We start from the raw sequence: 65,151 nt of genomic DNA on the forward strand, positions 1-65,151 counted from the left end.
CAGCACCTGCGGCCCGGGGGACCCCCGGGAGCCTGCGCTCCCACCCTGGAGCGAGGCCCTGCAGCCCAGCGCCCACCGCCATCCCCGGCCGAGACCACCGGCGCTGCCCCACACGGGCGGGTCCCCAGGGAGCCCCAGGCCTGCTCTCGCAGGGCCCCCCACCCCTGTCCAGAGCACCTCCCTGGACCCCACTGCCCCAGAGACCCCCTGTCCTGCCCCACAGACTCCCCCATACCCACGTCCCCCCGCCCCACCCGTGCCTCCCCCCTGCCCCACGGCTGCCCCCGCCCCCTCCCCAAGCTCCGCCCCCTCCCCAGGCGAGGCCCCGCCCCTCCGCCGGCTCCGCCCAGCCCCGGAGCCGCGCGGCACCCCGGTCTTCCGGCGCGTGACGCGCGGGGCGGGGGGGGGCGTGTCGCGGTGGCGTCACTTCCGCGCCCCTCCCTGCCCCCGCCCAGCGCGGCCGGCGCGTGGAGCCGGTTGGCGGCGGATCCGGTCGCGCCTCACGAGGCAGCCGCGGGCGGCGGGCGGGGTGGGGTGGGGCGGGGGAGAGCCGGTCCCGCTCCGGTCCCGCGCCCGCCCCGCCGGCATGGGGCTCAGCTGAGGGCGCCGCCGGTGAGTGGGGCCGCGGGGCGGCGGGCCCGGCCCGGCCCGGCCCGGCCCGTCAGGTGAGGGAGGGTCCGCGGGCCGCGCCGGGCCGGGCCGGGCCGGGCCTCGCCTCGCCTCGCCTCCAGCGGCGCCCCGCAGCCCCCGCCGCCTCGGGCTCGGCGCGGCCGCCCGCAGCGCCCTTCAGCCGCGCCGGCCCCTCCTCTGCCCGCAGCAGCCCCCGCGGGGCCGCCCGGCTCGGGCGCGGAGGTCGCGGCGGGGCCGCTGCCGTGAATAGCGAGCCCCCGCGCTGCTGGGAGCGGGTCCCGCGGCTGGGGCAGCCCCCGCCGCCCGGGGAAGGGGCGGGCGTGTGGCTGAGAGTGTGTGCGCAGCGTGCGCGGCTGCCCGCGGTGTCCCGGCCGCCGGTCTCCGGACACGTGCGGCGCCTTCCCAGCGGCCCGGTGGTTCCCGCTCCCCTCCCGCTGCCCGGCTTCGCGCTAGCAGCGCCGGTCCGCCCCCGAGGCTGCCCTGGGCTCTCGGTGGCTGCTTCAGCGGCTCGGGCTGAAGTCCGGTTGCGCTTCTTCCGTCTGCTCTGCCCGGCTTTCAGTTCTGCCTGCGGGTTCTGGTTACGGAACACCGGTGCATAAAGCATTTCGCTGCTTGGGCACGTGTCGCTTTATTTTGTAGTCGTGGGGTCGGTAGGAAGCGTTAGTGATCATGTACCAAAGAGAAACTTTCCCAGCACAGTACGAGATGAGGACTCCATGCGTCTCATCCATTTTTCGGCAGATAAGTCAGTGCGTTGTGCTGCTGTTGACAAAGGTCATAGAGTACTTTTCTGTCAGCTGGGCTGTGGAGATGGTGGTCTCACACTGCAGGCACCTCTGACAACCACTGCTTCGTCCCAAAGAGGGGGCCTGTTTGTGCTTGTTCAGGGATAAACAACTGCTAGGTGAATTAAACACTGAGAATTGAAACGGAATTGACGAGGCAGTTTTAAAAACTGCATTGATACTTAAGGTGAAGAAGAGCTTGAGTATCTGCAGTATTGGCACTAAAAGCTTGCTGCTACCACTAGTGCTCCGGCTTGCCCGCTGGGATCTGTGTATCCCTGCAGGTGCTGTGGTTGGAGCATGCTTTTGGAGCCCTTCAAGAAGCTGTTGTCTCCCTCAGCTGAGATAGCGTAGCCTCCAGCAATGGGAGATGGTTAACTCGAAACTGTTCTAACATGAGTGCTGATAGTTGTGTGGCCACACCGACTGACTGCTTCCTCTTCATCTGAGCTTGCTGAGAATTTTGTTCAAGTTTTAGAATTTGTTAATGTGTTTTCTTTGCTGTATGCACTCACTAGAACTGTAGGTATTTTCTTAGGTAGGGCAATTAAGATTAAGTTTCATTTAGCCTATTCACTCCTCTGACTGTATTTTTTTTTTTTTATTGTAGGTGACTCAGCCGTTGTATGTATGAGATTTGTCCGCACACTGGCTTTTCAGACAGGTTAGCTATATTTTTCTGCCATCAGTTCCATCATATCTGAAAGAGGTGCTACTTTTACCTTTTATTAAAGTAAAACTGACTTGTACAACGGTTATCTCCTGTAGAATGTTGATTTTCTTGAACCTGTGGAGAAACAGCTTTTTTTGGCATTATTTAAATATACTCTATGGTGTAAGTCAGGCCGTCATAAACTCAGTGTCCATGTAGCATTGTCACAGGTGACAGCAATAGATCTTGACTGCATTTACACTGAAGAAATGTTTGTCTTGGTATGTAGCATGACAGTAGGGGCTACCTACTGCTGGTTTTGTAAGCTGCTTTTTCTTGTTGGCTAATTACAAACACAATTTTACAAAGTTTAAAGAAGATGTACTATGTAAACTTTGAACTGTATAATTGACTTGGAAATTTATTGGTACTGACTTAACTTTCCTGACTTCTAAGAAGCATATCATTAAGACAGCTTGGTGAAATAAAAATGTCATGTATTGTTGGTGTAGTCACCTGTGAGGAAGAGCACTGTCTTCTGGCAGCATGGAGCATTCCAGTGCGAGCACCTAGGTCAGCTAGGAAAAACTGATGTGCTCCAAAGTACTCAGCTTTTAAAGTGCTTCAGAAAATGGGTAAGAGAGATCTTGTTAGCTTTGGTTTTGGCCAAAGCTGGCTGTCCATGCCATAAGGAGGAGAAAGCAGTGAAAGGGATCTGAGCAATTCTGCCGACGCTGTCTCCAGCGGAGCCACTGGACAGCAGCTGCCGCCTTCCTGAATACCTCCCAGGAGCAGTGGTGCTGTTCTAGGTGCTCCGCTTGGTTTCTTCCAGTAGTGCTCTCTAGACTTTGAGCTCATTGTGCTCTTACCCCTTAATTTTTTTTTGTTAGTTGTCTTCTAGAATCAAGTGTCTGTTACTGTATTTCTTTTTCATTCATCCCTTTCTCCTCTAGGGAGGGCTTGATGACTCGGGCAGGCACTAAATCATCCCTAACCTGAAGAGAGAGGGATGAAAGGTCCTAGCTGCCTGGTCAGGCAGCATGCAATGCCTGGCAGGGGACTGTGTGGGCTGCCTAGCAGGGAGGGAAGTTGCATCATGATGGCTGAGTATGATTGAGAAACTTCATGATTCAGTCCTCTTCTGCTAGTGTGCTATGACAGGCGTGGTGCACCAGACAAGCTGTTTTGCGGTGGTCCTAATAAATTATTTAAAAAAAAGAAAAAAAAGTCTGTGTTGACATGGAGCCCTCAGATTAATTTTTCTCATTTGCCTTGAGGAGGTGGTATCCTCAGTGTCTTCTGTGTGGAGTATAAAGCAGTCAACAAGACACAGATTTTCAGTGATATGGAGACAAATTCCATTTATTCTGTGGGAGTAAAATACCTTTTTATTGTTAAAGCCAGGTCCAAGTGGGTTGCCCAGGTCATAGAGGAAATCTGTACTAGAACTGGGAACTGACATGAAAGGCACGGTTTTTGTCAAGTGTCTTGACTATTGCACCCTTGTTCCTTTTTCTGGAAACCTTCAGATACTGTTTGCTTTATTTCTGCAAAGTACTAACAGTAGATTACTTTGACTTAGCTTGTCCAAGGTCTGTTGTCGGAATTATTACTTCTGGTGTGAAAAATGTCCGAGTTGAGTGGTACGCTTAAGCATCTTTAACAGCAGGCCAGGAAGAACTGTTCTAACACTTTCCTCATTAAATGTCTGTCTGGTATGAACCTGATGGTAGCTGGCATGGAGGGAAGAGGTTTCATTCCTTTAATACCTTGTGAAACAAAGTCCTTTAGTTAATTCTTCTAAAACTCTTGAGTTTTGGAAATTAGAAAAAGGGCTTCCTTAGATTTTATTTTCTCAATGCCCAAACAGCGTCAGCGTAATGTAAAAATGTATGCTTCTGCAGTGTACGTTTAGACTCGGCTTTTGAATGGCTTTAAGACTTGCATTGGAGAACTGAGTATGTATGCAAGTGTATGCCTTTTTGCGCAGGGATTACCAGTCTCCGCAGCATGGCGTCTAGTATGGCCAAACCTGCTTTGGGTCTGTAGGCACGGTATTGTGCAAATCAGTAGGTTTTGTGTTCTTTCAGTGGCAAAAAACCCCCAACATTCTGACTAGTGCTTGGATCTGGTTATGTTTGGCATGGGAGAGTTCGTACAAAACAAATCCCAGTTCAAAAATCCTAATTTCCCTATTAGACTTTTAAAAAAATATTTTAAATAACAGTAATGCTAAAGTGTTTCCCTTTCACTGTTACACAATGAGCTAAAAATAGTTTTCATTCATAAAAAAAGCTACTTCCTTTGTTTAATAATCTGCTTAGCAGAGAATAAAAGTTCAGTTTGTAGTAAACTGTAGTTGTATTATAGCCTCAAGTCTGACACCTTTATTCCTGATTGAAATAAGACTGTAAACTTTAATCTTTGGTAGCTGAAAGGCAGACAAATAAAAAAGGATGGGTGATTCACAGTTACTTTTCAGGAGTTATGGATGTGATCTACACAAAAATCTGAAGTTCTGTATCTTGGTGCTCCTTTTCTAAAATATATAACTTCAGCACCATCTGCATGGAGCGCTGTGCATGGGTTGGGAAGGAGTCTGCGTGGCCGTGGAGTCTAGCTGCTTGCTCTGAAGTGGTGCAGTGTCAATCGTGTTTGTAATCCTATGAGTCCTACTAGAATTAGCTGCATTTTGCATTCATTCTGTATTTTCATTCTTTCATTGTGTATTTTTCATTTGAAAGAATTTAGGCCTTTTTGTGGTTCTGGTTTATTAGAATTGTGGCATTGCGTTGTTCATCTTAAAGCAGCTCTTTGGAAGAGGGACCAGGTACTGGAAACGGTAGCAAGTCCATTACTACTTAGTTGGATTGAGATTTTTATGTGGTATTTAAGACCAAAAGACCATGCTTCAAAATCAAAATACCTAACTCTTTCTTCTTTGACCTTTATCAAAGTTATGTGATGGTGACATTTTCAGTTTGGAAGGTATATACAGCAACAAAAATGGCAACTCCTTTAGAATTTATTCTAGCTAGAGGATGTCAAAATGAAAGGTGATAAATGGCAATGGCTATGAAATCAGAGCTGGTGATCCTTATAAAGGGTAGGAGACAGAACAGCAAGATGGGAAGGTTTTTGAGAAATGGAGAAAGCAGTAAGACCAACTTATATTATGAGCTTTTACTGACTTCGGATGCAAGAAAAAAATGCATGTAGAGTGTGAAAGTAAGTCACGTTACGAAGAACGTGTATAAAAGAATAGTAGAGGCAGATATTGGAAAGGCCAAAGTGCAAATGGAATTGCAACTAGCAAGAGGCGTAAAAGCTAGCAAGGTTCATGTAGAAGTACGGTAATAGCAGGAGAAGGATTGGGAAATGTCTCTGTGGATTCAGTGGAGAACATATGTATCTACAGAAGGTGCAGAACATTTAAAGTGCTCACTGCCTATTTTGCTTGTCTTCTCTAACATAGTGTCATGCAGATGCTTAATCTTATTAATACTTGTGATGAGGTAGTATTTTACACTAGAGTGTACTTCCACTAGATGTTCCTGCATTAGCTGGCCCTGATAAGTTTCACCGTACGATTCTCAAAACAGCTCAAAAAATGCAAAAATATTATCTAGAAATACTCAGAAGTACTAGAAGACTGGCAAAGGACAAGTCTTCAGAGAGTTATAATGGAAGAGAGCTGAGGAAGAGGAGTAGAAGTCTGACAGTTCACTTTATCTCAGCTTTTTCCATCAGTTGAGATTAATAAGCAAACATTCTATTTTCAAGTGCTTGGAAGATAACTATGAGAAGAATAACAGCATGAACTGATTTGTGGGAAAACTAATTGCGTCCAAAGTCTAATACCTTTTTACTGCAGAGCAGAAGGCTTTGTGGCTATGGCAGAAGCAGTGGAGGTCTTGTCTCCTGATTGATTGAGTTACTTATTTAATAAGGTTTTCCACATTTTAATGGCCTCATAAGTAAATGGAGACATGATCTGGGGAAAGTAGTCTAGGAAACGTGCAAAATTGGGTAGGTGATCCTATTTGGAGAACAGTAATTAATGATTCAGTGTTGAAATGAGAGTTTATGTTGAAGGGTTCTGTCCTGGGTACAGTTGCCTTTAATGAAAGCATCAGTCAACTGGCTGATTAAATGTGCTTATTAAATTCTCAGGGACTATGTGTTGGAGGACACGATGAGAGTTCAGAATGACCTGAAAAATAGGATGACATTCAATAGGGACAAATGCAGTGTACTGCACTTAGGCAGAAATTATCAGCTGTGCAAATGCAGGGTGAGGAATAACTGGTTAGGTACTAGAAAAAGGACCTGGGGGTGTACTGGATCACAAGTTGAACATGAGTCAGTGTCATGCTGTTTGCAGAAAAGGCAGATATTTTACTGGGATATTTAAACGGGAGTATTGTCTGTGAGATGTAAAGTTTAAATCCATCGGCTTTATTTGCTGTTGGTATACTCTCAGTGTGCAGACAGCATCTGTTTTGGGTGCCAAAATTCAAGAACAATTTGGACCACTTGGAAAGTTCAGAGGAGAGAAATGCAAATGATCAGAGTTCGAGGAAACAACTTCATAAAGATGGAAGAAAATCAGAGTTATTTTGGCAAGAGATGAGGAGGTTAAGTGGAATGTAAGAGACTTCAAGTATTTAAAACATTTGTAAGAAGGAAATGCTATTTTCAGTGACCATGATGGGCAGGTTGAAATGGGATTGAGTTTCATCAAGGAAAACACCGATTAAGCTTAACTTTCTCACAGTAAAAATGGTACTTTAAGAAGTCTTTTATCGGTGGCCATGAAGAACAAGTTCATGTGTTGAGAAAGGCTGGTACAGTTGGTTTAGGTTGGGGAATAGACTAAACTCCCTGTTGATCTCCCTTTCATCTCATTTTATAGGATTCTAGTTTTAGTTTGTGTCAAGTTTGGGCCAAGGAGGGGGAAATACACAGGATTCTTTTTGTCCATCGCTTGGTCATATCATGCGAGTTTAGACTTTGCGCAGGTTCAAATGGCTAGACTGTGGTGCTTGTATCTGTTTAGAAACATAAGGTGTTCTGAATGTTTCTTCTCTGGGATGCTGCCTCTTGCAAATGGAGCAGGTTTTCTTGTGCTGTCAGGATGTTCTAAACCTCCATGGTGGAGGTACTATAGGATGGCAGTGTGTATGTGTGTGTGTAACTTCAGCGTAACACAGGACTGAGGAATTTTCAATCATTTTAGTAGTCTTAGTAGCTTCAGATTACTGCTTTAGACTCAGGTGGTAATCCTAATGCTTCTGATCCATACTTAGAAAGGTCCACCTTTGGCTTTGAAAATCTTTTTGAAGGACACGTACTTTGATATATTCACCAGTACAGGGAGCCTAAGTGAGGGCAGACAGATTTCAAAGTGGAAAGTCCAACTGCGAGTATAGCCATGCTGTTTTACATATCATTATTTTAATGCACTTTTATAATTGCTTTTGATTGTCTGCAGTAGACTGCATGACAAAACAAAGGATCCAACTATTCCTTCTATTTCAGCGATTGATTTATAAGACAACTGGAATGTGTGGAAACATTTAAATTAATCCTATGCATTTTGCTGTCATACCACATCTCCAAATCAATGAAGAAAAGTACAGTTACCCTTGTGAACTCTGGCCTTTAGAACTGCCACAGCATTTAACGTCAACAACAGCAAGAGCTTATCTTCTGGAAAATACGTTTAATACAGTAGTAGATAGCAGGAGCTGAAAGTTCAATGACGTAGATAAGGGTTGGCCTCCAATGTGGAGATTGTGCGGTGTGTTGGCAGTTATGTTGCATTAGGTGCCTGACTTTACCTTCACCCCGTAACAGTATTTATTGAACTGTATAACTTTTGGGTACAGGTGAATTTCCTGAAAGTCCTATTACTGTTGAATTGCTAGAGATTTTTTTCTTTGAGCAGAGGGATAGTTTTTCTTACGTCTGTTTCTCAAACAGGGGAACTGTTTTTATCTTGGAGGAGTGGAGGAATCTTAACATATCTGCCATTGTCACTAAGTTGTGAAGGCTTGATCCGAAGCCCAGTGAATTCAAAGGGTTGTTCCATTGGCTTGAGCAGTCTTTGGCTGAGGGTGCTGCTGTCTAAAACTGGTGCTTCTGTCACTATAGCAGTACTCCAGATCTGACAAGCCAGCAAAAAGTTCTTTTCAGACCAACTGGTAATTCAAACAGGAACATAAAAGGGCTGTCAAATGTGCAGTCTTGCGGAGTGCATTCTTTGGATTAACCCTATCTTCAGTTGGTCCATTTGGCAAGGACCACAAAAAAGTTAAGTAGTGTTTCAAGAGAGGGTCTTGACATTACTTTCCTGCATCATAGCCATGCTTTATTGCTAGAGGCAATCTACTGAGAGTTAATACTGGCAATATTGAAGACCTGTGGTGTGAAAAGGAGTAATGGTTTTGCCTCCAGTTTGGACAGGCAGGCTTTAAATGCCGTCATTGTATGGATGAAACACAGCTTCTGCCTGTTAGTTGTTCTGCACAATTGTACTGCTGCGACAGTTATCTAGTACTTGGGTGAGATCAACCCATGGTGAAAGGCATGAGTCTGGAGCAGAGGCAGATGTAATGTCTCTGGTTTTCCAAGTGCTTCTGTTCACTCACTGTTGTGCAGTCTCTGTTGGTTGAAAGTGTACTCGGGCTCCTGACTTCTTAAGTTTTGTTAGTTCACTTAGTTTCGTTAGTTCACTTACAAATTTTATTTTTTGTTTGCAATATAAATTGCATTTTCTTACGACCATGTCTTTTTCAGCAGAAATAGCTTTACTATAGTCATAAACAGGCAAAAATGTAGGAATACACATAATGTTTCACCACACAAATTGTATGCCTTTTGTAGGGGGAGAACACAATGAAAAATAACTTAAGGTCTTGTCAGCTTGACAGAGTCCTTACTGTGTAGCATGCAAATGTAGTTATCCTTGTAGCGCTCTTCCCTGTGGCACCTTTTCCTTTATCCAGCAACATCCCTTTCCCAGAGAGACAGCTTTTGTCAGTAGCAAGACTCTTGGCATAATTGCGTTCTGAGCATGCGTTATGAAGGATTTTTGTGCCTCAAGCTGGTGCTGGTATGCTAGTAGCATTTGAAACACCCATTCTTAGCCTGTGGTCATTTCAGTAGTGATTATCTGGTGCATTAAATCGCTGCTGTCTCTTTGCTGGAGATTGCTGGTCCACATAACTCCTGTGGTAGAATGGGTCATAGGAGTGTTTTGCTCAGGTTTCAGTACAAAGTATTTTGAATTTGCATAGTCTGCATCTTACATGTGGAACAAACGTAGAATGCCTCAGTTTCTTTTGCTTGCTGTTATCCTCCGATGGCATAAATATCTGGGAAGCAATAGTATATTAAATGCCATAGTTGTCTGTCCAGCTGAAGTCAGGTAACACTTGTTATATGTGACATTGATGGATGTGGTAGGAGAACTTACACAGACTATAGTTAGAGAGTAATTGTGCTGGTTGATTAGCTACTGTCAACAGAAGCTGTATCAGGTTGAGAATATTTTGGTGTGCACCCTGAGAAAATGCTTTCTGTTGACTTACTGCTACATTGAAGTAGTTCACCTTTCGTAAAGCTCATTTTCCTTGAAGACTGTGGTTTTTGATGTTGTGGACATTAAGCTATACCTAGGCAGTTGAGTTTGCTAAGTTCATGGGGCAGTATTTTGTGGTGAATCATCTGCTTGGTGTTTCACTGTTTCACTCCCATCTTAGCTTTGCTAGATTCCTGAAGTGTGTGTTTTATATCTATGCTTTCCTCCATCAGGGAGCATCCTCATTCCTTGGATGCTAATTCTGATTTTAGCTAAGTTAATATTTCTTAATTTTGAAAGTGTGGTAGTGAATCTATTAAATACAGCTATGAAAATGGGCTTGATACCTATAACATCAGCTTGAAAGATAGTAAAAATACAGTAACTTGTGGCTGATTCTCTTCTTAATGTTCCATAGAAATAAGGTAATGTTCAGAGCTTCAGTCTTTTTCAAAACCTTTTTGATTGTTTTGCTTTTGTTCAGATAAAGTAGTTGGTTGGGAATGTCCTTTCCTGAGTGCTGTGGCCAAGGAGAAACCGAAGTGCATATTCATACAACGAGTTGTGATAGTGTTGTAAGTTGGGTCTTTCCTAAGTTCTTTTGTTCTGCCTTGATAAACGAAGGCATTTTTAAAAACTCTGCGAGGTTGTTGGTATGTTTGCAGGTAAGATGGGAGTTAAATTAATGTCTGTCAAAGTTGCATGTGTGGATTTCTAATTGTATTAATCACACTGGTTTGCTAGGTATCTTGGATAAAGCCTACTGCATCTGGAATCAGGCTGCTCTGCTGTGGTTTCTCTAAGGAGCATATGAATTTGAGAACTCTGCAGAGCATCTGCAAGGGGTTCAGTTTATGGTTAAGTCTTATGATCCAGTTGAAGCTTCAGGGTGAGGTGTCAACTTTGACAGAGCTGCCCTGTGGTCACTTTTATGTAAACTGTGAATGTCCACCCCCTCCTCCTTTGTGTAGAAAGCCAGGCTAAAAAACCATTGCTTACTTTATGTTTGAAGTGTTTTCAGATATATTCTGTGCTCTGCCCTTGATCCCTTTACTGTGGGATTTGAAGTGTAAGACAGGGGTGGGGATTTGGATGCTGTGGCACCATCTGGAATAGAAGCATTAGCTTCATCCTGTAAACCAGAAATCCTGAAAGACTTGTGCTCATCAGAAATGGCATGTGGGGATAGTCCTGATGGGAACTTCTCATGTTCTAGAGATATTTCAGGGATCTGGGACTTGATGATGAGGAATTTAGTACTATGTAATTGCCAGTTTAATTCCTTGATGACTTATGAAAAGTCATTAAAATGTTTGTTTTAAATCTCTAATCTTGTGAGCCACCATTGTTTGAATGTTCTTTTATGAAAATGTACTGGGTATGATAAGTGGAGTTGCAGACTCGCAGGATGGTTGAGGTTGGAAGGGCCTTCTGGAGGTCATCTTGTTCAGCCCCCCAGCTCAAGCAGGGCCGCCTAGAGCCAGTTGCCCAGAACCATGTCCACATGGAATATATTTTTTTTGTAATATACATAATAGTAGTTAATGCTTCTATTCCATAGGTGATTTTTTTTAACATCAGCACTTAATGTAACCAGCAGGTGCTTCTAAGAATGTGTGACTTCTCTTCCACTTACCTGTAAAGACTGGATATGTATGAGAGAAAACAAACACTTCTGCTCTTGAAAAATGGTTTTTAACTAATCTTAATTAGCTATTTGTGTAGTGTACTATTTTCTAATTTATTTGTGACATTAATGTGTTACTTGCCACATGCCATCTTATGGGGGATGAGACATAGTAAGAAAGATGCATAGCAGAACTGTAAAAGATGCTGACAAGGACAATCAGAAGTATGGAATGACCTCTGTAAGGGAAGCTGTTAGTCATTTCTGCATGGAGAGGAGAGGACTGAAGGGTGTGGGATAAAACAATTTATAAAAGAATCATAGGTGGCAGGGAGGGAGTAAATAAGGCATGACTTCACTGCCCCTTCAAATACAAGACGTAGGAGACTTCAGCTGAAACTAGTAGATGGAGGGTCAAAATAAGGGGAAAAAAAAATCCTTCCCCATGAACTCGGGCGTTCTTTGCAGGATGTTGGCAAGCTTAAAATGTGCCCCAAAATAATTAAAAAAAATTAAGAAAAATCTACTTAGTATTAAATAAGATGATATGGTATTTGGCTCACGAAGCTCTTGAACTGCAAGTCGCTGGGATTGGAGAGAGTCTGCTGGGTAGTATCATTATACGACTCTACCTGTGATGTCTCCTTGACTGCTACTCTTCAGGAAGCTGGGCTAAGTGCACATTTAATCTGACCTTTTGGGGACTGTTATTTTGTTGCTCTGTTAGCCTTCAGCCAGGCTTTCTATTCTTTCGTTACTTTCGTTCCAAGGGTATAGAGTAAAAGCTACTTACACATTTAATGTATGTAGAGGATCGTGGCAGTCCTTAACGGTGCCTTAGAAAGCTGACCTCTGTTTTCACCTAACATTTATGAAAAAACAAGGCTGACGGGGGAGATCTGAGTAGAGCAGCTGGACCAGAGGTATCTGAGAAGAGGCTACTTCTGAGTATTTGGCTAGACAGTGGTGATATTTCAGTTAGTGACGTCAACGCTTGAGGAAAGAGGGCTCCTTGATACATTTAATGTACTTACAACATTTCAGTCTTGGTTTTAAGAAAACTAACTTTCCTTCTTACAACAGAGAAGATGGATACAGTTACATCTCTTAGTACTGTTATAAAAAAGTTTATAGGCTAGGACAGAAAAAAAATTCTAAAAAAGGTAGCTCAAATGTGGATGTAAATATTGCTCTAGACATGCTATGTTAAAGGAAAATGTCTCCTTTTAGGTAAGTGTGCAGGATAAAAGTTAACTCTAAATGGAGCGATAACCAAAAGCTGTTGCTTACTGGGAGAAGCAAGTCTGAAGACCTTTACTGACTGTCGTCAGTCCTGAGAAGATTGCAGCAGTTGAAGGGAGATCACGTGTCAGATTATTGCAGAGTCTGTTTCCGTTATACAGAAGATGTCTCCCACTGCTGATGCTGTGGAAATCATTCCCAAGAGGTACCCAAGCACTGCAAAGTATCATTTAGACTGAGCTGTTCAAGGCAATGATGAAACGTATTGTAGTAGGCTGCTGTGAGTTCACTTAACTTCACGGATTGTAGAAGTCCTTCTCTGAGGGATAACTGTTTACTAAATTGCTAAAGCTCTTCTGGGTTTGCAGGACTGTTCTGAATGACTGGGACATAGTAGCTAGATGGACGTGGGCCAAAGTTTACATTACAGGCATGGAGGCATTGAGTTAAATGTTAGTCCTGTACGTCTGTTCTCTTCTTGTCTTTGTCAAACTTCTGTTCATGGACATAGAGTGTGGAACTTTTCCCCCTCAGATTTCTCATCTTACCTCATATGGTAGTTCTGAGAGTAAACTAATCATTTTCAGAAGCTAAGCTGTCAGGTTGTATAAATTCCTGTGCATAAGAAAATCATCTTCTACAGCAGTCTAATCTCTGAGTGGAACTTGTTTGCAGATTTTTCTGTTACTTGTTTCAGTTATTAGAATTTGATCACGGCAAATAAATTGTCCTGCTTGACATCTTAAATTGTGTTAAATTCTGTCATGCATAGTATTTCTATTGATTGGTGGATTGGCTACACACAAGAAGAGCTCTTTCCTTGAAGTATTTCTGATCTAAGTAAAGTGAATGTGCCACATACTTAAGGCTTTGTATCAATTTATTATGACTGTTTAAAAAAATTGTACTTTCAGTAAACATTAGAAAACCCGGGTTTAAGTGCTGAAGTTTAACCTATTTGCATGTATAGATCTTCTTATCGAATAAATTTTTAGAAGTGAGTACAATTTGGTGCTATTTCTGTTAATCTGGAAGATACTCTATGTGTGTGCATTTAGCAGCCACATAGTTGAACTTAAAGATTCTTAAAGTTTTACATGATGACTTCAGGAAAGTGTGAAGAAATACTGCTGCTTTGTCTCAGAATGCTTGGCTGAAAGCAATGAAAGGTACTAAGTCGTGCTTATGATGGGAAAGAAAGACGCTAAAGCAGATTGCTTGCTTATGATGAGTATGACTGGTTCTCAAATTATGCTGTAGTCATAGCTGTATGCCAACTATATGTGCTTTTGAGGAAATAAAAGTTAAATGTCTAAACTTTAGAGGAAAGTTCGTCTCTTGTGATTAGTCTGGTTGTGCTCGATAATCTCCTTGTAGGTGAACAGAAATTTGATTCAAATGTTCTTACGTTAACCTCAAAAATATTTTCCAAGAATTTAGAGGAAGAAGAAAAAAAGTCATTGCTGCCTTTTACTGAGCATCCATACTACAAAAGCAAATATATCCCAGGAAGCAGATACTCTACATTGCACAATAAGGCGGCAGCCACACAGGAAAGGTTGGGCTCTTGGCACAGCCCCTGAGGGGAAATGCTTCCTTGAAAGGACCCATTGTTGCTAGATCTGGGTCTTCAGACTCCCAGTTGTCCGCTAGAATACTTGTGGTTCTCTTGGTGCTGGGATAGGGCATCTTTGCCATCTCCATTATCTGACCATAATACTCCTGGCTATTTAATCAAATAGAAGGACTGAGTAAAATTCACACCCCATGCAAGAAAGGAACGTCTTTTTGGAAACAGTTTCAGTGCTCAGCTATTGAAAACTCACACTGGCTGTAATGGCGCCATGCCTTACCTAACGTATTTGAAACAGTTTAACTTTCTCTTCCAAGAATAAATAAAACATTTCATTGTCCCTGTTCTCAAAGTCTGTGAATTCTAACCCAAATGTCTGGTATACTCTTCCAAGAGAGGAAAGAAACAATAAGCACCTAAAATAAATGTATGCTTTATTGGATTCCCTGACTGTGGGACAGGTCTTCTTTCCCTCATGGCAGCCAGGTAGGAGATCCAGAAATCTAAAAAGGAAAGAAGGAAAGACTGTATTTCTGTGTGCCTGAAAGTGGGAACAAGCTTTGGCCAATTTTCACTTTTGGTGCTTGATTTATCAGTTGAAAATTTTCGTTGAAGTAAATAGCTGCTGCTTGAAGTAAGATAAATGAGGTGTCGGGAAGTTTAGGTGGTGAAGTGCTTGACTAGTTGTCCTTGATATGACAGACTGCTTTCCTAAATTCTCTTCTAACATGTCTTCAACAAATTTTTAAGTGGTCTGAAAATAACGATCTGAAGACCAGTTAGAAGTAAGTTTTGAGTATAGTATTGGCTGTGGTACTTTGTTATCATGATGAATTGCAATACTGAGTTTATTGTTAGATGTAGAATTATCTTTCCTTAATGTAGCATGTATTCTGCTATAAACATTGCAATTGCTATTGCAGCCTGCAAAAAGTATACTTTACAAAGAATACACTCTACAAATGTAAATACAATTTTGGTTTGGTGATTGTTGGATACAATGGTCTTCCTTAAGCCTAAACACAGAAACAAAAGCTTGTATTATAACAGAAAGCCCAAGATGGGAAGTGATAAAGTAGGTATTGAGTGGAGGGCTTTGTTAAAATTTAGCTCGTGTACTTGTAAAATTTCCATGTATTCATTAAACTATTATGTCATTCTTATTGTTAGAGCTTGGTTAGTTGACTAAAGTGTTAAGCTTTGTTTGTAGTACAAATTATAACCTTAACTCCTTTCAAAATATAGCTGGAGGATTTTTGATCTTCCATAGTTCTTTTAGCTTGTGTGTCTTACCCAAACATTTGTTGTACGTTATGCGGATGACTTCGTATTTAAGGGTTCAGCCACAAGCTACTGGAGAAGTGTAAATTGCATCAGCTTCCATTCATGCAAGGTGCATTTCTCAGATTGAGGGTGCCTTTCAAGGAGACTATCTTTTGTGTTCGTAATGTGGACTACAAACTTGTAAAAATATTGATATGTTAAAATAACACTGAAAGTTTTACAAAAATGTAAATTGCACGTGTAAGCTCATCATAGTGTATGTTGAAGTAAAATGTGATAACCTTTGTTTTTTATGGTCACAAAAATGTGATATCCCCAGACTTTTGGCTAAGTTATGTATCAGGTATGAAGTGATCTGTTTCAGTTTTGAAGTGGTCTTTGAGTGACATGGCTTTAATGTTTTGGGGGCAGGCAAAGGCAGGCTCTCACGCATGGTGTCAGGCTTGCCAGGTGGTGTGAGAAGTCTCTAGCATTGTGCTGCAGCTCAGATGTATGGATCCGTCGGAGTCCAGGGCGTAGCGTAATCCCATCTGCCCCAAATCACGGCTGTGGTCCTAGATACTAAGTGGAAGTTGTCACTGCAACAGTGGTGCACATCAGAGAAGCAAAAATGCCAAGTGCAGGCACACCTGTGTACAGAAGCTCCTTGAAGACAGAGAATCCGTAAACAGGAACTTTGGAAACTCTTTCCTTTGAGGAGGTACTGAGACTAATGAGTGAGGGATGAAGAATCCTGATAACAGACTGGAGACAAGATGTCATAATGTGGATTTTAGCAGGGTGTTCTTACAGCCTTTAAAATAGACTCCTAGCTTTTTTAATTGCAAGTCCAAGTGAAAATGGTCCTTTTTTCATTTTGAGTGGCTGCAGGTTCTATCAACCTGTTTCGAAAGCAGCCGGTGGTGAAATTTTAGGAAATAGTGCATTATTTTTATAGATGCTGAAATAGGATCTTTTACGTAAAGGAGAAGAACTGGAAAGTAAATATGGGGCTTACGTCCAAGACACTTTGGGCAGAAGCTTTGGTTTCAGCTCTTGAAAGCTTGAAATGTTCTGTTCAAGTTTGCTTTTTTTTTTTGGTGATTGATTTTTAATGTGTGCAGCTTGTTATGTGATACGGTTTGAGAAGAATGTCCTCCTAAATCTTTTTTTATCTTTATTTTTTTCTGATCCTTACATCTTCTTAGCCTTATGTCCTTGTCCATTTATTTATTGGTACAGCACATTTTAAATGAAGTCAGTGTTTTCGATTCAGCTTTTCAGGTATTGTATGTGGAACTTACTGGCAGTTGGCATGCGCAGGAGCTGCAAGCTCAAATAGTAATAGCTGATAAGACTTTTCCTTCTATTTTTATAGCTCCATTTAAAAGTGTGCTTTTTCTAGAGCATGATCTCTTAAGCTATACCTAGAACTTCTTTCCTCGGCTGCTGGCAATTCTGACATCAGGTTAAATACTACACGTGCATTGAAAGTGATGTATTGAATGCAACTTTGCATGGTCAGTGCTGGCAAGTGTTGTGTAGACCAGGAGGTCTCATTAGCAAGATGGCAAAGGAGCTCTTGGATCAAGAACAGATTTTTTTCTTTTCTTTTCTTTTTTTTTTTCCTTTCTTTTTTTTTTTTCCCCTGCTGAGAAGTGTTTATGTGGCCTGGGGGAAAAAAGTTCGTAATCTTTCCGCAATAATTTTGAAGAAGCATTTTCATTGTTTTTTACTGCTAGTAGTTAGATAAGAGCTACTTTGTTTTATATGCATATGGGCATATTATAACATTCAAATTTTGAAATACACTTAATATTCAGAGCATGTTTTGGCACTTTGCCTGAGGTACGAGTGCAGAACTGTCTTCCAAAGCACCATCTCCTTGGATGTGCCAAGTGCTCCCATGCAGCACCTGATACGGAGCCCTTGCCAGGGTGATGTGGAAAGCTGGCTTCTATGGCAGGGCAGAAGAATACACTTTTCCTCTGTCAGTCATTTTGTAAAATTAACTGCCATCTTCTGCTAATGGTCAGCTGTAGCCCAGGCTGTGTTTTCATCTTTCTTAAGAAACCGGATGTATTTTTGAAACTGAATGTATTCTCAGAAGATACATTCATACCTCTTCCAGACCTGTTATTGCTCTTCTGGTTTGAGTACTTCTTCGATTTTTAATTTCATAACTGCAAGTATGGCAGAGATTGAGCATTAGTTGGTGTTTTGTATATGTAAGGCAATTGCTTACCTCCTGTAGGTCCATTGCATGAATGCCAGAAACCATTACCATAATGTGTGGAAAAAATTGACTACTTGGTAACTGCTCTCAGTGTGTGGGAATCGCATGTTCCTGGAACAAGAATAAGCCCTGGTGGTAAACATTGCCTTTGTAAGGTCTGTTACCTTGCGAGGTTGATTCCTTCTTGTGGTAAAGGGTTGGAAGTATGGCTCTAAAGTGCAGAAACGTTTAATTTGTGAGTGACTGAAATAATGTTTGGCTTTCTAGTTTCAAAACAAAACAGGGTTTTTCTGTGTTTTGACAGCTAGTCAGGATACAGTTGAAGATGATGTCTGTCTGCTATGCAACAGGCACTATCTACAGTTAAGAAAGACTGTTCAAGATATTTTTTAATTCAGAAATCTGAAAAACTTGGAGTGACATCAAGCTATTTAGAAACTTAATTTTCAACTCCAGAGCTGTAAAGTGTCTCTTAATGGAGGATATATTTGTTGTAAATAAGTTCTGGAAAAGGATTTTTAGTCTTTCAGTAGCCCTTAAAGATACCATAATGGATCCTTTGGACCCAGGAGAGCCAGACAGGTCACTTAGATCAGATTTCAGGAATATGATTCATGTTTGATCTACATCATGATCTTTTTCTGGACAGGTCAGTTGGGTTTTTTTGGTCTTAATTCTCTTCCTGTAGAAGTTTATGGTGCTTGGTTTATGTAATGACAGTGATTACATAGGGAGCTGAGGAAGATTGGCTCATATTAACCTTTGCACATAGGTGGTTTTTAAATTTGGCCTCTCTCATGCATCTCTTGCTTTTCCTGTCTGCCTTGCTAGATCTTTTCATTTGCCCTTTGTGTTCTTGCCAAAGCAGTGCTGGTTGATCCTTGTCTTGTACAGAAAAGTAGCTTGTTTCTGCAAGGTTTGGGTAGTGACCAAGTTCCCTTTTTTATCTTTGTAGCACTTGATCTCTAAAGGTCGTCCAGTTTGGTGTATGTGATTGCTTCGTTATGCTCTGTGATAAACTGTAAAATGCTGAGAGTGAGAAATGTGTGTATTTCTTAACTGCCACCTTTGTCATCAATTAGCTACTTGAAATTAATGTTGTTATCTTCGCTCACAACAGCTGTAAATACAAGGAAGGGTTTGGTCAGAAGCGTAGATGCTTTTAGCTGGGCAGATAGTATCAGGACTCGTGCATAGACCTGAAACTGCAGGCTCCTGGTGAGGCATTTGTGGTTTGAATAGAAGGAGCTGGACCGGGCGGCTGGTGCTTGGAAGCGCAGCCTCCGCGCCAGCCCGGCCACAGTCTTGCAATTGTTCGGCCACACTGGAGGGAAGAGGGAAAAAAAAAGAAGCATTCCAAGCAGTGCCAAATTTTCTTTGATATGTTAATCTTTTGATAACAGTTTGAAAAGCCCTTGGAGACTTTTTTTAGATTTTAGACAAAATAGTTCATTTGTCAGGACTTCCCTTGTAGATAGGGTCTCAGTTATTAAGAACTGCCTCGCTAACTCACGATAACAAAAGCAAGTGCAGAGGACAGCTGCTGGACTGCTTGTTGGTAAGAGAAACTCTTTTAGTTATCTCAGGATTTTTATGAATATCTGAAAAGAAAGAAATGGGGAATGTTTAAGATACAAGTTTGTAAATTTGTTTACTTGCGTATTTTAAGCAGACGAATGATGACAGAGCATAAGCATACGTAACAACTTGATAATTTTTTTATGCGTATCCATACATGGATTTTACTAAAGACTTGAGCTGTCAAAATTATATTCTTATCTGAGAAACTTGGCATTTAAATTACCTGGTGACTGCAGGATATATCAAAAGTTTCTTCTTTCGTATCTGTAGTCTTTCCAGACCTTCGAATTTTTCTCTTGAAATTGTGAAACTTCTGGTTAAATTGGAAAACTGGAAGAATAAACTGATGGCAACAATGTATGTATGCTAAAGCAGAATTAGTTTTTAAGAATTATGGATTTGGGACAAATGCTGAGAACAGAGGGAAGATCTCTGCTTCCCACCCCCCAAGTCAAACTTGAAGGGTAAAATTTGTACTGAAGTAGTTTGTTAGTTATGCCAACTATTAGAAAACTGACTTCAGATAAGCTAGTAGTCCTTCGAAAGTGTGGCTTGCAGAACTCTTCAGGTATACTGATTGAGACTTACTGTAGTTCTTTTACAACATTTTCCTTAATAAATATGCCATGAGTTCACTTGCACCTTTTATACTATTGCTACAAATGTTTATTGCCTATAAATATTTTTGTAGAACTGCGTGGTATCCCTGTTGTTTAGTCAGGATAGCTCAACAAATAGATATTGGTGTAGTAATTCAGAAAAGGTGCAACATTTTCTTTACTGTGGGGAATGCATGTAGTTTTAAGGTCTGTAATCACTGCTGTAATTTCTCCAATGATCCAGTTTGTGATCTACTTCAGCTCCAAAATAATATTGACTTAAATCTGAAACTGCAAGTGCTGTCCTACTCATGGCTACATACTCTTCAGAACAGAGGCAATTAGCAAATGCAGTTTAACTTAATTTTGATATACTTTTTTTACAAAGTTGCAAATTTACTGTTTAAGCTTGTGATTCCAATGTGTATGCTCTTAGGAATACTTACAGTTCAGACACTGTTCAGCTGATCGCTTTACCATTTGTTAAATTTATACCTATGTTGTTCTGAAACGTTGCAGATGATTTCATTCTCAGTCTGTGGCAAACAGCATTTCTTTGACAGGCGTTTTTGATACTTCCTACTCTTCTGACTCCAGAATATGCTTGGCTGTACAATAGTAGCTCAATGAGTAAAAATTATGTAAGTAGAGTGACAGTAACTTTCACCATTTCCGTTGGTTTTGACCCCTTTTTTTAAAAGGAATAAATAGTGCTTTTTGGCTGCTATTTTCAGTTTGTTAAAGGGGGAAGGGACTTCACCAGCTATTCGCTCCAGGGAACTTGTGCTGGAGAGAGGCTGAGTGGCAGCCCTTGCATCAGAGGCACTTTATATTTGAATATTTCTGAGTCCACGTTGCTTCTTGTAAGTGGATTTCAACCTCACTTCGAGTACTAGTAAAATGTCGTACTCCCTTGTAGTCTGAAAAGTCCAAGGCATTTATTTAAATATTTAATTAAATATTAAGTATTGAAATGTTTAATTTCCCACCGTATTATAGAAGGAAGATCAAATGCAGATCGCTAAAGTCTCTTCTGAATTGGTGAGATGGTGCTACTTATTTCTTCAGTCTGACCCAGCAGCCTGAAGTTGTCTCCAAAGAGGGCGACCCTGTGGAGCCCGTGGTGGTGTTCAACCCCAACTTTCAGCAGGGCAGTGAGAAACAAACCCAAAGCAGTTATGCGTTTGAACTCTTGATGATGAGTTTGGGCTGATGATATGCCAAAAGGGCTAAGATTGGAGAAAGAGTGCTGTTCTTTGTTGCTGAATAGTAATGATTTTCATGACCCATCAACTAAGAAAGGATCTGTAATGTTTTCTAAATTTAGAGATTTGAATTTGAGTTTAATATGGAAAATTACAGGCAGTATGTGAAATATTGAGAATGTGTGTGTTAGTTGAAGGTTGATCAGTAAATGAGTCTGTATAAAATAATGCAGATGGAGCTAATGATGTGAGTCAAAAATAGCCTCCTAATGCTCCTCATGTATTCCCTGTGTGATTCTACCTAGCTGTTCAAAGAACTCATTGAATCACAGGAATTATTGCTGGTGTTCTCAGTGCTGAGATTTCCATTCGTGCTTCTTCAGACCAACAACTTGACGCTCCTTCCTAGCTGTGGAACAGCCCTAAATTAAAGCAATTGCACTTCTCTCTCATGCTGCCGCGGTGTCCCATTAGGTGCCGACATGTTGGCCGTATGGAAATGTCAGTTGAGATTTATTGATCTTGAAGCTGTTTGCATTTAATTTGCTGCCTGGTGCTTTCCTGTATCAAGTACAGTTGTTGCTAGATATGTTTATCAGGATTGGAGTTTTGCCTACAGGCACTTTTTTTGATGTTGCAGTACACTATAGTGGGGAAATGCATGTTTGTTTAAGAGCAGACTAGTTCAAATATGATAAATCTAATAATTCTCTCATGGAGCTGCGAACTCACAAAACTTTTTCTGGCTGCATGACTTCTTGATTGAAAATGTGATTTGTACGGTGTATGTAAAATTGTTTGTTATTAATTCAAAGATTGTTCTCAGGAGCTTTCTTAGCAACCATGTGTAGGTTTAGGACACATTTTAACTGGTTTCATGTATATATCTTTCCCAGGATAAAAAGCTGTTTAGTGAAGAAAAGTGGCAATTTAAACAAAAATGTGTTTTAGAACTTGCATGAGTTGTGTAACAGATAAGGAAGTATCAGTGGTGCACATCTTTTGGCTTACTGCAGATTAATTTGGAAATGAAGAAAGGTATTCGTAGTTCAGGATTGGATAGTAATAGAAAATTTTCCGCTTAACAAACCAAGGAGTGTGTGAGCTGGTGTTTCTATCAAAGACGACAGTTGTTATCAAATTCACTGCCTTCCGTACAGAACAGAATACACACTGTATCAAGCACTCAATTTATGAAGTGCTGAGTTGTTTTTCACCTGTGACTGAGCCCTGTGTTGTGATGCAGTTCTTTGCTGTGATTGTGTGTTTCTTCCACTAGGACCTTATTCAGCAGTGGGAGTAGATTTCTGAGGAGACTCAGGTTTGGGCAGCAACAGAAACCTTTTCTGTTGGGTTCCTGCTTCATTTGTTAGCTTAATTGGAAAGGAGGTGGTAGCTTGCAGAAAACATGTGAGGATGTGATGATGTTGATAAACTGCAGGAGTTGGGAGGAAGGACCTTTTGAAGTTGGCATTGCTGCTGAATATAAGTGCATGGATCCAGGGGCTGGCTTTGCGAGGATCTGGCTTGAAGTCTGGTGATTTAGTTTGTGCAAATGTTGGGGAGTTAATGACAGCAAAGAACTTGGTAATGGTTGTGCTTTTATCATAATGCTACCTAATACTAAGTATTTTGAAAAGTGGCATCCTAGTCGTCAATGGACAGCTGAGATGAAGTTAAGTGGATGGCTTTCACCTTGGGTTTTTTTTTTCTAACAGCCTTCTGTCTGAAAAATGACAATTACAATAACTACTTGTGCTATGACAGTGAATCCTTAATGCTTGAGGACTGCTTATATGCTGTGGTATGAAGTGCTGTCTTCAGAGAGATTTATATATGTGCAGTAAATAAAAAAAAAAAAGGCTGTACAATGTCAGTGCAGAGAATGATAGTTAATCCATGCCTTGGCAGGTGAGCACTGGCTATTCAGTGGTTTTAACTATGGTAGGTGGTCCTGTGGAAATATGATACGGGTGCATTAATTATAAATTGTATACAATTAACATGTACAGGGGTGCCCAAATGAAGGTTAGATGAAGTTTTAATTTCAAAAATTTAGCTTTTTGACTTGGTATCTTTGATTTTCTTTGTTTATGTGATATTGAAACTTCTGATGAGCCTCATAGTATGTTGTAGCCTTTTGTTTGTAGTTCTTTCCTATTGGAATAGGGATCTCATAGACAGCTTCCTATTTTTCATGCCTTTCCCTGTTCGTGAAACTTGTGATCATAATCTGTACTCAAAGCACCCCTCAAGATTTGCAACTATAAGAGATTTACAATAAGAAATGAACCCATTGATACAAATTGAATGGTGAAAGAATTGGAAAGAAGGGAAAAGACTAACTGACCATTAAGGATGTCTTGATTTAGAAATATTAAACTGGGGACTAAAGTTTTTTTAGCACATACTTATTTTTCTTCTCAGATGAGAAATGCACATCTCAGGGGTACAATGCCTTTCCTTGTGGAGGATAACCTGGGTTCTGAAAGCATCTGATTGGAGTTATTACAGTATAGAATGATAGAAATGTGTAATCTTGAGCTACTTTTAAGCTTTTTTTTTTACAGGTTTAATTTATGTTTCCATCATGAAGTTTGTAGAATGTACCAAAAACTGCTTGCTGCATGTAGAATGCAGCCAAGTTAAATTGGTACAAGCTCTTTTCTGTCCTTCAAAGCCTGCTGTTTCTGCAATATTTCACTTGCATTCATCCAGTGTTCAATCTTAAAGCTTTACTAGAGCTCCTTGGGTCATTACTACTGGAAACTAGTAACAGTGCAAATTTAAGATCTATGTTAATATGTTGTCAGTGTGTTTTATGTGTATGCACTTAGAAAAAATAACTCAAAACGACCTAATACTTAGGTATAAAATCAGTAATGTTGCTTCAATTTTTAATTCTTTTGTTGTTAAAGGTCTTCCATATCTCAAGTCGAGAAGTTCCATATCGTACTAAACATGGAGAAAGAAGAAAAGAAGCTTGTCAATAAAGCACAGGAGGATGAGATGGTAATTAATTCTGTTCATCTATTTTTGTACAGTGAAAGAAACACATTTTCATGGTTTTCTCTCTAAATTTGGCGTATTACATGAGGAAGTGGACTGTCTCAGTTTAAATGAGTTTAGCAATTTTATAAGGTTATCCTTGATAATCTTTTTTTTGTATTAAGAAATCTAGTTTTGGGATAGGGAATGTTTTTGTTGAAAACCTTTGCAAAGGTTCTGGGTTGGCTACATTGAGGTCAGCAGTCCAATAGATAAAAGACTTTGGTACTTAAATTTTTTTTTTAAAGGAATATGCAAGCCAAATGTTGGGGTGTTTTTCTTCAAATCTTGGAGCTTTTTTCTTGTCATTTAAAACAGGTTAATGCTCCATGATCTGACTGTACTCTGTATACTCTTGCATATTCGTATTTATGCAGATAAGACCCACTCCCTAAAGCATGACAAGCAGTTTTATGGGTATGTGGTAGCACATAAACTTCACTTCCTACTAGAGTAATGATATCTCTTATTTGTCCTGGAAGATGCAGCAGTTAGCTTTAACAGGAAAATAGTGGCAGCTGATCTTTAAATTTCTGGCCCATTCTAGAGACAGCAGAAAACATTTGGAGTATATAGGGATTTTTGTTTTAAAAAATGGTAGATTCCTGTGAATTGAAGTCCTTGTTCCTTCTTTGTGCACGCTGCTAGGAAAAGCTGCTCTTCACTAGATCAGCTCTAATACAGAGAGTAGGCAAATACACCTTACAACAAAAAATGAAACTGAGATGCTTATGGTCTGATCACTAAAATAAATGCTTTTTGGAAGAAATAATTTTCTTTTGCCCCAAAAGAAGCATTAATCTCTCCCACTATCTTTCACCCGCCTGTTTTTATTGGTAAGGAGTGAATATTGACTCCAGTGTTTTGGGGGTAACAGATAATGGGTTTTGTCTCTGCTTTTTGTCAGCTGAGAAGGCTGTAAAACGAAATTGTTGAAAAGCCTTTTCTTAGGAAAGGAGTTTAAACAATTTCTAATACTGTTTAATGAAAAGTACAAAAAAACTTGCAAAAAGTTGGTGTCAATATGAACAATGTGGGTGGGACTCGATGGGAAACTTCATTGCCCTTTTGCAGCAGGAAATATAATCTAATGATGTAATGTGAAACTCAGGAATGTAACACAGCATCTAGTAAGTCACTGAATTATTTTCTGTTCCTGGCTGATACCAGGTTAAGTTGGTACTTGCCTTTGACCAAGGCACACTTAATACTTTGTGGGTTTTTTAATGGGAGAAGAGGATTTTTCCAGCTGGTGCAAGTTACAGAACCTTTGACAGTGCGGCTTGCAGTTTCTGATGTTTCACAGTAGCATTTCTTGTTAAATGGCAGGGAAAATAAGCCAGTTTCTCTACTAAAAAGTAGAGTTTGACAAATATATTTACATGCTTGTTTAGGAAGTATGAAATTCTGCTAGCAACAAAAACTATGTATGCTAGCAACAAAAACTAATGCTATGCTAGCATTCAAAACTGTGTATGCTAGCTAATCAAATGCTGATGTGGTAAAATCAGCATTTGGCAAAACCAAATATGCTTTTACTCTTAACTGCTTAGCTGGCTTGTGCTGGGTCGTGGTCAACAATTTGGTTGTTCACTGAGAGTTAAGGCAGGTTGTGTCGCAACCTAAGTCCTTAGGGAGCAATGCAGAGAGGAGATGGGTCCTGTAATGAAATGTTGTAAACAACGTGTATGCTCTGCCTTTCTGAGGCTTTTACTGATGTTTGTATTTCTGACTGAGCAAAACAGTCCTCCTTTTTGTTGCCTCCCTGTCACGTATTAAGTTTTTAAAATCTTTCCTTCCCCCAGAAAAGAAAAAGGAGAAAATGGCTTTGAAATTTGATTTGCTTTAAATACTGCACTTTATGAAAAATTAATGTTGGCTTCCCAAGCTAGAGCAATTAAAAGGGTCATTGTTTGTTATTTATTTCTCTGTTTCCATGCAGGAGATCTATGGTTATGATCTGTGTCGTTGGAAGTTGGTGCTAGTTACTGTAGGAGTGATCTGTTCTGGTGGCTTTCTTCTCCTCCTCCTCTACTGGATGCCTCAGTGGCGTGTGAAAGCAACGTGCAAAAGGACTACGCTTAAAGACTGTGAAGTGGTTCTGCTGAGAACAACTGTAAGTCTATAGGAGGGTGCGCTTCTCCCAATTTGCAGTGGCGCGCTTCTCCCAGTTTGCATTTGTTTCACATCCCTCTTGCTGCTTGCTAAAATACACAAATCCTTGCATGCAAGGTAGGCATGGGTTTGTTTTACAGCACTGCAGAACTGTGCTCCTTGGTACGGTACATAGTTTTGCTGCCCATATGGGAAGACTGACAGCTGTTTGCAGAGAACATAGCAAAAAGAAAGTCTTTGCTTTTGCATTTTAGGAATTAAATACATGAATGCTGTTGTCATCAAAAGTTGCAGAACAGATACCTTGTTCATATAACCTGATAACATGATTTTCAGGTTTTCCCTCCCTTGTTCAGGAACGATACATTTGTTGAATTAAGGTGTAACTGTGGACCCAAGTGTGGTTTGATTTCAAGTGATTTTCTTCCTCCACAATTGCTGTGTACAGTCCCTTGTTATGATCTTGTGTTAAGTTCTCAGTTACTTGAAGTTGCAGGGTGGGTGTAGCTGAATGCATAGGAATCCCATAGTTCCTCCTACGATGGAACAACTATATTAAATTGTGAAGGGCTGAAGATGTCAAAATTCAAGTACCAAGATTCATTGCTTAAAAAAAAACCCCACCCAAATCTTCCAGTGCAAAAAATACGCTTTTAGAATTGTGGAAAGAAAATATATTCTTAAGGTAGCTGAAACTAACTTGGGGATATCTTCTGTAGTTATATATGGGCTCTGCTAATCTCTCATCTGTTGTTGCCACATTTTGCTACAGCTGTTGTAGTAAAATGCTGTTTAAATGGTGTTTCAACCAACTCATTTTTTTCCCTCTTTTTAAGGATGAATTCAAGATATGGTTTTGTGCAAAGGTTCGCATTATGCCTTCTTTGGGAACCCATCCTTTACAGAATCCTAATCCTATTGTACACAAGGTTTCAAATGGCCATGCTGTTCATTTCTGTGAATCTGCTGCAGAAGAGGATCAAAATGATTTGAAAAAATATTTGCCTGTAAGTAAACCTTCAATACTACGCTTGCTAATTTTCAAAGTATCTCAAGTAGTATCTAGAGTAAACACACACAGAGTACAGTACACATGAGCTTTTAAGTACACTTTTGTCTAAAAGGCTAAGTCATTCTTTGGGTGGAGCACAAATCTTTTCCTCAATAACCTGTTACTGGAAATTGTGGAATGCCTGAAAAATTATTTTGAAAGAAAACTGTTCATTTTTCAGTGAAGTTTTTCTAAATTCACTTTCTACTGCTGTCAATCAGAAGAGAGGTATTAAGCAGTGCTAGTCTAATATCTGTGTTTGTTGCCCTTGCAGATTCGTTATTTCACACATCACAGCGTGAAGTATTTCTGGAGTGATTCAGTTCAAAGTTTTGATGTTGTACGGTAAGAATACTTTTTTCTTTTGTGTTGTGCTTCAAACTGCCTTTTTTTTTTTTTAAATACAATAGCATGCCTAAGAACATGGTGAAAATTGGTATCATATTCTGACCAGCTGTTTTAGCTCATTGAGTCTTTGTTTGAACCATAGTGAGAGCAGGGAGATTTTAACTCTGTGAGACTTTGGAAGGAAGGTATTTGTTTCATCTACCTTTATCGAGCATGATTTGTATAGGGTGACAGGCTGCATGTCTCTGCAGGCTTTTTGCCTGTTCTTGGAGTGTTATTTGAGAATCAGAGCACCTGTTTATAGCCAGTAGTTCTCCTTCTATAAGCTCTTAAAAATTTTCCTTTGATGGAATAACTTACATTTTTTGCATTGCTGCTGAGCTAGACCGAAAAGGAGTATCTAGGAAGAGGGGAATTCACCGAATATCTTGTTGCTCACCTTTGTGTAGGTCTGCTGCTACATTTTAGTCCAGTTGAGCTGCATTTGATCCCTCTTTTGTTACTCTTTAGTAACAAAAACAGGCCTCTTGCATTAATAGAAGATGTCTTTTAGTGGGCAGTACTAGCTGCACTCACTGAATGTGATGCACTGTATTTTCTTTTATCCAGCAGTACTGTTGCACAATGTTAGGGTTGAAGAAAGTTCTTTTTTCTGATGCTACTGATAAGGCCTTCTCATAGTGCTAACAAGTTAAATGAACACAGGCTTCTCCGTTTTTGACAACGGCTTGTTAAAATAAGAAGTTCAGATCAGAAATAAAACCTCTTTTTAACTTAAATCAGTGTTCACTGCATTGAACCATCATGCGGAAAAGTCCAAGCACTACATACAGAAAAAATTAATGACCAGTGACTGAAGGAAAGAAAAATAGCCAAAATTTCTGTAAGAAGAAACATACTCTGCAAATGTTTCCTAAGTTTTTGAAAAAGGTGTGTGCAAATAGTATAGAAAGTTATCAGCAACGACAACAATTTAAAGAAATTATCATAATACAAGCAGTTACAAAACTGAGCACTCCTCCTCTGGGAGAGTGGAAATGTCTCAGTTCATGTGTAAATAATTAAAAGCTTTGTATGCATTTTTTATGTTCAGCCTCCCATGAATTACAGTGGTGCAGGTAGTGACGCTTGTCATTTTGCATTACAGGGTCCCGTTTTCATGCCTGTAGTGTTGCTAATTTAAACTGTTCAAACGGCATATTTCCCACAGATGAGATTTTAAAAAAAACCTCAAAACTATACTTTTATGCTAAGAACAGATATGGGAAAAAATCATATGACTCTAAGTGTTTAGAAAAAAATATTGTTCCTTAGTGTTAAAGCAGCAACTTGAAACTTGGTATTTGTTGGCTGTTTGACTGTGCCTTTTGATGTTCTTGTGATAACTCAGCCAATTTATAAGCCCCGGAAAAATCTCAGATATGCCTGTGAAGTTTTGTGAGCATTTATTCAATCACATTCTTGCTGATATGCCAAACTTTCATTTGTTTGATGTATTAGCAATGACTGAGCCTTACCACTTGTTTGGTCAGGTACTGTAGCTGAGCTGGACACCATTATTTAGCAATGGGATAATAAAGAGGAGAAACAGCTGGATCTGAGACATACCTGATACTGGCAGAGTACTAAGTCACTTTTGCACAAGATCAAATAAGAATGAGAGTTTGCTATAACTTTTCTCTAAAGTGGATTAGATATGATCATGTAGTGAAATACTAGATACCACCTGTGAAATAATAAATACTAGATACCACCTGTGAAATAATAAATACTAGATACCACCTGTGAAATAATAGCTGAACTTACGAATGATAAATATTCTGAAAAGAAGTCTTAAAAATTTGTCCTTCATCAAGATACATAAACTGAAGAGCAGATTAATAAAAAGCAAAAAACAGAAATTGGTATTACCTAATAATGTGGTAGAGAATCAAGTTAATACTTGTAAAGAGATGGTATATGAGGCTGAGGGCTTTATAGTAAAATCTGTAAGGCAAGCAACACAGTTGTAGTTGTGATCTAAGCACAATACTGCATCATGAAGATAGATTCACTCTGTGTAGTGAATTATGCAAGTATCCAGACAGAACAGTTTGATCACATAATTAAAGACTTAGCACAATACAGAAGGGAGGCAAATTAAGATTTCTTGGGCAAGTAATTCAGTTATGAGAGCTTGAGTTTCATATCATTGTTCTTTTTATAATAACGTAATATTAAGATCACTGTTTTAAACACAGGAAATGCAAGTGTAATTGTTCTTAACTGAATCAGACTTGGTCACATAGCCAAAGAGGATGCAACTTTGACCTTGTATGTCTGTTTTGTTTTAGCTAGTGTCAACTGAATCTGAGTGAGTTGATGAGTGCTTTATGTAATAAACTGTGTGCACACAGGGATTTTTTTTAAATGCCCTGGGAATTCAGTACTGTAACGTTATGTTAAAAAGCAGGTAATATACTGCTGGAAGCTTTGTCTTTGCATGGACATTATGCACATAGGTATGCATATTTGCATATAAAGCACTTAGTTTTAGGGACCCTTCTTAAATGCACTGTTACATTCCTTTTTGTGCAGGAAAAGAAAAATTGAATCATTTGGGATAGAATGGGAGGAAAGGCACAGTTATTAACAGAGAATTGTGTATTCATCTAAAAATCGTAATTTTAAAATCCTTGAACTTGAAAAATTTTAGAGAAACCTTGTAAATCTGTGGCCAGATGAACACATTAACATTTTCACCTTCCGTTCTTTTATGAGAAGTAGGCAGAAACATGGTCCTAGCCTTTGCAATAGTGAGGATGTTTAAAGCTTTCCCTGTATTCTAGAGAATGGAAGTAATTGTTGCTATATGTGCACAATAAAGAGTGTTTTTTTTCTTACCTGGGACAACTGTGAATTCTTTTTAGTAGATAACTTAATAGATATCCAATATAAAAAAGACTTGTGTTGAATAATGCTGTTTTTTTCATGTCATCTGTGAAAGCCTTTGGGAATGTAACGATATTTTCCTGTGCATCCAAAGTATGGCTGCTAGAAAATGCCTGGATATTGGGCATTATATGTCCGATTTACTGAGTTTGGTAGTTGAAATGATCCCATAGCTGTAAACATAATGATGTTTCAGGTGTGCTGCTTTTCTGCAGATCTTCTAAATTATAGCATTTGCTTTCACAGCATGTAGAAAAGTCCTGTGAACATGAGTCTTCCAGTGATAAGGAAGTACTTAAAATGTAGACTGTACTTTACCTAGTCATGGATAAAATTTTGATAGCAAGATGCTGCAAAATAGCTTCAGTATAGATGTATTTGATAAATTGATTAGTAATTATTTCTAAAATGCTTCCATTACTACTTAGAGACAAATGAAGATAATTCGAAGAAATATTAATCCATATTGATTTCATATAATGTTTTATACAACTTGCTCACTTTTTAGAGGCCTTTGAATACTAGCTATGCTAGTATTTTACTTCATTTAAGTGTATCTCCATTTTGATTGAAATAGATATGACTATTGTACAGAGCAAGACATGTCAACAAGAGAACTGCTTTTAACATCTCATTGGTATATGCGGTTGTGACAAAAATAACTAGAAAAACATTAATCCATAGACTATGTTCTTTTATAATACAGTGTAACTCTTGGCAAAGACCTAGCTCTCTTGAGTTACTGAATACTTCATTTTAAACATCAGGTTTCTTAAATATCTCATTGACTTTTTCCTTTACTTAGAGGTCTAGATGAATCTACATTCTGTTCTTCAATTCATAATGAACACAGCACAGGACTGACAAAGGCGACGCAAGATTACAGGTAATATTACAGTGTTTGAGGGAAGAATTGTTTTCGTTCCATTGCCTGTGCTCAAAGTGTTAACAAAACTAGAAGACTATTGAGTGATTAGTGTTTACAGACAGGCTCTTATACTTCCTTCAAAGAAGGCTGTTAGATGTATGAAATTCTTGTTTTTCTTACTTATACGTTGAGTAGGAACTAGACTCTGATATTGCGTTGACTTACTTTTCTTAAACTACACTGACCATGGGAATTGGAACTATTGCTTAAAGTAATTCAGAATAATTTCTGAAATTGTGCTTACTACTTTTTGAAGTAGAATGAGTGTGCAAAAAGAATAGCAAGTAGTTATGTTTTCAACCACACTGGCAGGTATACAGTGAAATTTGGCAGTTGATGTAAGACAAAGTAGTTATTTTTTCCACATAACTCACCTTTAAGTGACATAAACGTTACCATAACATATTGTCATTGTTGAAGGGTGTGTTATGGGTTCAGAGGCAAATAGACTGATTCCCAGTGGAAAAGTCCATCAAGAGTTTTTTAGCTGGAAAGGTGCTCATTTGTATCAAGCTGCAGATTGTTGAAGGCTTGAAGGGAACGTTGAGGGAGATCACTCTGCTGCTTCTTGTTTTCTTTTCCATCCTTCGCTAGTGGCCATTGTGAGAGAGGGGATAGTGTGCTAGATGGTTAATAAGGAATATTGGATGCCAGGAAGCAGTGAACCTGGCCTAAACCGTAACTAATTTCTTATTTTAGGAAGATCAGGCTGAAACTTCCCAGGTCTCAGGACTTTGGCTTTAATTTTAAAAACTTAGTATCACAGGCGTGTCCCATAGCTTGCATGGATCTGTCTCTGGTTGGTTGGGGCTAAATGCATTCCCCACTTTTAATTCTGGTTGGCAAGAAAGAACTGGGGGGAAAAAAAAAAAATTAACATGCTATTTTAGACTAACTGTGTAAATATGCCTGTTGAGGGACACAGCTGAAGTGCATAGGTAGAGAAGAACTTAGTCTAGAAAAAACCTTTAAAATGTAACGTTAATGATACATAGTTCAGGGATTTCTTAGTTCTCAAATGTGAACAGCAAGCTGGAATATATATTGTGAAAATGTAGATATGTACTTAATTATTGGTGTTCTAATTTATTGATACACTACCCAAACTAGAATAGTTTGGGTTCTGTTGCATTCCTGGCTGTTTTTTGCAAATGAGACTTCTTAGAGTTTAAAATATGGAAGCATCTGCTTGCTCATCATTCCATTTTCTGTCAACTTGTGTCTTTTCCTACAATAAAAGCCTTTTCCTTAAGAACATCCTTTAAGGGCTTCTTCATGTCAATGTCATTTAACCAGCTTAGATCCCATCAGAGGTTAGTTTCTTGCTCCCCCTTTCATGATTTGCCTTTCTTCATGCTAAGAATAAAACTAAGATACAGAACCATGAAAACAGTGTCTTACTGCAGGGTAAGAGTTAACACTTGTTTGAGCTTAAGTTAATGAGAACCCCATATTGGCTTTCAGAATGACATATTTAATAACACTGGACCTATACACAGTTCACAGGGAAATCTTGTTATGAAAGAACCTAAAAATTAAGTTACAGTTTAAATTGAAGTATAAAATATTTATCTTTGTATTGGAGCATCTCACTGGGTAAATGTTTTATGATAAACACCTTTTGAAACAATATGATAAATAAAAGAGGCCACAGATTAAGTAATATTTTATACTTTCTCATATTAATGGAATTACTTTGAAGTGAATAAGATTTCTAATAAAAATTTTAACTGTCTTTCAATATTTTTCTTCTTTTAATGCAGAAAAACATTCTATGGAGTAAATGAAATTGCTGTGAAAGTGCCTTCCATTTTTAAGCTTCTGATTAAGGAGGTAAGATCTTTTCTTTGACAAATTAAAAAAAAAAAGTATATTATTAAAAGTTACTTTAAGTACAATGACTGTTGGACTGATCTTCGAATAATAATGTAAACCAGAAACCTTCTCCCAGAGCCCAGCACTGTAAAGCAAAATGATATGGACCTTTATTTTTGAGCTCAAACTTAAGAGGCCTCAGCTGTAAGCTCTTCAGAGTTCACAACCTGGTGCCTTAGCAAGGATGTTAGAAAATGTGTCAGAATTCTTTGAGAGGGTATGCATTTTATTTATTTTTTGTTGTTAATTTCAAACATAAAATGACTGATGTGTTCTTCATTATCAGCCCAGGGATTATACATTACAACATATGTATCAAATCAAATGTGTTCTTGCATATACTTTTGTTGGATTTGTTCCATTTTCCTTGTATCAGGTGGATTTGAATAATTGACTTGTTATCCATGTGCTATAATAATGTGTGATAGAAGCTTTTGAACAAAGAAACTCTCCAACCTGAACTAACGGAGTAAGAACTTGAGGTGTCAGTGCATTTATTAATAAGAAATAGACAGTGACATCCAGATTCATTTAAGAATTGTAACTTCAGGTGCATCAGATGTTCCTATCATTTTGCTTTGAGGTGTAGGGGAAAATGCACACAGTCTTAAAAGTATGTATTCGTGTATTATTTTAGTGAGAACTGCTTTTGAGGGGTTGAGGAAGTAGTGAAAAAGAGGGATCAGTTTGGCAAAACAGGCAAAAATCACATATAAGGAACTGAAAGGTATATCTCCTTCGTGGAGGAGGAGGAGGATTCTGACTCTCTTCTGATGGACAATGCATGTGACCTTTTGGTGTAACTTTAATGTTCTGTCACTCTTCTAGGTTCTCAACCCTTTTTACATTTTTCAGTTGTTCAGTGTGATATTGTGGATCACTGATGAATATTACTACTATGCATTAGCAATTGTGATCATGTCTGTAATATCCATTATTAGCTCACTCTACACCATTAGAAAGGTAAGTTCAAAGAAAACAGATGCATCTTTTCAGCTTTTTACTGATTGATTGATTTTGTTGTGAAATTGCCTACAAATCTTTAAGAATTTTTCAGAGGTATATAGGTAGAATATTGTTATAGGTTTTCCCTCTTTGAGCTGAAAGAATTTGGATTTACAGTTCTCTTTGAGACTCTTCTCTGCTGACTTTCCATGCTGTTGAATCAGTAGGTTGACCTCAGATAACAGAAACACTACCTCACTTAAATAGAACCCGGACACAAGTTTATGTACCAAGTTGTATTGACAGTAGCGATTCCATCTGGCATTGTTTCCTTCTGTTTGAAAAAGTCCAACGGAATTGAGCACCAGCCAAACGTGTGGATTGTTAAATTGGTGATGCATTTTTCTCTGCAGACTTAGCTGTAGCTGATGGAAATAAAAGTAGTAATTATCCTTAAATTACAATCTCTGAATTCAGATGAGACAAAAAAAAACCCCTCTTACCTTAATCCAAGTTCATACAACTACGGCAGTTTTTACTTATGTATGTTAATGACTAAACAATGTTTTTATAACATTTTGTGTGGCAGTGTATATTTGCTTCCAGAATGCTGTTAAAAGTAGGAACCTGTACAGGTTGATGCACTCTGACTTTATTTGCCCATAAGTTTCCTAAACAATGTTGAAGAGAATGTTTTGAGTAACATTTTGTTGTAAAAGCATGTTAGTAAAACATCTCATCACTTCTACTTGTAGAGATAGAATGTGCATTTAGAAGACGACAAGCTGTGCTTTTAAATAACGAACTGTTTTCTCCCCTTTGCAGCAATATGTTATGTTACATGACATGGTAGCAGCTCACAGCATTGTCAGGGTTTCTGTCTGCAGAGGAAACCAAGGTAAATTTCACAGGCGATTTGGAAGGCTGGGTTTAAATCGTTCATTAAGTGTGAGTGTAAAGTTGGTGTGCATCTGTTCTTTCTTTGATCAACTTGAAATGCTTGCATTTCTTAGCAAAATTGCGTGGGAAAAGGAGAAGTTGCAAAGTGGAATTTAGATAGGATAATCATCTGTTCAGGATTATCCTTCTAGATGGTATTTTTAGCGAGTATCAGGTTTGTTGTAGATTAGGTGCTTGTCCTACTCCTGTTTCTCATTATCTACCACTCGACTTGTGTAACTGTCATTGTGGTTTCTTTTTTGGCCTAAAGATGCGCATGTGTTGGGTTTCCATTACAATTTATTGCCCAGCAGGGGCTGCAAATTGATTTCTGGACTTTTGCTCATTTGGATACCACAGTAGTTGAAGATGGTTAGGTTATGGTGTGTGATACTGTTTTGTAAGACATGCATTTGTATTGGACTTGCGTCTTTATACTGAAGTTATACTGTAGTTAATTGTTAATATCTTTTGTACAAGCTTGATTCCTTTCATTTGTGATGATGAACTATATCCATGTGCTCTAGAGTTTAGTCTGTGACGGAATTGGATTTATCAATGGCTTTTTCTCTATCTTTTCAAAAACTTTTCATAATACCATTAATAAAATGGAGTATAATCTTAATTGTCCCCACCTGGATCTTGGCTGTGAGGATCTTTATCAGGTTTTGTAGATGGTGGCTATTTTCAGGTAAACTTGTTTGTGTTTTAACACTCAGAAATAGAAGAAATCCTTTCCACCGACCTTGTGCCTGGAGATATCATGTTAATTCCATCTAATGGGACAATTATGCCCTGTGATGCAGTACTTCTCAGTGGTACTTGCATTGTAAATGAAAGTATGCTAACAGGTAAAGTAAACTTGATACAGTTTTGTGTAGCTAAACGTATTAGTTTATACTTGTGTGCATGCTTAACTTGCAGTATGTTCTAGCAGAAGTGGATATGTTTATTTTGCTTGAAATGTGTATGTTCTTGCAATTACATATGCTCCTAAGTACCTGTGTTCTGCTTATCTGCAACAGCTGCCTGGTACTGCTTGGCAACTCCAAAAATGAGTGATGGTTTCTTGTTGAAAAGCTTTCTTCTTGATAGCTGTCTTCCTGCCTCTTGACTTGGTGTTCTCAGTGCAGGTTGAGTTCTGCAGTATGTTTCTTCAGAGAATTTTTGCCCAAACTTTTTAGCTGCTTCCAAGAATGAAGGTAGTGAGTAGAATGTTCTACTGTATTTAAAAACAGAAATTATTATCTCAAGTTGTGCCTGCATACTCTGAAACCAGGGACCTGATGTATTTGAAGGACAGCTTCAGTGAATAGGATGGACTTTTTGTTATTCGTAGGATAATCTGTCCAAACTGGCGGCATTTAGAAAATTGTAGTTCAAAGATTGTGTGTTTTATCATGTTCAATTCTTTGAATATACTTGAGCCTCTTGCTGCTGCTAGCAATTGATAAAAATTGATTGCAGGCCTAGCTTGAGTGTACTCAGTCACCAAAGGAGCTGAGAATAATTTTCTTCAGCTTCTAGTCTTTCTGAGTAAAGATGGGGTGATGCCTTGCAGCAGGAGAAGGAAGCTTGTCCTGTTTTCTTTCAATGAACTATATTTTACGCCTATCTGATTTGAAGTGAGAGGCACAAAAGCTGTATCGGTGAATAACGAATAGAGTTAAATAGGATTTGGATAAGGAATCTGGTGAGCTGAGGCTAGTAGGTGAGAGAGTCTGTAATAACGTGCTGAAAGGAAGATGACTTCTTCCGTAAGTCTGCTTCTGTGCTGATGAAGTGAGATTATATTTTTCTACTTGAAGTCGTGAAGGAAAAAATGTCTAATCTTATTTGATCTTGCTTAGAGACTCTTTTTCCATTTAAGGTGAAAGTGTTCCTGTCACAAAGATTAATCTACCAAATCCTTCAGAATGTCCGAAAGCAATGGGAGATGAAATATATAGTCCAGAAGTGCATAAACGGCATACTTTGTTCTGTGGAACCAATGTCATTCAAACCCGTTTTTATACTGGAGAATTGGTCAAAGCTCTAGTAGTGAGAACAGGTATCGATTGTTAAGTTTATCACTTGTTAATGTACTACTCGCTTTTGTAGGTGTATGTCAACTGATACTTTGGAGTATTGGGTTGAATGTTGCTAAGCTTGGATAAATGAGTATACCCCAAATAATTTGATAAAGGTCTTACAACAGTAATAGAACTAGGTAATGGCCTGGAGAGTATCAATTGGCAAGCAAGAAAGTGAATCAGTCTTTAGCATCAATTTAAAACTTAGTCTGAAGGCATTTTCACGTCCTTTAGATGTCTTTTACGGTGTGTTGGTTGAACTACATATGCCTCTCTGAAAAGGTTTGACATACCATCGGATTGGGTGGGTAGTGGGGAACGGCTTATTTTAGTGGAGTTATTGGCAATGTCAAATGTTTTCTTTGCCCATAGTTTTGTCAAAGAACATAACATTTGCTTAAAAAATGTGTTCAATCTAGCCCTTTCTACAGAAGTGCTTATTCACACTAATATGTTAAAGGTTTGGTTTTAGGTGATACAGATGTTCTATTAAAAACAATTGCACAGACTAATGTAGTTGCAGGATTCTGCTTTAGAAAGATGATCTTAAGAAAACCACCACAAAATAGATGAATGTAAGCTATAAACCAAGCTACAATAGAATTGGATAGAATAAATTTGACTGCATTCACTAGAATACCACTTAAAGCAAGTTTTCCAACAAGTAACTTCATCCTGATTAGCCTCTTCTTTCTCTGATGGCTTCTTTTCACCTTCTGTTAGTCTGTTTTAGCAGTAAATGTTATGATTTTTTTATTAAATTCATTAATGTCTTTCTAGAGGCTTTTATTAGTCTTTTTTTCAAAGAAAAATATTTCCCTTCCCTTGAACACATCTGCCCTTTAATAATATCCATCTCAACTTCTTTTGTTTCTTAAATAAGAAATTTTATGTGCTTAGCCTGATGTGTATATACAGATAGGTGGTCCAAAACAGCAACAGCAATGAACTGCTGAAGACTTATTTCTTCTACTCTGCGGGAAGGATAATGCTTTTTTTGGAAGTCTGGAACTCTTACAAGGAGAATTGTAATTGCTTCCAACACACTGAGTCTTACTGACATCTGAAGTAATTTTTTTCATCTAGTCTTTCCCCATGACAGGTCAGAGTTAGCTCCTATGTTGTAAACAGGATGAATTTAGCTCTGTGGACCTTGTTCAGATTTTACATATGGACAAGTACACTTCTCCTGCTATGACTATATATAGAGAGAGGAGCAAAGGGATATAAAATCCTCTTTGTTCTCCTGTCTGGTTTACAGATGGCTTTTAGGCAAGTAGGGAATTGCTCACTCCACAGAACTGGATAGATGTCACAGTGCTTGTAGCTTCTTGCTCCTAGGATGTCCGATAGTAAGAACGAAAGTAATTCTTACCTAGTGAGATACAAGTAAAAATCCCTTTATGTGAGGGAGGGAGATGCCACGAAATTGAAGATGATAGAAGATTTAGTCCTTAAAAGAGTTCTAGGAGAGCAGAACTCCGTATGGTTGTGTGCAAAGACATGTAGTCTTAATCTTATAGTAAATCAGGATGTAAGATTGATCTGCTGGGGCTGTACTCACAGTACTCTTCAGAGTTAAGCCTTTAACATGAAATGTTTGATGTTACAGCTGAAATATACATAAAATACCGATGACCTAAATGTATTAATTTTTTTTGCTCCTGAAACTCAGTTCATGGATATGTTAGTGTGTATGTCATTGTGGCTCCTATTGTAATTGTAAAGAATTCAAAACTGGTGATTTTTTTTAGAGAACAGAGATGTTCACTGAAGCTATCTGTATGCCCAGTGTGTTCTCAAGAGACCACATGAGGTTTTCATTTATTGTTTTACCCTGGTGTGTTCTAGCCTATGTGGCTACAGAACCTTCTGCAAAACCATTAAAAAAAAATCAAAGGTAGTTCTGATTTTTTTGACTGCTGTGTTGTATTGCAAAACATTCATGACTAAATACTCAAGTACATACTGACATGCTGAACTTCTCTGAACAGGCCCGTGGCTTGTATTCTGCAGTAGCAAATTCAAAGCCTGGAGGCTTCATGCCTTATTCCTCTTGTGATGAACTCATCCTCTTTTAAGACTGATGCAATAGCTGCTTTGTTCTGGTAGAATCTTGTATGCCAGATACCAGTGTGGAGGGCTTAGCCTTTGCTGGGAGGGCTTAGCCTTTGCTATGATGGCTTGAAGACTGAGAAGCTGTCAAGGAGCTGTCAATAATGCCAGCAGACCTGACATTGATGTTGAGGTTGTAGTAGTAGACTTTGAAGTCTAAGCAGATACAAAATGTTTCAGGCATACAAAATTGAGCGCTGGTGTTGGCCTCTTCACATGTTGAGGCAAAGGTTGAAGGAGGATCTCAGGGTATCTATTGGTTGTCTGACTCTAAGACTCTTAGAAGTCTAGTCTCCTAGTTTAGGTGACAAAATGCTATCAAGAGGTGGCTTTCTCCAGAAGATGACTCTGTGTACTGCAGTTTTTTCTGAATCTTTCCTTCTGGCTGTCAAGGGAGCTTACAGAGACTTGCCATTTAAGTACTTAAGGTTGAACTCTATGAATAACTTCTCCCCACCCCCCTGCCCAAGGACTGGCTTAATTAGACATCTAATAAATACACCCACTAGCTCTGCACTGTGAGGGACAAAATGCAGTACAACAAACTGTTCCAGGCCAAACCATTTGAGAGTTTACTGCTGCTGTAGAAGAGGGGTTCATTTGCATCAGCTGCATGTCCTTGCCATAGGAGAGAAGCACTTAGCATGATGTGCATGTACATTTTTGAAGCACCTTAATTACAGTATTGCAAAACATCTGTTACTGTATATTGAGAAACAGTCTTAATGAAATGAGTAGCTTAAGGGTTTCATTGAGGTTTTTAATTTATTTGAATAGCTTTGCTCTTGTTTATACTTTTAATAACTTAGTCTTTTTTATTTCTAGGCTTTAGTACTGCTAAAGGACAGCTTGTTCGTTCCATACTATATCCAAAGCCAACTAATTTTAAACTCTACAGAGATGCCTATTTGTTTCTGCTGTCTCTGGTAGTGGTGGCAGGCATTGGGTTTGTTTACACTATTGTCAATAGCATCCTAAATGAGGTATGTTTTCATTTCTGGTCCAGAACTGCTGTATTTTAGAACAGGGTTGATCATGATTTCCAGCACACTTCAGATGATGAGAAACAATTCAATTTTAAGTGAAAATTTCTTTGCTTTATTTTGTATTAATGGAACGAGAGAGACAAGCTTACTGAGAACAAAATTCAGCAGAGAAGCAGAATTTGAATATATTGCAGTGAAATTTGAGTTTACCTCAATTTCTGTTGTCCCAATTACTAGACTTTTATCTTTATTATACGTAAGATTACCGTCTGACTGATACGCAGTTGGAAGAAATAGGATACAGCACATCTAAAGCATGCTGCAGGCAAAAAGATCCTTACCAAGAAATTGATAACTGATAACCTGATAAATGTAATTTTTTTCTCTCCAAAAATTTTGCATTATTCAGTTACTGTTTTAAAATAATGTATTTGCAGGGGAAAAAGTGAAAGCTTGAAGTTATGGGTTGTGGATAATTTAGGACTGGATTATCATGGTTGCTGATGGCGGGTGAAGATTATGCTAGGTTTCTGGGCAATCCAGAACATGCTGTACTGGGGAAAGCAATGTGTGGATTTTGCTTTTGGTAACAGTGTTGTAATGTTTCAGTGGGATAGTGAATCTTTAAATGGTGAGTTCTTGTTCATTAACTCTGACCTTTATTGCAGGTTCCAGCTCATACCATCGTCATAGAGTCTCTTGACATTATCACTATCACGGTGCCCCCAGCGCTCCCTGCTGCCATGACTGCTGGCATCGTTTACGCACAAAGAAGGTTGAAAAAAATTGGCATTTTCTGCATCAGTCCACAAAGGATAAATATCTGTGGCCAGCTGAATCTTGTGTGTTTTGATAAGGTTAGGTGAATTTTGAAACTTTGTGTTGCCACCTGGAAAGGCATGGTATTATAAACGGGAATTCATGTAGACTAGCAACTACAGGAAAATGCATTACTTCTGTATAAGTTAGATCATTTTTGTTGTGTTAGCTTCCAGGTAGTCAGTGTTTACCACCTGTTAGCTCACTTAGTCTGCTCTAAAAAGTTGTTATAATACAGAGCTGCTTTCTTATCTCAAGACTCCCAAGTCCTAACTTACTACTGGCACCCCAGAAATGTGAGAGTTGGGGTCTGTTAAGAGTTTTATTCAGTACACAGGCTTCTGGAACATTGAAGTGTGAGGTCAGACTTGTTTCTCATTTTCATTTATTTCAATGAAAAGCCAAACCAGCATATTTTGTTGTTATTCCTTAATGGAAACATGAGTGAAAGACCGTAATGCCACTAGCCAGAATCCTTTACTTTTAGCTAATTCTTAGATAAAATCTATTTTCCTCCTTAGATTTTTAACTAAAATCTTAAGTACCCACACTAAATATATTATTTCCCTTGTAAATATATTCCAGTTACTGTTTTAGCTATGTAAGAAAGTAGTACTAAGGGTTTAGTACCTATTTCCTCTTGCCCCCAACCCCTGAATATAGAGATGTTGAGTTATCGTCTTTGGATTTTAAGGGTCTATTTCATTTGTCCTGTCTCCAAGGAGGGGCATGATTGCTTTGAATGTTTTTTTAAGTTATTTAACAGAGTTGGAACTTAGTTACTAGCAAAAAGCAAGGGAGATACTGTATTTCCTGTCCTGAAGTCTTGATTTTTAAGTGAAAACAAAATAAAATGTATTGTTCAGGTGTAATTAGTTTAATTAGCTGTTAATTTTTGCTTTACTTGAGGATAACTTGTTTCTGAAGGCCTTTTTCTTCTTGCCATGCCCCTTGGTTTATTTTGCAGACTGGCACACTTACTGAGGATGGCTTGGATCTTTGGGGAATTCAACGGGTGGAAAATGCTCGGTAAGGGTAAGATCAGAGCTGATAGCAAATATGATACTTAGTTGTGCTTTAACAGTTTCAGCCGAGTAGAACAGAAAATTCCATTTGAGCTCATATATGTTTGCATTTCTGTAATGAGCTGTAAGAATGCAACTGAAAATATGGTTTAGGTGTAATGAAAGTTATAACTCTCTTATGAGGCCGAGGTGGAATTTAATTTGTTAAAGTCCAAGACCTCATTAGGTTCATACTGCAGAAATGATGCAGTTAAAGTATAGCATGTTTCCTTAATCCTGTCCTCCTAAGTGATGACTTTTTGGGCTGCTAAAATGAATTAGATTAGCTAATTGAGTTAACTACAAAGTGGTAAGAGGCCTCTGTATGAGGAATCAAACTAGACAGTGAATTAACAGAGAGTTTTTGAAGGAGACAGAAGTTGTGACTGTTTCTGAAGATTCCAGCCCAGAGTCTTAATCTGTTTTCTGTCATGTGTGAAAATACAAGTGAAGAGACTTGTGCAGTCAATTTTCTTCTGTTAATCTAAACAAACCTTTTGAATTGACTCATAATAAATAATTATAGTGCTAAGTATATTATTACTTCATTGTTTTAGTTTCCTTTTGCCGGAAGAGAGGGCTTGCAGTGAGAGCTTGCTGAAGTCTGAGTTTGTTGCTTGCATGGCAACTTGTCATTCCCTTACAAAAATTGAAGGGGTACTTTCTGGGGATCCGCTTGATTTGAAGATGTTTGAAGCAATAGGATGGGTAAGTGTCTGCTTGTTTCTCTTGAAACAATGTTTTTAAGATCAGTAATCTGAAATTTCCTACGCTGTTACGTACAACATAAGCCATTATATGCTGTTTCAAGCTGTAACTGTGAAATGGTGGGCTTTTGACAATGCCTGTGTGTCAAAGGAAGTCTTAATATGAAAATGTTCCTAAATTGTGGTCTGTGCAACAATTCATAGAACTGAAAGAAAGTGAAGAGCTAATTTACTGCTTTCTCACGTTGTGTGTGGCAAAGTTTCAATACATATAATAAACATGTAAAATAGCTAAGTGGATCTTAAGTGCTAAATTAAGACACTTAATTCTCACAGGAAATCTTGTTTAGAAAGATCATTGCACCCTGGGCTGACTTCCAAGCCTGTTTTTTTTCTGAAAATTACATTATGAGAAAATCAAAGTTAATGAATGTATAAATTAAATTATTATTGTTAATACAGGTTTTAGAAGAAGCAACTGAAGAGGAAACAGCCCTTCATAATCAAATCATGCCAACAGTAGTTCGACCCTCAAAACAACTTTTGCCAGAATCCAAGCAAGAAACAAATCAAGAAATGGTATAAAAATTCGAAGCAATTCTTTGAGTTAAAGTAATCCTTCATGTTAAACAAATACATTTTACCATGTGCTGTGGTTCTAGCTGATATAATTCAAACAGGGTCAAAACTGGGTGGTTTTTGATGGCAAAGATAGAGAAGACATGTTTAAACCGTTGTTGAAGGTAGTGGTTCAATATATGCCACTTTGAAGGTGAGCAGACTGATTGTCAACATTATTACCCTTACGGACTGGTTATAAAGTGCTGTAATGCTTTTTGAGTTTACGCATTTTAATATTAGTATCATTAACAAATTCTTATTGTGCTAATGAAGTGCTTAGGTGTGCTCACCTTGCAGTTTCAGTTAAGACAGTCGTTTGTTAATGTCACTGCACGGCACGGAATTCTTGCCACCGTTGTACTTTAGAGATGTATGCTTTAATTAAGTGCTGAGTTAAAAATAAAATGTACTTGGCAGATTTAAAATTTTCTTCTATCTGTATTTGGAAGTATTTAATACTTCAGGAGGGGAAATTTAAGCATGTGACTGTATATCCAGATTATCACAGAGCAGGGTAGGGTATAGCAAGTTGGTTCCTCTGTATAAAGTCTTATTCTATAGTAGATAGAAGCATCTTTTTTTGTTCAGAACTCAGTGTACATGCACAGCGGTAATTACTGTGCAGTAGTTGACATGTGAACGCTCTTGAAACTTATTACATGATTTTTTGGGGATATACTTAATAATCATGGCCTCATTCTGAAATACCGTAGTACTTTAATCATTTACATAGGCTAAACAGACACAGGTTGGACTGTGAAAGGTCTTGCAAATTCTAATCAAGAAATCAAGCTCTAAAGTCCTGCTATGTCTCACTTAAAGGATACTAAACAGATGCAGTGTATTCATATTCAGCTTTTATGAAATCCATTGCAAATACAATGTGACTTTATATTGAGAGTGTTGTGTAGATTCATTTACTGATTTATGTTGAAATAGTTTGTGGCTGAAAAAAATACTTAAATTAATATTTACAGTAAATGTATTTTTTCTTTTTTTAGGAATTGTTTGAGCTTTCGGTAAGTATGCTTTTTCAGTTAAGCATGTACCTCTTTTCCTAGAATGTATGTGGATGTAACCCTTTCCTTCCTTCCTTCCTTCCTTCCTGTATGACACAGACCAGTTATGAGATTGGAATTGTGCGCCAGTTTCCATTTTCTTCAGTTTTGCAACGTATGTGTGTAATAGCGAGAGTTCTAGGGGAGAAGAGAATGGATGCTTATGTGAAAGGTGCCCCTGAAGTGATTGCCAGCTTGTGTAAGCAGGAAACAGGTAAAGGAACAAACTATTTTTATTTCTTGTGTAGCTCAGCTGTAATATGAATAATTTTACTAACTCTAAACTTGACCTTTTTAAAGTTCCTGGTGACTTTGAGTGTGTCCTGGAAGAATACACTAAGCAAGGCTTCCGAGTTATTGCTCTTGCTCACAGAAAATTGGAGTCTAAGCTTACATGGCACAAAGTCCAGACTATTAACAGGTAAGAGTGACTTCACTTTTTTAATGAGTAACAGGCATTAAAAGCTGCATGCTTTGGATTAATTATGCAATGTTTATTTTTGTTTAAATCAATTACTACTCGTCTGTAGCTTTCTTCTGTCTTGACATATGCAGTTCTGTGCATTCTTTATTTGTACCCTGGACAATACATAGAAATTTAAGATAAGGAAGTTTTTCTGCAATAATGTGAATTCTGAGGAACATCTTTAAGCTTGACATGAATTGTAATATTAATTTTTTATGGTGTTTAATTTATGCTAATGTGGCAGAAAACCTCATCCAATTTCTTTGTTACTTGAACATACTTATATCATCTGCGTTTATTAAAGATAGTGGCATGTAGTGGAAACCCTCCTGTGCATGTTTGATTTAGTTTCTTCATCTACTATAGGCAGCAAGTCCATTTTCTCATTGCAAAGCTTCTCAGAAAGGTTTGGAAGGTAGAAAGGTTTCTTCCTTCAACGAGTAGTATTTCCTGTTAATTATTTTTCAGCTGGTCCTAGTTTTGTGGATAATGCTGTCTTTTCTATAGTGTTTAAAAGTGTAGCATCACTGTGAAAATGCCAGCTTTGACTCAGTTCTTTTGTATCGGTTCTGTGTACAAGATGAACTTTTTTGCAAAGCAGTACAAAGCAGAGAAATGGGTTTTCCAATTTCAGGTGTGAAAATTTATAGTAGCACTAAAATACCCAAGACCTGTAAATACACTGACTTTCATGTAAACCAAAGTTACTTAGTGGCTTTACTTAATTAGCCAATGTCTGTTAATCTTACCAGCCTTGGTAACATAATTTGGTGGCTTGTATGTTAAGGTTCAGCTAATTTGGAAATTAGAGATGTGCATTCTAAACAAATCTTAAAAATTTGGCTGTGAATGCAGTTAGCTTCAGAGCATTTTTTCTAGCAATAACCTTTTTGAGAATGTAACTTCTTTTAGAAGGAGTTCTCGTGGAAGAAACTAAAAATTGTGCTTGAGAGGAAACACCATTTTCTCATTCTGTTTTTCAGCTAAACCAAGGGAAATAAGTATAAGTGATTGTGAATGATGATATCTCTCAGGTCACTTTTTATAAAGCAAATTGTTCACTTTTCATGGTTAAAAATAAACATTTCCCTTTACTTTGATCAACAGAAAACCAGGCTCTTTAAGCTACATCTGATAATTGTAATTCTTCTAATGTTCTCTTCCTTGCCTCCTTTTCTGCAGAGATGCTATTGAAAGCAACATGGATTTTTTGGGGTTAATTATAATGCAAAACAAACTAAAGCAAGAAACCCCTGCTGTACTTGAAGATTTGCATAAAGCCAACATTCGCACTGTCATGGTTACAGGTTAGCATGTAAACATTCATAGTCAAAAGAGAAAAATCCATCTCTTTGGTCTTATTTTATTATAGTGTATGAGTCAAATTTTAGTGTCAATAGGCTGGGATTACACTGTATTTATAGCAAGAGGGAAGTTTAGAAACTATTGTGAGAATATTCAGACACCGATCTGTTTCTTTTTGGGTGAAAGTTGCTTTGAGATCAGAGCATCAGAAACCATATAGGGATTAGTTCTACTTCGTAGCTTCCTCTCCCTAGCTCCATGCAGAAGTTACTTTATACTGAGTTGAAGGATGAAGAAACCTTAGAGGTCTTCCAGATCAGACTAGGTGAAAATCCTGGTCTAATCTTATGACTGACCCTGCTTTGAGCAGGAGGTTGGACTAGATGACCTCCTGAAGGTCCCTACCATTTTGAATGATATTATGATAAGTCACTTTGTACTGGACTTTTTTTTGGTAAGAATGACTTATGTCCCCATAAGCAGGCTAGGTATCTCTGCTCAGTGTTTTCCATGCAACGTGTGCATTTGCTTTTTAAATCGCAGGTATTGCAACTTTGGAATAATGTTTTGATAGGCTAGCGATACAACTCAGTGTTTGCATGTTCTGTGACCATGTTTAAATAGCGTTATTTTAAATGGCTGCATGTTTTCTGCCTGATTTTCAATATATACTAAGATTTGGTCAATAAGAGATCTTTATGGATGAAAGAAGCATACAAAGTTTCTAGTGATGTTAGTGCAGGGGAGGGGTTTAACGAGCTAGGCTTTGAATTTTGTCTGTAGGCTTGGTTTGCCCTAAGGTTGTCACTGGTATGTTAGGCAGTCCTCCTAGTTTAAAACTGGCTTTGTTAGCTTTTCTCTTATGTGGAACATCAGTATATGCTATTGATCCTTTTCTAACTGAAGCCTTTCTAAATGCAATTGTTTAACAGGGGATAACATGTTAACTGCTATCTCTGTGGCCAGAGACTGTGGAATGATTCTACCTCAGGATAAGGTCATTATTGCTGAAGCACTACCTCCAAAGGATGGGCAGGCTGCCAGGATCAACTGGCATTATGCAGATACCCTCGCAAAATGCACTAGTTCATCACCAGCCATAAACTCAGAGGTATTACGAGCATTATTATGCCCTTAGAGTGTAAGCAGTTAGTTTTACTGTTGAGTTTCTTTCTTTTTATCTTATTCTGTTAAATAGCAAATCTGCTGTTAAGTGTCAAGTCAAAATTGATGTACTAGTTAACTTTCAGATCTTAAAATACCAAAGAGTAGTAAAACAGCTGGGGGAGCTAGTTTCTCAACTGTGATATGACATTTGACGTTTTAGTTGTGCAGGAGACAGGTTTTTTTTCCACATTTCATTCTGTTAAGACAGCTCTAGCTGCTTGTAGTTGAAACATTAGACCACATTTTCTTATTACTAAATAAGTGTTTTCATTGTGTGAGGTTTTCTTTCAAGTAACTTTCTTAGAAACCTCCTGTAGTGTGGGATCTCTAGGAATACCCCTCCGAGTATTAGCTTGAAATTACAAGGTATCTGTGTAAATACACTACAGCTAGAGTATTAAACTACTTTTGATAGGATATTCCAGTTAAATTGGTCCATGAAAGCCTTGAGGATCTCCAGGTGACCAAATACCATTTTGCAATGAATGGAAAGTCATTTGCAGTGATTTTGGAGCATTTTCAGGACCTGGTACCCAAGGTGAGCATTTTACTTGAGTATGGGCACTTCTGATGGTGAACAGACTTTGCCCTGTGAACATTAAGAAATCTTCTGTCTTCCAGCTTGTGTTACATGGCACTGTGTTTGCTCGCATGGCGCCTGATCAGAAAACTCAGTTGGTGGAAGCTTTACAAAATGTAGAGTAAGTATTTGCTTAAGCATAGAAAGCGGGAGGGTTGGCAGTGTCTGGTGTGATAGGAGGAAAAAATTATGTATGCTGCTAGCGGTTTTGCTGAATGAAAAAGGCTGGGCTAATATAACTTCCTTGAGTTGGTAAATCAACCTATTAGCTGAGCAGGAATGAAAGTAGTACCATCTGCTGGCTAGTTGTGAAAGTTTCAGACTTTTCATGAAGTTCTAAATGACGAATAACTAAACTGACTAACATTTTATAAATCTGGTTGCTTGGCTTAATAAACAAATCTGTCAAATGTCTTCTGTGTATTAAAGAAGTATTAATGGGATGACTTCCATTCACATATGGTCAGTATACTGCTGTCTGTTGGTGTCAGGCCTTGCAGCTATACAAAATACTACAAAAGTCTCTGCCTAGAGGAAAGGTGCTGTAGACCACCTTGGAATGATAGAGGGCTGATAACCATTATTGGTTTGATTAACCTGGCTAAGTCATGTTACTTTTCTGTCTACTTCCTTATATGTATAATGGCAACAGTAATTGCTTTCAGCATTAACAATCACTCATTATTATGCAAACCCTGAATAAATCAAATAATATAGAAGCATTTAATGAAACAAGCGAAATGGACTATGATTAGGGAAAGGTCCAGAATGCTGACATCTGTTTGGTTTTTTTAGTTACTATGTGGGCATGTGTGGAGATGGAGCAAATGACTGTGGCGTAAGTATATTTTTATTTTCCATACAGAACTGTTCAGTTAAATTTTACAGCGGAAAGCAAGTTTTAAAATGTTCTCTATTTCAATGTTAACTGGCAGGCGCTGAAGAGGGCACATGGCGGTATATCTTTGTCTGAACTTGAGGCTTCTGTGGCGTCACCATTCACTTCCAGGACACCTAGTATTTCCTGCGTGCCAAAGCTGATCAGGTAGTGCCACTTACTGTGAAGTTAAATGAGTCAGTGTAACTCGTTTTGCATACCCTGTATTAGTATATGTTTGATGCTGTAGGAGGCCAGTTTGAATTAAAGAAGCAGCCATACATTTTTAGTGGTTCTTTTTCTTTACTGAAGGTACGCTGAGCAAAGGCTTGCCATAGCATGATTTAGTATTTTGTTAAAAACCCTTTTGTCTGTTGTCCTGGTTTCGGCTGGGATAGAGTTAATTTTCTTCTTAGTAGCTGGTGCAGTGCTGTGTTTTGGATTTAGTGTCAGAATAATGTTGATAACACACTGATGTTTTAGTTGTTGCTAAGTAGTGCTTATCTTAAGTCAAGGATTTTTTCAGTTTCCCATGCTCTGCCAGCAAGCAGGTGTGCAAGAAGCTGGGAGGGAGCAGAGCCGGGGCAGCTGACCTGAACTAGCCAAAGGGGTATTCCATACCATGGAACATCATGCCCAGTATATAAACAGGGGGGAGCTGGTTGGGAGGGGCGGATTGCTGCTCGGGCATCGGTCAGCAGGTGGTTAGCATTGTGCATCATTGGGGTTTTTTCCTTTTTTTTTTTCCCCTGTTCTTTTTTTTGTTGTATTCCTTTTCATTACAGTTATCTTTCTTTATTATTATTGTTAGTATTATATTTTAGTTTAGTTATTAAACCATTCTTATCTCAACCCATGAGTTTTACCTTCTTTCCTGATTCTCCTCCCCATCCCACTGGGAGCGGGGAGGGAGTGAGGGAGCGGCTGCGTGGTGCGTAGCTGCTGGCTGGGATTAAACCGTGTCATCTGTGTAAAGTTAATTTTTTAGAGCATGAGCGAGCTTCTACACATTGGTATTTGATTTGATGTCTTGGTGACTGTGCTAGTTTCCATAAAGGCTGTGTGTAATTGCAAGCAGTAAAATTCTTCAGACAACTGCTCGGCACCATACAAAGTAGGAAACAAATTTTCTAAATAGAGTTTAACTAATTTTTGATTCTAGAATTGGAAGTTAGGTAATAATTTTGGATAAAGGTCAGCCAGAGAAGAATCTAGTTAAGTCTGTGTGGAACTAATGAAGTAATGTGTAATCAGAAACGTTTCTGAAGTCAGCAGCTCTGTGGCTGACTGCATGTTCATTCAATCTGTGTAGTAAACTAGTGCTTCATAGATGCTTTTCCAAGCAGACCTTCATTTTAAAACCTCTGTTGGAAAACCACATAAAGTCCAAAGAACACCAAAGTAAGGTGGTGGCTCAGTTCAGAAGGCATGCTCACAACTTTGATGTACTTGGAAGTGTACCATTCTGACCCCTTTTTCTCTGTATGTCTTCAGCCTAATGTCCCGCAAAGGGTTTGCTGATGTTTAATTGCAGCTAACGTTTTGCTAAGCAGAATTTAACTGCTTGCACAGACAGCTTTCCAGTTACATGATTGCATTTGTTTTGACAGGGAAGGCCGTGCTGCTTTAATAACTTCCTTCTGTGTATTTAAGTTCATGGCATTATACAGCATTATCCAGTACATCAGTGTTACTCTACTATATTCTGTAAGTATTCTGTAAGTGCTTAAGCAGTGTCAACGTAATTCAGAGATTTGAATCGATAGATACTTAATATAAATTGTTGCAAGTCTCTTTGAGTACACAACACCCACATTCTAAAAACTCTGGACTAAAAGTATTGTTAGTATTTTTTATATATATTAACTGTATGAAAAATATGGTAGTATCTGTTTTTAAAAAGGCAATAACTAATGCCTGTGAATGGAAAGTCTACAGTGGGAAGTCCAAATGAGCATATAAATGGAACAAAAGTACAGTTTTCAATTATTTAAAAACTCACCATTTTAAAATAGCCTAACTTTATTTAAAGGGCAATGCATTCCTTTTATGTAAGGATTGAAAGAGAGCAGCTTGCAAATACTGAGTTAGGAGGGGGAAAAAAAAACGAAGTGGAGTATTTCCTGCTAATATGATTGCATTCACAATATGGCATGTAGTAGAAAACCTGTATTTTAATTTGTATTCTGAGTAAGTTAAACATGCAAAGTATTAAAGGACCTTTGAGTTAGAAATTTTGACAACTCTATGACTGCATAGTAAGGTTATGGTGTTTAGAGAACTGTGCGCCTAAGCTATTATTTCATTGGTTTGTAAGATTCAGTAATACAAGTTTGATTGCAAACGAATTTCAATTACAAATAGCATATGCATCTTGAAACTGAAATTGTTTCATACCATGATACTTCAGGAATTGACCTATGAATTGTAGAGTACTCGAGACTGCTGCAGATAAAGGAAGCCAGTTTGACAAGAGGCTGTCTTGTTTATAGAGTGAAATTTAAAGAATTAATGCTGTAGGAGTGTCACTGTAAGGTGTTTCTTGGTGTGAAGAAATTACCAATGTTTCAGTTGTGATTTCTGTCTAGATCCTGAGCAATTTGGGAGATTTCCAGTTTCTCTTCATTGATTTGGCAATCATTTTGGTGGTTGTCTTCACTAGTAAGTATTGTGCTGAATTACTGCTGCTGGCTTCTATGAAGCAGTTTTTGCTTGGTCATATTTTCTTTAATATCTAATTACATGCTGTTTGGGGTAAGCACTGTCACATACAGTTAAGATGTTACGACTGCTACAGTATATGCATTAAAAAACCCAAACCACTGTGTACTAAGTTAGATTCATCTGAAGTTTGTGAAATGTCTTCATACAAAAAGCAGGTTGTGGGCATGATCTTAGAAAAGTAGTTCTTCACAGTACAGGAAGTCATAAATCTCTACTGACATGAGGAAACTGTTTTTGGACTCAAAACAGGAGTTGTTCCAATATCATCTTTCTCAAATATTTTGATTTCTTGCATTTTTATTTGAACTTCTGTCCACAAAACGTTATACTCAAAAACGATTATCTAGTGAAGTATTTGATTCCACATATGAACCTAGCACTCAGTTTACTGGCTAACAGTAGAATTCCATTTTCAAGTTTAATAGAAACTGCTACTTTGAAGCAATGGCAGACCAAAACTGAGGAGACGAACTGTAAGTCCTTGTGCCAGACAGAGGGAATTTGGCCAGACACTACTAATTCCATAAGCCTCATGGCTTCTATTATTGTTCCCTGCTATCCTGTGCTGCTGGGGGTAACCAGCCTGTAGAAGGCATTGTGGCATTATTCTAGTGTGGTATAATCTTTTCAAGGTGGGTTCACACTTGCAGTTCTGGACTAATTTTTACAGTGATGTCATGAGCAAGCCATTCTAATTCCACAGAATGTGAACAGGGTAACTCTTGAAAACCATAATGATGTAATGTGTAATCTGTTTTTCCTTCTCTTTGCAGTGAGTCTGAACCCTGCTTGGAAGGAGCTTGTCGCGCGAAGGCCTCCATCAGGTCTTATCTCAGGTCCACTTCTGTGTTCCGTTTTGTCTCAGATCATCATCTCCCTTGCTTTCCAAGCCTTTGGGTTTTTTTGGGTCAAACAGCAGTCCTGGTATGAGCCTTGGACAACGGAATCTGAGTAAGTGTTTCAGTGGCTCCATGCAGGATACAGTAATGATTGGAAAGCTATAGGCAATAATTGCTCTCTTCTTTATTGACCACCTTTGGGGACTTTGTAAGTAAAGCTTCTGTATGGCAGCTTGTTAGTCTGTTGAATTTTTTGTGAAAAGCATGCTAATACATAGGAGTTACCCAACAGCTGAAATGCAAAACTGGGTCAGAGCCAGACTGCAGGGTCTGAAGACTTGTCAACTTTGGGACAGTTGAGATCGAAATTTGAAATTAATGGTTCAGACCTATTTTAACTCTTCTATATTATAAAGTTTTGTTTTCCTGTTAGAGTGCCAGTAAATCAAATTCATATTTCTGAAAATGAAGAGGTGTTTTAATCTTATTTTAGATTGCGATATTTTCTTTCTTGTCTTCAAAGTGTATCTACAGTGATAGTTTCTAAACAGTTCATGTAGTGAACTTACAAGCTGGAAGCATAAAAGAACTGGAAGCTCAGAATTCACAAAAATTTCTACCTCCCTGCCGCAGTTTTGAGTTATTTCTTACCTGTAATAGGTTTTCAAGGATAAGCTTTTTTTACAGCTGTAGCAATTTGTTCTGTCATTACTTTTGTTAATAAATAGGCCTTGTTTGCATCTTCTCCTTAACTCAGTGTTAAATGTTTTTTTTATGTTGTAGTGCATGTAATGTATCGGATGCCACAAACACCAGCTCTGTGCACCGTGGGAATGAGACTCTTAATGATGAACATTACATTAAAAATTATGAAAACACAACTTTGTTTTTTATATCCAGCTTTCAGTACCTCATAGTGGCAATTGTCTTTTCTAAAGGAAAGCCCTTTAGACAACCATGCTACAAAAATTGTAAGTCTTTTGTTACTATATACAGTTCCAAGTAAAACTCCAAGTGACTGTGCACTTGTTTATCCATGGCTCGCTTACAATTCGGTTATGCTATTTCAGCAGTAATAGTGTTGCTGGGAGAACATAGTACAATTATCCTCTGATAATCAGAGATAGAAGTAGGGAAGTATTAAACCGTATGGAGGAATTTGTGTTAATAGTTGCTTTGTTTGTAGAAGTATATGTGTATATATGTTTCAGCTCCACAAGTGAGCCAGTGAGAAATTGAGTCTGGCCTTCTGTCTCTTAATGGCTATCAGCACAACGTGTATTGCCAAAATCTGCCTGGAGGGGGTTTAGAGGGAGAAAAGAGGTTATTTCCAGAGATTAAAGAACCCGTGATACATGGAAAAACTGTCTACAACTGATTGTGAGATGGTCCAATTAAAATATTTTTCCTTCTTTTACAGTTCTGTTTGTTATATCTGTGATAGTTCTTTATGTCTTCGTATTTTTCATCATGTTGCATCCTGTTGAATCTATTGACAAATTTCTTGAGGTAAGATTCAGCAGATATGCAGGCATCTGTACTTCATAGGATAACTGATTGGCTGCCTCTTGGGCAAGCTTGACCCCTTTAGAGCTTTAACTTCACATCTCGGTGTTGGGGGGGGAGGGAGAATTTATAACTCTGAGCCTGTTTTGAATGTGTGTTTACTTCATGTGTGTTGCTAACTTCTGGCAACTTTTTCTCACAGCTCGTGTGTGTGCCATATGAGTGGCGCCTAACAATTGTCATCATTGTTGTTCTCAATGCAATTGTATGCGTGCTGATGGAGGTAAGAAATTCAGGTGGAAAAAATGCGTGTCTGTTAAGTGGTGGGGTTTTTTTTCAGGCTACGTGTTTGTCTTTTGTTTAGAAGGTCTCTCTTCACAGCACACCAGTCTAAGTGGCCACTGTTTTCTTGTTAACTTTGTATTCTTAAAAATGTCCTTGTAGGCTAGATTTAAGGTGTCAAGGTTTTCTGTGTTAAAAGCATAATTTTAAAACCTTTTTTATTAATAAAAAAGAGGGGGGAAAAGTTGAAAGACTTCTAAATTATTTCAACTATTTCATAGGACAATACTCTCCATATTTATTTGCGGTGTTAATTCAGTTCAGAATAACATAACGTAGTAAAGAACTATATAAAATCCTTAGGGGAGCCAATCTTCACTCAGTTGGATCATGCGCATAGCTTGTTGTTCAGAATAATGCGGGTCTATATAACTTGTTCGTCTAATCTGATCCAAGTCCAGAAGTAGAGATGTTCATGCAGATCTTTTTTTTCCAGCCTTGAGCTTGTCCAAAGTCAGTCACTCTGGATATTGACCTCTTCTGCTGTAATTCCAGAGTTAATGTGGGCAGAAACATGCCCTACCTTTCATCCAGGTACCCCTATGTTGTTTCCAAGAATTGAAGTTTGACAGATACATCTTCCAGAAGGAGTCTGGATTCAAAGTCATTTATTCCTGTGGTTAGTTCTTCTCCCTGTTAAATTGATGCCTTGTTTCCAACCTGAATATGTTTGGGTTTTGGTTGCAGCCATTAGTCACTTTTTTTTCCTGCAAGATGAAAAAGCCTTTCAACATTATCTAGCACTTGCACACTACAATTATCTGTTTTTACTGTATAACATTTTCTGCAGCTTCTAGTCAGTATTTCCATTACTATATGAGGGATTGCTATCAAGGTAACCAGCATAATGTTTGCTTGGATCATACCATTTTGGCCTTTGAAGATTACTACAGCATTAATACTCTTGCCAGTTGACTAGTTTTTTCCCTTTTATTCGTGACTTAGTAAAAATAAAATCAACCAAAGTTTTTTTTGGATACTTTAATCAAAATTATGAAGGCTTTGTGTTCAAAATATTGTTCCAAATAGAGTTTGCAATATTATGTTGCTGCCTATTGGAACATGGTTTTTGGTGTTTTCACATGATAGGCGATAACTTGTCTCTTCCAAAACATGGCAGTAGATACTAATTTTTTTGGTCTTTGCTTTGTTAACAAGTTTATCCTCTCCTAAAGATCCTGTGCCTTTCTTACATTGCCGTATATTTACTCTAACCCTGCTTGTGATGTTTTCCTTTATGCCTTTTAATTCTTTCATTTTTTTGTACTACTAAACTCTTAATAGTTTTGTTTTCTTTGCCTCCTTTTTTATTTGTTAAAAGTTAAATTTTATGTATATTGCTGTCTTTGCTACTGAAACAAAATAGTTATTCTGAAGGTGCAGAATCGTGGCTTTTTTGTCTTCCGATAAATTTAAAATGAACCTCCTAGATAGAAATATTTTTTCCCTGTTTGCTTTTTCTAGTCAGTTTTGATGTTTTTATTACCATCTCTGGAAAGTCAACTTTTTTGAAGCATTAAGATTATTCCTTGGAATTGAGCTTTGTCTTGATACATGGAGTGTAAATAGGTGGTGGTTACAATTTTCAGTCCAGCGATAAACGTTACTGAGAGAAATAAACTTACCTTCTGCTGAAAAATTACTTTGTTCCACAGGTGATCTTTTTAACTTTTATACAATCTGGTGATGTTTCTGTTCTGGAAGTGTAAGGGCTTCAGCAGAAAGTCTGTACAGTGTGTCAATCCATATATCAGCACGTGCCTCTCGAGGACAAATGGTTCTCCTCTGGTTTAAATGTTCGTAAGATTCCACCCCTGGGCCTTGTTGGTTGCCACATCAATCTATAAACTTCTGAGTTTCTACTAAGCATAACCTAAGCAATGTAATTGCTGTGGAGCATTTGCTTTCACCCGGTATTTCAAACCCCACCCCACTCTTTTTTCTACGCAGGTTTGAGTTGGCATCTTTCAAAACTTTAGTCGCTTAACTCTCATTACCAAAACTGGTAGGATGATTTGTCACATTCCTTTTAAACAGACTTTCCTATTTATCTTGTTGCCCATACTTTAGTAGTGGAATAGAAGTACCTATAGAATTTAGTTTTCTTGACATTAATTGTTTGGGACATTCCGCTTGGACTTAAAACCTATTTCTTCCACTTTCACTGTTAGTTGAATGCTTTGTTTAGACAGAGAGGTGAGTTGTCGTACCGTACAGCAGGTGTCCAACAGAAGCATTGTCTAGTGATCCTCAAATCCCAAACCTTGTTTTACGATACACACTTCACCCTCCATAACTTCAACATACTTTTGTCCCACCTTCTGAACTGTATTTGTCCAACTCAAGCAGTATTACTCTAGGCTCCCTGAAGCTTTTTCATGTGGTGCCAACTCATGGGGTCCAATGTGTTGTGTAGAAACCGCAGGCTATTTCATTCCTTCATTTCCAGTATAGCTCATTGCCTTTCTGTCCTTGTGTGCCTGGGTGGATTTTCTGCTCACTACACTTTTCACTACAGAGTTACTGGGTACCACAGGTCGTATTCTGAGTATCTAGGAGAAGCTGCTGGCGGCATCTCCTTATTTCTTTTAACAAGGTACTCTGTATGTATATCACCTAGAGTTTGTTCTGCTGAGACTAATCCCTCAGTAATTGCCTCTTTAAGTGTCTCATAATGATGAGATACATGAGGGATTGGATCTGTCTTCTTTTGTCACACTTACCAGTTTGACACTTTTGTGTCACACTATGATCATCTGTAGTTTTTTCATTGCTTCTGCAACAGGAATGGTTTCTGACTGTGGTTGTCCCAAACATGTTTTCTGAAATGCTGTGTAAATCTTTTGCTCCTTCCATGTGGCTGCCAGACTAGGTTCACAAAGCACGCATATTCTTTCTACCAGATGATAGAAAATACGGCACAACAAAGGCAGACCCTAGCAGATGTTCCTCCTGACCCCTGATGTCTGGTTTAGACATACTTAAACCAGACTGGCTTCAAAAATGAACATCTAACAAGCTGAAGATTTGTTGGCAAATGTTTTATAAAAGCACTATAAAATTCTGGTATATTATGAAATCATAAGCATTATAAAATCTATTATAAAAGTCTGGCTAATCAGCTCCCCTTTCTCAATGGCAGAGGTTAGTCAGATGTTAGAAATGGAATCTGTCCAAAGATCAGAGTTATGGGCTCAAGGCCATGGAAGATACAGGTTCACACCTGTGTTGCCGGATTTGTTCAAGGCTCTCGAGTCCACCCACGCAGCTGTATGAGAATAACCAGATGTACTGAACATACTGTTCAACTTCTGCCCTCTTTTCCAAAATCTGGAATGGCTCCTGCAGAATTCCTTCAGACTTCCTGCTGGTGGCTCAGCTTTGCCACCCCACCAAAGCTTTTCTGGGAATGTCACTGGTTTAAAACAAACTATGAACAAAGCATAGCTCCAGCATGAAGTACACTATAATGTTAAAGATGGTTTGAGGGGAAACTGCTTTAAGCACTCGTGTGCAGTGCTTCACAGGTTTTATTAGAGTATTGAAACACATTAAGAATGTGTATTTATAATTTTTACCTGTATCGATGGATGCAGTTTTGGTCATTGTTGCTATTGACTTTAAGTACATGTTCATATTCTTAAGTCTCATGTGAGCACTTTAAGAATGAAAATGTGTATCACTTAAGTACTGACAAGTAACGTAAACTCTCCATTTTGCCTGGCACTGAATTAGTTATGCCTAACACACTATTTCAGGTTTTATTTGTAATGTGCACACTAACAACAAATGATCATTAGTTTCTTTAATTCTTCCTGCTCACTGCAATGTCTCACAGAATGTCCTCCTTGATATGATCCTTTGGAAGGTTGTGTTCAATCGAGACAAACAAGGAGAATATCGCCTCAACATACCCCAGCCGCCTCAGGTTGGAGACCAGTATTTTGCTGTCATCGTTTGAGTGCATGCAGATTAACTCGGTTTTGTCTTTTTATGACCTATAAGTGTCTGTTGCCTTATCTTAAGCTTAAGACTGCCTAAATTAGATTTCTGTAACTAGAATATTAAAAGGAAACGCTTCTGGTTTTGTGTTTTTCTCCTTGTTGACACTTAAAGAATTTAGCTCTGTATACAAGAACTGCGAAGCAAACACAGAGGATTGTTTTTAAGGCTTTTCTCACTTTATCTTCAGTTTGCACATTAGCAAATTTTATTTGTGTTGTCACAAGTTAGCATGGTAGGACTGGGAACGTCTTGATTTGCTTGGAAGCAGAGTTGCTGATGCTGCGTCTAATCCAGTTCTTTATTAAATTAATTTGGTTTAGAGTTTTAGATCATTGTCTGAGAGCAGTAATTTATAGCATGTACAAATGAAACCAAAAAAAATGGCAAATGAAAGTATGTTATTACTACTTCAGATGGCTTAGGAGACTGAAGGATTTAGCTTCTGCTTTTCAGGTGACCATGAATCTTGGTCTAGTCTGCCCCTCTGTCATTAATACATGAAGGAAATCTATGCGAATCCCATAAAAACTAGCTTTTGCTTTAAGCGTGTTGGCTTATTACTTTTATCTGGTTGTACATTTGTTCTTGCTAGAATTACAATGGTTTATTTCTCAGCACTAAAATTTATTAAATGTATTCACTTCAGATTTACATTTGTCCTTTTGAGGCTGTTCAAGAACGAATTGCTTTGTGTTCACTGAAGAATGGAAGTTGTGCTTAAGGCTCATGTTTGGTTCAGTTCAGCAATTGATAGAAGTTCAGAGCATGAAGAAAGCCATAGAATATATCTCCATTAAAATGTCAGCCCTACAGACTATAGGTGCTCTCTGAGACATGAGAGGGATCCAGTCTTGAGAATGAGGAATGGTGTTTCTCTTCTCCAGCTAGTTAAGTTACATGCATTTAGGACTGGGAGAGGAAAAATAGGAAGGAAGACTTAAGTTCAATAATCTGTGTCTGTTTTAATAAATATTAATACCTGTAGGACTTAGGTTTCACAGTATCAGCAAGTTAAATTCTGCCACTTTTGGCTGGCTGGCTGCCTTCAGTTAAACAATTCATTGCTTTAAAAGTGTGTTGAGACTCTGGGAATTTGACTGCTTTTTCTAGATCAGGCTTTTTTTCTTCAATAGTAACATCATTTAATGGTGTCTGTTATACCTTTGTTTATTGAAACTATTATAAAATATGCATAAAAGCTGTTGGTGACCTTAGATGTTACGATAATGCAGAATACTTGGTTTTTCTTAATGTTTTTTTAAATGTCATTGCTACCATAGTATAGAAGAGATGACACAACAGAAGAATTTCTGTACTACACTTTCTGGGTCCAATGTGATGATGAAATAGTAAATTAGAAACTAAACTAACATTTTTTTCTTCTAGCGATTTACTGTATTGTTAGTTATATTAACTTTTTCTTATGGTAATCCAGTTTTCAAATCTGTTCACTTCTGCAGGCTGCTGTGGATCACTGTGGAGTCTGTTTCCTTTCTTCCCTGTTTGGTTGTAGAGAGAAGACACCAAAAGCCAAGTATATGCATCTAGCTCAGGAACTGCTGGTTGATCCAGAATGGCCGCCAAAACCCAGAACAACAACAGAAGCAAAAGTACCATCCCAAGAAAATGGTTCATATCAAATCATCACTGTAACGTAACAGTGGATCTTGGTGGCATGTGTCTTTAGTAGTATTCAGAAGAATGTAATTTTAAGGCTTTATATGAAATTGCAGTATACTAAATGTCAAATTCTAATGCAGATATTTCCAACTGTTTTGTTTCTCTGAATACAAAGTTCAGAGCCATGCATCTTATGGCTATACATTTTAAAAATGTAGGTTACCTTAGGCAGAACAAAAATGATTGTGTTTCCTTCCACCTTCTTTCAAATTTCATTATTCCTAAATGAGATGTATTTGAAGGTTTAAACTGCAGGGCAGTTAAAACAGGTTCACTTTATTTGCCTGGAGTATCTTAATCATTGTTCTAACGTGCTTACCCAGGCACGTGTTCGTGTAAACCCTATGATGTGATGGTTTCATGGTAGTACTAGAGGCACATAATAACCTTGTCATGCCTTTTTTTTTTTTTTTTTTTTGATATTCACTGTTAAAGCTTTGTGCCTCAGAACGGTTCTAAAGTTTTGGTGTGTGTAGCTCTAAGTTTGTCCCTACTAGTAAGGGGTGTTTCCAGATGTAATGTTTGGGTTTTAAGTTTAATTCTCTAGCCTGCCACAGCAGGAACTGGGAATGCTATAGAAGCAATACGCTCTGTCCTTAAGAAGAAAACACATTGCTTTCAAGTGGGTTCTTAGCTTCTTTTCTAGCTAACCCCAAGGAAGGGCTTAGGTGGCCTCCAGAGGAGGAGGCATTTGGCTACACTCTAAAGTTTTTGGAGAAGGAAGGCTGGAGAATCTCAACACTTTCTTCTGTCTCATGTTTTATTACATTTAGCTATGCATTTCTCCACAGACCTTGCTTTTTCCAGCAGAAGGGTTGGATTATCCCTTTGTGGACCATGTTTTATTTGTAAATCTTAAGATAATTTTCCTATATACCTTGAAGTAGTAAGGCCAGAGTTACTGCTGCAAGGGAAATGGGGGTGGGAGGGAGGAGAATTCATATGCCCACGCTTGGGATTTGTGCATGTTAAGAACATATGCATTTCAAAGAGTCTGCCAGTGTCTTAAGCACTATATGTAGCTGTGTGAAACAAAATTAAGAGAAAATAGATGAGCTAAAACCTGTCTTGCTGCAGAACTATGAGGCTTATGTGGATTTTATTTATTTAAAAAAAAAAAAAAAAGAAAAGCTTGCATCACCAATAATGCTGCTTAAGCATTTGGGGTAGCGATACATCATTTTGCCATTAGGCGGTGTCAAAACACAAGACCACTAGAAAAATAGGTCTGCAAAGATGTAGAGGCAGGCATCGTCTTCATGTGCAAAGCTTAAAACTTTTCTTTTTTTTCTTTTTTTTCTTTTTTTTTTTTTTTTTTAAACCATAAATTACTTATCTCCAAACCATCTTCAGCTCGCTAAACTTTCAGAAAAGTCTTCTCTGGTGACTTTGGGAAGACGATAAAATATTGACTCTTGATCAGTCTGTTTTGACCAGGTGCAACTGACTGGTTCACACACCTCTAAGCTGTGGGAGGAGATCTGAGATCTGGAGAAGTCACAGTTCTGTAGAGATCCTTTAGAGAAGGAAGTCGGGTCCTTTAGAGTAGTCATGGAAGGAGGGCTCCAAACTCCCTGGCTGGCTGGGGTCATTAGGAATCGTGTGTATTCTGATGATGGAATTTGAGGGTGGTTTTGTTCTGTTTTGTGGTGGGTTTTGTGGGTTTTTTTTTTTGGTTTTGTTTTTTTAAATTCCTGTGGAGACAATTCCATTCCAGCATTGTTTTAATAAGGGGAATTTTTCAGGTTGGGCCTAATTCCCTTGTGCTGTCCTGTAAGGCAGTATGGATAGTGTCCACCACTGCTCATGTTATGGTTTCTGCAGTGTTGAACATACTGTGCCAATGGGGAATTTAAAAGTGGTGCTAAATGGTTTGGAAGACTTTTTCCTAGAACTTGGGGGTTTAAGTTATTAGCACTTGCTCCTCATAAATAATATGCATATGGTGTACTATCCTCCAGTCCAGCTGTCAACTCTTTTCCTGATTTTTTTTTTTGTTGTTGCTTGTTTTTGAGGGGTGGAGCAGAGGAAGGGGGAAGTGGTTTTCTTAGCATTCATTCAACAGAGCAATGTAAAAGTCTTATTATCCTGGCTTCTTATGGTCATAAACGTCGAACATCATTGGTAGCTTTTAAGGGGTCTGCAATTGTGGACTTGGATAAACTTATTAATCATGAACTTGAGTCAGTTGGCTGATTTCTGTCAATGTTGATTTTACAAAATCTTTGTAGCATGGAGTAATTGATGAAGAATAATTCTTAGCTGCGTAAGTAGCATTCAAATTTAAAGAAAAATAATATTTTAGTTGAAAAATGTTGTGAAGCTATGCATCTTGAACCTGGGAGCTGTGACTTATCCTTAAATGCATAAGCTTTTGCTTTCCATTTCACTGACCATTTTAGCTTGGTTGTTCCATCAGAAGTGAAAGAAAATATTTGTGTCTTTCCCTTTCATATGCTTTTGCTTAATACTTTCTCTAAACTGATAATTTCTCTCAGCTTGTTTGGTTTCTGAAGCTAGTCTTTCAATCTTCTTCTAGTTTATTAGACTTATCTAGAAAGTGAGGAGGAAACAGCTTATTAAGGTGGGCTTGTCTTTGGAGAACATTTTAGGGAACTCTTACTAAAACTGAACTGCCAAGTGTCTCCGCTTGATTGAGTGACTAATGGGTCATGAGACTATTAAACTTGAATATTTTGCAAATGGGAGCTAGTTTCCTCAAGGTATGTGTTCAGAGTTAGTAAACGTTCTTGAGGTTGCATGCTTGAGCTCTGACCTATTTGCTTCTGACGCTTAGTCAAGAATAATAAATTGGCTTTTCTGAGAATCCTTCTTGTTGTAAGTTCAGCTACAAAATAAGCTTTTGCATCTTCTGCAATTATTGGGATTTATGCCTTCCTGCCCAAGAGCTGAGTTTGGCCACCTATAATTTTTCTCATTTTGAGCAGCTTAGTTTTTCTGGTTTTCAGAAATGCAGCAAACTAGATCTGCACTAGTGTATTCAGTTTCTGCTTTGAAGTAAGATGAAATTCAGTTTGTAGTGAAAAGAATCTCTTCTGAAGTTCATCTTAGAAGGCTAAATTCAGGTGAACAGACCAATTCAGTGAGCTCCACTAGATACTTGGTAGACATTTTCTTCCTGCTGTATATTTTGGCCTTACATTGAGGAGTTTGATTTATTATTAAATTATTTGTGTATGCAGACTTTAATCTGTACGTATTTTACTTTGATGTATTAGGATTTGTAAATATTACTGATTTTTAAATATTATTTATGCATATACTTAAAGGACTGGTCTATCCAGAAAAGCAATTGCTAAATAATAAAAGTTACTTTTTAGAAATAAATTGCAAGATCATTAAATTGTATATCCCTCAGGGCTATTTTTAAAGTTTTTTTTTCTCTTCCCTTCAGATTCAATTAGCAGTAACTGTAGTTTCATGTACTATAGAACTAAATCTACTGTAAAAAGAAAATGCTGCGAATAATGCTTGAGTAGAAGCAGCTAAAACACCCACAGAACTGACTGTCCATATTCATCGTGACTTTAAATTGGAAACTCTTACTGTTGCACTTTTTAAAAGTTGTAGGATTTTTAATTCTATTTATTTTTTCTTTCTTCATGAAGGTTGTGCTGAACAGTCATCCCAAATTGGGTAAATAATCCTGTACTGTATATGTATATACAGTATAATACTAAGCAGATGTGGAGTCCTTTTTATGCTGCAAATTTTTAATGCTTATGTTGGTCATCACAAAATGAGAGAGCTAAAGTTCTGTAGGATTTCTCCCATGAAATTCTGAATTGTAAACTTAGGTTTTTGTATGTCTAAGGGAAAGCTGTGGGTTTTTGACAATTTTTAGAGTCTTGAATATGTTGATTTTATACAGTAAAGCTTCAGGTTTTTAAAGCTATTTTCAACAAACTGCAGCTTGTTTGATAATTATGTGAACCAGAAACTACTCAGTTTGTCATGAATTCCTCAAGCCTAACACAGATTAAAAGGTTCATCATTACAGCGCTCTCTAGAAGCTCAGCTTCCTTTTTATTTTTAGATCTGAAATGATACTACATCTTTGTATTTAAAATATGTATTGCTGCTCTAGAATGGTACCCTGTTGTCAAGAGGCATACATAAATAACTGTACAATAGAATTGTAAATAGACTTGTAAATCATTTTTGTGACTGAAGCTCTTTGAAAATAAAATTAAAATGAACAGATATTTTAACTCTTTTCATTAGTTTCATGAAATTATTTTTAATTATTCTTTATACAGTTAGATCCAAAGCTTGTTGAAGATTACAGACTTACTCCCGCTGATGTCATGGGTATCTTGTTAAGTGCCTCTGTATTTTTGAAGATGGCGGTGGAGAAGTATGCATGCTGTTTTAGCAGTGCGTATGGTAGCACTGCTGTTCTGCAGTGGGATAATATTGACTGTACTTTTACCTGGTGGCTTATGAGAGCCATTTTAAAGCCTGACCTTGTACATGTGATAGCAACTTGTTTCCACCTTCTGTTATCCAGATGTTCCTTCTGGTCTCTGACGCGTGGGAGGCATTATCTTGAAAAGACTCTTGGGCAAATGTTGCTGGTTGTGAGCTGTCACTGTTGTCGCAGTCACCTTGAGAAAAATCACACAGAGCGAAGACATCTTTTCCATCCTGCGGCTCACCTGCCATTTCAACGTTCACTGGCAGAGCACATTCTTTTAAACTTGAAGACAAGATACTTGAAATACCTGGTTACTTAATTACAAAAATGTAATCTTTCAATTTCAAGCTAATATTTTGATAACTTAAGGCTTTTCTCTCTTCAGAATCTTTCAGGCTTTAAATTTTGTTGGCCTGTGACTCCAGAAGACTTGGAGGAAAAGCAGAAGCCAAATGGGTCAACCCTGGATTGCTTAGCCAAACCATTAAGTAAAAAACTCTTCATTCCTTACTCAAATTGCTTTGACTCCAGTCCTGCAAGAAAGTCAGTCAGAGCAGCCTTGTGAAGGTACATATCAGTCACTTGGTTATTTAAAGTAGATGTGTCCACTCCTTCAAAGCCT

General features: G+C 38.3%; 1 protein-coding gene across 1 annotated transcript; it reads left to right on the forward strand.

Annotated features, from left to right (window-relative positions):
- Positions 1–570: 570 nt before the first annotated feature.
- On the forward strand, positions 571–60,483 carry ATP13A3 (ATPase 13A3). Its single transcript, XM_050902624.1, has 34 exons — positions 571–612; positions 2,026–2,079; positions 23,897–23,990; positions 25,969–26,142; positions 26,978–27,148; positions 27,467–27,537; positions 31,277–31,357; positions 33,163–33,232; positions 34,103–34,237; positions 35,045–35,117; positions 35,878–36,009; positions 37,029–37,208; positions 40,171–40,328; positions 41,000–41,188; positions 42,118–42,179; positions 42,772–42,922; positions 43,384–43,500; positions 44,544–44,561; positions 44,661–44,814; positions 44,901–45,021; positions 46,249–46,373; positions 47,304–47,482; positions 47,954–48,076; positions 48,160–48,239; positions 48,914–48,956; positions 49,054–49,163; positions 50,606–50,702; positions 51,584–51,656; positions 52,493–52,670; positions 53,342–53,529; positions 53,979–54,067; positions 54,267–54,347; positions 58,245–58,334; positions 59,872–60,483. The coding sequence occupies exons 2-34, from the start codon at positions 2,042–2,044 to the stop codon at positions 60,067–60,069; spliced, it is 3,843 nt and encodes a 1,280-aa protein (XP_050758581.1). The 5' UTR covers positions 571–612; positions 2,026–2,041; the 3' UTR covers positions 60,070–60,483.
- The last annotated feature ends 4,668 nt before the right edge of the window (positions 60,484–65,151 follow it).

Source organism: Gymnogyps californianus, chromosome 10 (assembly GCF_018139145.2).
Source record: "Gymnogyps californianus isolate 813 chromosome 10, ASM1813914v2, whole genome shotgun sequence".
Lineage (NCBI taxonomy): Eukaryota > Metazoa > Chordata > Aves > Accipitriformes > Cathartidae > Gymnogyps > Gymnogyps californianus.

Excerpts from the sequence above, each read along its gene's own strand:
- ATP13A3 (XM_050902624.1), top strand. The coding sequence starts at position 2,042 with ATGTATGAGATTTGTCCGCACACTGGCTTTTCAGACAG. Across the intron at positions 42,180-42,771 it reads CAACGGGTGGAAAATGCTCG|TTTCCTTTTGCCGGAAGAGA; the intron begins GTAAGGGTAAGA and ends TCATTGTTTTAG. Across the intron at positions 42,923-43,383 it reads TGTTTGAAGCAATAGGATGG|GTTTTAGAAGAAGCAACTGA; the intron begins GTAAGTGTCTGC and ends TTGTTAATACAG.